The 50997-nt window shown below is 42.6% G+C and overlaps 1 protein-coding gene across 1 annotated transcript; it reads left to right on the forward strand.

Annotated features, from left to right (window-relative positions):
- The first annotated feature begins 8747 nt into the window (after positions 1–8747).
- LOC145391460 (trypsin-1-like) lies at positions 8748–30539 on the forward strand. The gene is made up of 7 exons (XM_080266073.1): positions 8748–8762; positions 20450–20501; positions 23925–24030; positions 25071–25234; positions 25832–25962; positions 26889–26996; positions 30312–30539. The coding sequence occupies exons 1-7, from the start codon at positions 8748–8750 to the stop codon at positions 30534–30536; spliced, it is 801 nt and encodes a 266-aa protein (XP_080122199.1). The 3' UTR covers positions 30537–30539.
- Positions 30540–50997: the final 20458 nt, after the last annotated feature.

Genomic DNA, 50997 nt, shown 5'->3' on the forward strand with positions numbered 1-50997 from the left:
TTACATTTGACCTTGAGTGACCTTGAAAGGTAAAAGTAGAGGTCACACATAGTTTGACTTCTTAAATCAGCCAAATGGTGGGAGATGGGCACATGGTTACTATTAATCACTAATAGGAAGCCATATATGGAGATTCTGTTGGTGCCATAATATGTGACCTTGAATGACTTTGAAAGGATATACTCAAGGTCGATCACAAATTAAAGTTTTAAATATCAGATACTGCCGTTTCTTTTGGTAATAGTGCTGCTGTTAAGCCATAAAACTTCATTTAACCCAATTTCCCTTCACCAAAAGTGACTTTGACCTCAATTCAGCCGGCACCGGGGGGGGGTTTTGACCTCGGGTCACATTGCACCAGTTATTATTATTATTATTATTGTGGACCTTGTAAGAGGGGAACCAGTCAAGAGTGACAGCAGTGGAAATGAGTTACTTGAAAGGAGCATGTGGAGTGACATGGAGGGACAGGTTGACGAATGAAGATGTGAAGGAACGTTGTGGGGTGGATGTGGATGTGGTTGGGAAGATTAGGAGAAATACACTGAGGTGGTTTGGACATGTGAAGAGAATGGACAATGAAAGATTGACTAAGAGGGTGTATGTAGGTGAGGTGGAGGGAGGGAGAGGGAGGGGTAGACCGAGGATGAGGTGGAGGGATGGAGTTGAGAGGTATATGAGGGAAGGGGGAGTGAGCTGGGGGGAGGGTAGTCAAATGGTGGGTGACAGAGCGACTTGGAGGCGTTTTGTCTGCAGCCACCCTTTGCGGGATTAGGGCGTCGGGCTATAGATAGATAGATAGATTATTATTGTTGTTGTTGTTATTATCTTCCAAGCAGGAACATCTTGACATGGTAACTATTCAAATCTTCCCAAGCTGCGAGATACCAGTGTTAATTTTACAGTTTTGTTGCCAGTTAGAGGCTATTAAGGGCCTGGATATGGGTTATATTGCACGACCAAATGAACCGACACAGTTTCACATGGAGAGAAAACCAGGATACACCTTTTCCTGAGGAGCACAATGTCCCATAAATACAGGCTGAAACGAAACAATAAACAGGAAATAAATCTCTATTCTCTGCCACCATAAAACGTACGAAAAATTATCAGTAAGAGAACACGTGGGAATTTCAGGCTCGAGAGAAAACGTGTGTTGAGAATCATATTGGTGAGTAACCCAAATAAACTCGGCTCAGACAATGGGCGGATGGATACCACAAGTGCAGCACATAATTCGTGGGAAAACCAGATAATTCTGTCTGTCTGTCTGTCTCTGTCTCTCTCTCTCTCTCTCTGTCTCTCTCTCTCTCTCTCTCTCTCTCTCTGACCTCCACTCCCCCACCACAAAGCACACAGCTCTCGCCACAAATGTCTCATCAACCTACTCCCTATCTCTCAGCTCTCCATCACATCGTTCTTCCTCTCCATTCCATCCTTCCCTCCCTCTCAACACTTCTACCTCCCCTCTGCCTTTCTTTCTGTTAAACCTTGAGCTCCTTTGCTACGAAAATATCCTTAGAATAATAAATTCCCTTGACGGTAGTACATAAATTAAGATAAAATGCTTTTTTTTTTTTTTTTTTTTTTTTTTTAAGGACCCCATGGATATTCAGCACAAAAAAAGGAAATTATACTCGAGTCACTTAAGATTCAATAAAATATTTCCATAATGTTTGAAGAAAGTGCTCGAAACTGGAGACCGTGTGCATCATTTTTCACTTGAATGACATCAATTAAGAGTTAAACCAAGCTTTTTTTTTTTATTTTTTTTTATTTTTTTTTTTTTAAAGGAAGAACGTCGTGTGTGAGCTTAAGCCTGTATAGCACACAGGCCGATTGCCCGTCAGCCCTGTGTATTGCCAGTGTATCTGTATTTACACCCCCTCCCTTCACCGCCTTGCCTGCTGTTCTAAGTTCTGTTTTCTGTGTATCTGCTCAGCTATAACACACCCACACTGTCCCACTAACTCCCTGCATCCTTCCTCAGCGACGTGCAGCCAGCGGGAGTGCCTACGGTGTGACCTCGCTTCAGCGCAGTGTGTCAAGTGTGCCTACGTGATCATGCCATCCACACGCCTCTGCCACACTATAGTCTGACAGATCGAAACGTAGGGTTTTGGTGGAGTCACCCCCTCCCTGCACTGTTGCCACGTTTCCGAGCTGACCTCTCCATCAGCGATGACCTTGACACTGTTTCCCTCTTGTGATCTCCGTTTTTCTAATACCCCCTATACCCCTGCCACCAACACCCCCTATACCCCTACCCCCAACAACACCCCCATCAACAACACCCGCTATACCTCCACCACCAACACCTCCTATAAATATAGACCCCCACCATCAACACCTGTATAATAATTAGCCGTTGATAATTGCTATACTTTTATTGAGAGCATACATTCTACCCTATTGCTCAAACTCCCTAATCTTACAATCCCATCTGTCTTAATCCTTCCCACTGCCTTCGTTCCTAAATCCCTTAATTGATCTATTTTTAACCTAAGTGTCCCCACACCTTTTAAACCATTTACCTCTCTGTCACTATTCTCCACCATATGTATCAACTTGTATTATATTGTGTATAGAACTTTCATACTGTATGCTGTACTACTGTATAATGTATAAGAATACCCACTGTTTAGTGGAAATAAAGTTTTATTATTATTATTATTATTATTATTATTTCTCTCTCTCTCTCTCTCTCTCTCTCTCTCTCGCTAGATTTTGTTATGTGTCATCCATGGTTTTTTACTTCCATTTTTATGTATGGATTATAATTTTGACTTTATTTCCGCACCACCCTTGAGGTAAAAGTCACGGCGCGTTTTTTTTATAGAGGTTTCCCCAATAGGCCTAAATCCTGTAGGGGGTTGGTGACCTCCCACAGCGTACACACAAACACGTGTCGCGTGAGTGCTGCCACCCCAGAGCTGTTTGATATATTTATTTTAATTATGAAAGGATCGCCTCTTCCCACTTTTATCCCTTCAAATTTTCTTGCAATTATACTTGCTAAATTAATTAGCAATGTTAGAAGTGTTGGGGAAGTAAATAATAATTAGAATATTTTTAGAGCAACACTGCCAAATTTTTATGCCACGTTTCTCTATTATCGTATAATATAGTATGCAGAATAGTTTTATTCTTCCTTGATACATGTCAGCACTTTCATTACAGTTATATTAGTATGAGTTATGTTTATGTATCATTCCTACTACACAAACCACAGGCGTTATACATCGTAGGGTTAGGAAACATGGCAATAGTGTAGGGAGGGGGTGACTCCACCCAAACCCTATGTTACGAGGAGGAACACTATACCTGTCCACCGGGATACTCCACCTCATGGCCAGTACGTTCCTTTCTCATGGGACGCGTGTGTACAGGTGAGACTTAAATAAATATATGGATGGATGGATAGATGGATGGATGGATGGATGGGTGGGTGGGTGGATGGATGGATGGATGCATGGATGGATAGACAGATTAGGTAATGAGAGAGAGAGAGAGAGAGAGAGAGAGAGAGAGAGAGAGAGAGAGAGAGAGCACGTGCATAATTTTTCCTTTGCATATAATTAACTCTAAGGTACTGCAACGACAAGAGTCACCTTCCCCTATGTTCCACGTCTTATTTCTCTTCATCACTGATCCTCAGTCCCACCCATCCACTGCTGTCAAATCCCACACCACTTCTAACTAATGATACCTAATTAAATAACGCGCCGGTAATTTTACTGGCCAAAGTTAATTTAATTACTTCTAAGGTTGGTATTAACTCGTTATTAAATGGGCGGAATGGCATGAGAAGATGCAAGCAGTGTAGTTTTGGCTTCACATATTTCATTTTTTTTTATTTTATATCATATTCTTTTTTTTTATATATCTCACATAGTTACCCATATACTGTACATCAATCCATACATCTGTGTGCCCATATAACTATGTATGTATGTATGTATGTATGTATGCATGTATGTATGTATGTATCTCTCCCCCTACCCCAGAACGCATCATTATCAGGTCGGAACCTATTACAGCGACGTTTGCGGTGGGCTATGCGGTTCGGTATGTCTATCTATATGTCTATTTATCTATCTCTATCTATCTTCTAACGTACCACCCTTACACTACCTACCTATATATCTATCTTTCTTGCACCAGAACTCATTTTATCATCATTAGTTTCTTATCAGGACCTAACGATCAACGTAGAGTTAGCGATAGTTGTTGGAGTGTATCTTATCTCCGGTCTATACATCCACCCCACCTCTCCTCCTCTTTATCTATCTGTCTATCTATCTGTCCATCTATCTATCCGCAGAACGCAGTATGTTGGCCCTCGTATCAGGTCGGGACGTCACCATTATCGCTGCGTCTGCGGTGGGTGGGGCGGTGTGTGTGGGTGTGGTGATTGAGGCGCTCCTGTACATGCGCCGACGGACCAAGCCATCACCAGACCCCTACCAGAACCACAACCACTGCCACCACAACCACAACCACCACCGCTACCCACTACCGAGATTGTGGAGGGACAAGAGGCCGAATTCTATAGGTGAGTGGCAAATTGTAACGAGCTGAAGGTATGAATTTGTCGTAAAAAGTTTGAAGGTAAAATATCGTCGTTCACAGCTGCAGATAAAACGCTGTCATTAAAAAGGAAAAATAAAACTGATCGAACAAAAATGTAAGTAATGGTAAAATGCTGTAAACAGTTAAAAGTAATCAAAATCTGTCGGAGAGCTGATTAAAACTGTCTTAAAAAGTTGAAGGAAAAACAGTGTAAACAGTTGAGAGCAAAATACTCTCAAACGAGTTCATTTTATAGATATTTACCTGTCATAAACAAGTGGAGGTCAAATATATACTGTAAACGTCTCCTGCGACTGGGCTACGTGAAATAAGCAACTTGAGACGAAAATCTGTTCGAGGTTAAGTTAAAATATGAGTAATTAACCCCACAGAGAAGCCAGTGCCTGACGAAGAACGAGGGGAATTTTTGGAGCAGCTGGCGTGTCTAAGGGGAGAGGCTGGCAACTTCCTGGTGATGCTGAACCACACCAGGAACCGGTTCAGGATGCTGGGTGGACCGGATTCACCCACAGACACCAAGACTAAGGCATACAGGTGAGGGACTGACGGGGATTTAAGGGACTGGAGGAAGGATTGAGGGGGATTCAAGGGACTGGAGGAGAGATTGAGGGGGATTCAAGGGATTGGAGAGAGATGGAGGGGGATTTAAGGGATTGGAGAGAGCCTGGGGGGGATTCAAGGGATTCGCGGAGAGATTAAGGGCGGTTCAAGGGATTGGAGAGAGATTGAGGGGGATTCATGAGATTGGAGGAGAGATTGAGGGGAATTCAAGGGACTGGAGAGAGATTGAGGGGAATTAAGGGACTGGAGGAGAGATGAGGAGAAGGAGGAAGGGATACGTGCTAAGAGATAACGAGACGGCTAAACAATGTAAGAAATATCCGATACTATTCCAAAACCCACTCACACCTCCTCACCCTTCTTTTCCTCCCCCAGGGCCGTGGTAAGAGATCTGTCTCGAGTGCTCACCCTACTAAACCGCCGAGAAGAGCACATCCTAACAGTGACTGGAGACTGGAGGAGGCTGCTGTCCTGGGCTGTGAGGGTGCTGGCCAGGTACAAAAGGCAAAAGGCGGCCAAGGTTAGTTTATATATTGGTGTTTTATTAAGACCGTTGCAATGATTCTTATTACTGTACCATAGCACTAGATTCTTTAGTATATAATGGTGGGGATCATTTATTAGCGTTAGTTATATTTGAATCCTATGTTATGGTGAGTAAAATTATACCACGTACAGTGATAATTTAGTTTACCTTCAAGTATTCTATCATAGGTAGGTAGGGAGGAAGGTAAACAGATAATTAACAGAAAATAGATAGACAGGGTAGAGATAAATGGATGGATTGAGATAGAAAGATAAAAAAAACTAATCTGAAGCTTGCGAATCATCACCTACAGGTCTGGATGACTGCTGAAAGACTGATAAACGAATGGAAGGAATAATAATAAACAGTATACAAACAGTGCACAAAGGCCTATCACTAATTCACCCCCTATGCCCCTGAACATTAAAAAAACTATGACCTTCTCCGCTATCAAACTTATCTCTGTACCCTTCAACAGGAAAACGGTGACCTGCCCTCCCCCGACCCCTTAAACACAGGAGGGACCCTATACCAGACCCGACGGCAGGCCCAGGCAGAGAGGTGTAGGATGGTGGTACAGCAGGCCCCTCCCCCGCCCTCAGTACACTCCACAACCTCACTCTCATCATCACCTTCGTTCAGTGACGCCGATTCGAGGAGCTTCCATCAGAGTTTGGAGGATTCGTTTGAAGGTGAGAAAGATGCAGTTTTCCTTTATTTTACTACCGGTCTGGCACTTGGTTTCCCCCCAAAACTTCAACTCACGCCAGTTCGTCAAACAGTTACGATTTCTTTTTTTAATGAATGGAGGACATTTGCAGTTGGTGTATGGATTTTTCTTTATAACTGGCATTCCTTCCTCTGTTCTGTTAAAAAAAAACTCGTTCGTAATCCGAAAGAGTCAACCAGTCTTGAGTATTTCTTTGAAGGTTTGAAAGATGGAAACCGATTTTTTTTCTTGATTTTTCAAAAGTTACTATCAGTCTCGAGGGTTCGTTTGATATGAATGTATTTAATGTGTGTTATGTATAGTTATGAGGTAGGAACGAGTCTCTGGTTTGTTGTCAAATTTATCTTCCAGTCTGTGTACACCCTGGCCATCGACTGAACTGAGAGGGATTATAGATATTTGTCAAGTGAAAATAAAGTAAAATAATAAATGAACGAATAAACAGACTATAATCATTCTTATTGTTTCCCTGGGGTCATAGATCGTTGTCAGGTGGAAATAAATGAATGAATAAATAAATAAATACCGTAAATAAATAGATAAATAAACAGACTCTAATCCCTCTCTTTCCCCTGCAGATCTTTCCCGCAGTCAGATGGGCTTCCGATCAGTGTTCCTCATGAGCCTCACGCCCATCATTCTGGAGGAGGAGGAGGGCATTCTCTACGAGGACCACCTTCCCACTCCTCCTTCAGACGATTCACCGAGTTCGAGCCGTTTTAGGACCTCAAGCACGGGTACAGTATTCATGAAAAATATTACAGTATTCATATTACATTATTACGGTACTCATGAACAATATTACAGTATTCATGAACGATATTAAACCTTTTCAATCCGAATACTTTCTTCAATTTTCTTCTTGCTATATCAGGACGATTTTAACCTTCTTGAGATTTTATTTATTTTTTTTTCTTTGGGGGGGGGGCTTAAGCACAGGCAGAGTTACATTTGTCTTAACCTTTATGTCCCTTTACCTTTTTCTATTTTATTCTTCTCTCTTTCAGGACGATTTTTTCTTGGGATTTTTCTTACAGGAGCGATTAATTAGTTTAGCAGAGTTACATTTGCCTTAACCCTTTCAATCCCTTTACCTTTTTCGATTTTAGTCTAGCTCTTTCAGGACGATTTTTTTCTTGGAATTTTTCTTACGGGAGCGATTAATTAGTTTTCATTAGTACCGGGTGTTTCGTAAGGTAATATCGTCAGGAGGTAGCAAGAATACACCAGACCAATACGTCATCATAATGAAGGGGTTAAGCTAAAATGTTTATATACTGTTCGCTCATTTATTTTATGTTCACTACTAAGCACCTCACAAACAAACAAGAGTATGTATTAGTGAAAATTAGGGCAAAAAATTCTTAACGATAATAATTAACCCCAGGAGCCTTTTTTTGTGGTTAATTCCAATAATAATGAACTTCTGTGGACATTTATCAAAATTATTGGTTAATTCTGATTTTTGTTAATTGCTGTGGGGACTTGTTCGTTGTCAAACCTACTTGAGGCCGATAACAACTGTTCTCATTAATTTATCGTACACAGTACTTAATTCACATTCAGTTAATTATCATGGATACTTATTTATTGTAAAAACTGGCTGACCCTGATGATAATAAATTGCTGTTGCGTTTTGTTCACCGCAAAAACTGGCTAAGAACCTGTATGATTACTCCACAGGGGACCAATATGGCGAGATGCAGTTCCCAAGCGTCGACTACAACGTGGAGAACGAGGACAAACTCAAGGTTCAGTATGTCGAGAAGAACAATAACAACATCACCAAATTAGCCTCTGGCAAATACCACTACAACGGCGGGAAAGTCGACCCATACCGAACATCCGCCTCCATTCGGGAACAAATTATGAACCTGAGGAATATGGAACACCTACTGGAGGCCAGGAATGTGGACAAATATATCACCCCTGAAGTCAGCCCATCTTCAAAGAAACAGAGAGAGGCCGAGGCGAAAGAAAACGAGGAAACCAAACCATCCGGGGAACCGCAGGGTGGCGACTTGGATCCGACAAAGTTTGATGCAGAGTCCATTAACGCCTCCCTTCCCGGTACCGACATTTATACGAGTGTCATACGGAAGCCTGTGTCATACCCTGGCCTAATTATGCTCGCAGGTGACCCATACAGGGACGACACGATTGACAGCGGCTCAGAATCAATTACCTGTAACGAAAAGGCGGTACGTGGGAAGAAAGTCCCAGACCTTCCAGTTGTGGTGGTGACTTGTAATGGTGAATCGAAAAGCCACATATTAACACCCAGGATAGAGCTGACTACCAACCTATAAAACGGCTGTAAAAGGTCAGAGGCTCCAGATGTGCAGAAATCAGGTGTGCTCTGAAGGTATGCACAGCCGACATCAGAAGTCCTTTCACCTTTCCTATTTTTCTCGAGACGGAGTTTGAAAATCGGTATCATGAATCCACAGCAACCAACACTGATAACACTGATCTATCATGAAATAAAAGGTAATATTATCAGCTGGTGCTGATTTATCACACCAATTTTCCAAGACCATGCCGAGAAAAAATGAGATGGCGACAGGGTTTTTTATGCTGACTGTACAGGGTGATTCATTACAGCAAGGCCAAAGAGTAAATCCCCCAGAAGTAAGCCAATTACTGATGAATGGATTTACATGAAACTCCTGACTTACGTAATTCAGTCTGTCACCTCATTCACAAATAGGATTTTTTTTTTTTTTTTTTTTTTTAAGTGGTCTCCTTTGCCATCTTGATATAACTGTACTAGGTGCTCTATATTAAGATAACGCAGTCACGAGAGAAATTACAACTCTAAGAAGAAATATGGTTATTCAAGTCTCTATACTTTTTATTGTGAGGTCATCAAATGCAAAAGGTCAAAAACAAACCTCACCCCCTTGATGACCCAAAAGCAAACATTCTCTGAGAAATAATGCAGCCAAAACAAAGGATATATTGCAAGGGACACTCAGTAATAAGGGGTACTAGATACCATTATGTTCACGTGTAAGGGAAGATCACCTACAACAACCGATTAAGTTATAGACGAACTGACAAGCAAAAATTTCTTAGTCCGGTATTTAATTTGCACCAGTTCTTTAATAATAGATACAAAGGCGTTTCTCTGAGGCCTAGCTGTAATTATCATCATCATCATCATCATCATCACCATCGTCATCATCATCATCATCATCATCGTTAGTTACCTTTTTTTTTTTTTTTTAAACACTGGTTGCTTTGGGTCTCTCTCAGGTGAATAAAATGGTCAAAATGTAACACCTAAAGAGTACGGGAGGACTCAAAAATTCTGTCACCTTGCCTGTGTCTCTCTCCATGGACTTCTAAAATCAATGTGGTGAATCCGTAGCAACTGACACTGATGAATTTACTTGGTGCCAGATTAGCGTCATATGTGTCGTTTGCTGAAGATCCATCCCAGTGATTTTTCAGTGCGTGCGTGCGTGCGTGCTTGCGTGCATGCGTGCATGCGTGCATGCTTGCGTGCGTGCGTGCGTGCGTGCGTGTGTGTGTGTGTGTGTGTGTGTGTGTGTGAGAGAGAGAGAGAGAGAGAGAGAGAGAGAGAGGGAGAGAGAGAGACGGGGGGCAGGCGACAGAACTTTAGATCCCGAGTGCAGAGTCAAAGAGCATTATCTTCCCCGTTCCGTCTGAAGAAATTTTGCAACTTGCGAAATACAGTGAAAAACCCCATCTCTTATCAGTGTGTGTTTCAGATGGTTCGATTTTTCCCCTATGTGTTCGTCAAATTCAGGGAACATACTTGTGTCTGTACCTTCCTGACGAGAGAAGTATTGATATTATTTCCGGCTCTGTTTTTCAAGACTCTACGTGAATAAAGTGTTCGATCACCTTAGAAAACGGACTTAAGGGTGCAAACACACGTCATCACTTACACTATGACGTCACATTCAGGTATGGCAGATTTAAGAAGGGAATCTGGAGGTGGGATTCTCAGGCACACTTACGATCTTTTCCCCATCGTAGCTATGTTTCTACGAGAAGATCTGGACAAAAAGGAAGATTTTTATACGACTCTCCTTGATCTTCCTGGAGAAAATAGTTATAGCCTGCTGTAATTTTCGTGTCATGGCTAAAGATTTAATTATTAAGTTAGAACTGGACAAAAAGGAAGATTCTAAAGCCTCCCTGTGCCACCTGCATTTTAAAACCTTAGTTAGACAGGGAATTATTCGTAAGTGTGTTTGTGTTTCCCGGTCCTGTATTATATATGTAGCATTTATATTCTGTATTATAAACTGTAGTATGTAAGCTGTGAACTGTACATGTCCGTGTTTACGTAGATGCTAATATTTGATGTAAATACGAAGTACTTAATCAAATACTTAACAAATATTTCTAAGAGTTACATTTATTTATCACCAATGCAAGAAGATGAAGGACTTTATAATTCGAGGAGAATCGTTTTTGTGTGTAATTATAAAACCAGTACGGATTGCCAAGACTCGAGGAGTATCTACAATATTTTTTTTTTCAATTATTTCTAGCAAATATATTAACATCACCTATCACCACAGCATTTATACTCCCTCACTTCATTATCACACCCTTTTTGTATGAAGTTCGTATAGCTACAGAATTATTATTATTATTATTATTTTATCAAGAGCTTAACTCATTGCTGGAACCGTATAACTTTCACTCATTTAATACGCCTTGGTAAGGCTTCTTTTTCTTGTAGCTGCAAAAACTTAGATACTATCATGTATTAAATGGTGAAAGGATTAATATGTATCCTAGTGTCACGAAGGAAAAACTTTTATTTTGGGTCTTTAAGGATAATTTTTTTTTTCTGCAACGAATTTTCATTCTGGTTCTAAAGGAACTAATTTAATTTTGGCTTCTGAAGGATACAGTTTTTTTTTTCAATGGACATGGCTTAATATTTTGGTGTTAAAGGAAACGAATTTTAATTTTGGCTTTTAAAGGATGCATTTTTTTTCTAATAAAGGACACGGATTTTTATTTTGGTTGCTATTTCAATACATGTAACTAAATTCAGTCAGTCTAGTTCTCTTTCATTACCATTCCTCCCTAACTTGCTCACCTAAGCCCTAATTCACCCACCTCACCACAATAACTGACTCGCATGTTTTTCACTTCTAACTTATCCTAAGTCATCTAACTCCTAACTCAGCGCAGCCTACAAACTTACGCTGACCTTAATCCACTAAAGTTACCCAAATTTATCCTACCTCATTCTAACCTACCCAAAGTTACTCTACTTCACCTTTCTCTCTCTCTCTCTCTCTCTCTCTCTCTCTCTCTCTCTCTCTCTCTCAAATTTATCCCACCTCATTCTAATCCAAAGTTTCTCTCTCTCTCTCTCTCTCTCTCTCTCTCTCTCTCTCTCTCTCTCTCTCTCTCTCTCTCTCTCTCTCTCTCTCTCTCTCTCTCTCTCTCTCTCTCTCTCTCTCTCTCTCTCTCTCTCTCTCTCTCTCTCTCCTAAACCTAGTCACTCAAGATCGTAATTCCAGGAAACCAAAGATGTAATAGTTAGATGAAAAATAACTAAATAAATTATAACAATAACTCCCAGCTGTAAATACATGTAAATAAACATAACCTAGAATACATGGCGATTTTATTTTATTTTTTTTTTTTCATACTTTTGTGTTTTTGTAAATTGTAAAAAAATCATTAATAAATTTATGTGAAGATCTGGGATTTTTTTTCCTGCAAGACGTTTACTATGTGTAGCCTACGTGTTTAAATCTATTTAGGTATACTGATGTATACAGATATAAACAGATACACAGTTATTGAAGGGCAAAAAGGTAGCCCGCCACGCAGTGAAGTAGAGAGAGAGAGACAGAGACAGACAGACAGACAGACAGACAGACAGACAGACAGAGATTCAGTGATATATATATATATATATATATATATATATATATATATATATATATATATATATATATATATATATATATATATATATATATATATATATATATATATATATATATATATATATATATATATATATATATTTGACAGACATATATATCGGTTCAAATCTTAACCTTTACGGACATACACTCAAAGAACACCTTATGGGTTATGAGGAGACCATTTTCGTCAATAGAGTCATCAGTGTCTGTAATCCCTGTTTATCTAGTTTTTTTTTTTTTTTTTAGCCACACAGTCACCTGAAATTTCTTTGGTAAGTCCCCGTACTCTCTATGAATGTATTTCTCAGTGCATTGTCGCGTATATTGAGTGTGTGTGTGTGTGTGTGTGTGTGTGTGTGTGTGTGTGTGTGTGCGCGCGCGCTATTAACCTAAAAGAACTGTATGATTAAATGATTATCCCTGAATCTCTGCGCTTGGAGTTATGTGCGTGTGAATTGAAAGAATTTTGTGTGGGGGGCGGGGAGGGGGCAACAAGTGTGTGAGACATGTAAGAGCGGCACAGGTGTGAGCACAGCGTTGATTACAGGTGTGGTGCCGGGCAGGTCTATCCAACTACCATCAAACCTACCTAAATATTATCAAAAAGTTATTACATTTACGTTCATTTCTTTTTTTTTTTTTTGACAATTTCTGTTTTTATCATCTTCACCATTAGCATAACTTCAACATCATCATCATCATCATTATAATCACCATAATCATCATCACCATCACTAATCATTATCGTTATCTTTATCGTCATCGGTATCATCATTGCTATCATCATGTTATCATCTTTTTTTAAATCATCACCATCATCATCATTAACCATTGTCACAATCATATCGTCATTATCATCATCGGTATCATCATTGCTGTCACCATCATCATTATCTTTTTTAAAATCATCATCATCACCATATCATCATCATCATCATCATCATCATAATTATTCTTTAACACTGTCGTCATACCCGTTATTACTCTTTATATAATTATCGTTATCATCACTGCCACTAATGTCCTCATTCTCTTTTTTTCCATCATCATCTGCGCTGGAATGTCATTATTCTTGCTACCTCCAGACGATTTTAGCCTGGCTTCAATAAAAACCCCTTTAGTACGAGAAGCGTTTTTCAACTAAATAAAATCCCCTGGAGCAGCAAGAGTAAACCTAAATAAAATTAATAAATAAATAAATAGAAACCAAATCGAAGCCATGCATATATAGTACATATAAAATTACCTTGACCCACTAACGGTCGGGGCAACTCTAGTACCGGATGTGTTAGTGTATTCCAACTAAGGCCAGACTATTTTATGTTGAATGAGCCAGTCACAGGGGCCTCACTTCATCATCATCATCATCATCATCATCATCATCATCCCCCAACTCATGTTACTGCTAAACTTAACAAGCTTCATCATCATCATCATCATCATCATCATTTCTCCTCATCGTCTTAATTTTCCTTTTTCTTCCTTCTCTCCTCCCCCGCCACTGTCCACAACACCACATAAACAAACATTAAGTTCATTCATTGGTCAGCTGACGTCATCAACCAACTCTTCTCAACCCTGTGTAAGAATGACTGGCTTCCCTTTTAGTTCCGTAATTTTTTTTCACCTACCTCGTTTCTACGGTGCTTTCGAAATTCTCTTACCGTTAATGGAAATTCTTAAAAAATAGAAATAAACAATAATGGTGGTGGCGATGATGATGATGGGATATTCTTTAAAAATATCACGATACGGGAACAACAAAACAGTGACGACGATGATGACTGATGATAACGATGATGATGATGATGATGATGATGATGATGATGATGGTGCATGAATTTTAAACAATCTCACCTTCTTTTGCTGTATAAGTGCTCTGTATACCTTTTACAGCAATAAATATTTCAATCCAAATGGCCACAACCATCATCATCATCATCATCACGACTTTCGTCACTTTAGTTCCTGTTACCCGCTGAGCCAATGTAAACACGCTATATATCTCCCCCCCCCCATTCCCGAAGAAAGAGAGAGAGAGAGAGAGAGAGAGAATAGGCCACGAAAATAAATCAAGGTTAAGACAAGGATAGCAAGAAGACCCATGATGACAGTAAGAGGACGCAAAAAAAGATCGCATTCTATATGGCCTTGGAGAATCCCTAGCACCCTTTCCATGGCGACTTATTTTCTTTATACACCTCGGTATCAATATTCTCGTGTGTCATGAATGCAAACCACGTCTATTAAAACGATATAAACAACATGCAAGAGGTCTTTAAAGCCTTTTCCTTAGCGATTTAGTCTGCATATCACTGCGATGATTCGGTTTTATTTTTATCTCTATCTCGAAGTCTCTCAAGCTGAACAAGGTCGTGTGGATATAGGAAAAAAAAATCATAATACAGAATAGGGCATCGTGTTGAAAAGTTTCTACAGACACACCTGGAATTATAGATTTATTTATTTACTTATTTATTTTACTATGCAAGCAACGCCGTATCCAAAGTTCCGACCTTTAGGGATGGCGATTTCCCCTCGATTCTTTTTTTTTTTCTTTTCCTTTTTTCTTTTCCTTCTTTTTTTTCTTTTTTCTGTCCCAAAATAAATGAGCTATGTTTAAGCTGCATATTTGAAAGATAAAGTGACGTGTCAAGAGATAAATGTGTGTGTGTGTGTGTGTGTGTGTGTGTGTGTGTGTATTTGTTTTGTGTGTGTAATGTATGTTGTGTGTACGTAGGTATACATGCAGGTATGTATGTTTGCGTGCTTGCGTGCGGGTGTATGTATGTATATATTTATAGTGTGTGTGTGTGTGTGTGTGTGTGTGTGTGTGTGTGTGTGTGTGTGTGTGTGTGTGTGTGTGTGTGTGTGTGCTCGTTCAAATCTAGCCACATGCAAGAGAAGCAGAATAACGCTTTAAAAATGAACCTTGCCACTGATGACTCTAAGGACGAAATTTGCTTGACGAATACCATTAAAATAACTAATTCGTCCAGAAAAGAGTTTTAAAAGACAAGGATATTACGGAGTCAGCATATTTATCTACGTCGCAAGGTGGAAGGTATATGAGAGCAGGACGTGCTTAGTTTTTCCTACCACAAAAATGTATACACTTCACCAGCTCATTGTCACCGTCGTCATCATCATTAACTTTTGTCATCATCATCATCATCATCATTATCATCATCATCATCACTATCGTTATCACAATTTATCATCAACATCGTTACCATCATCATCATCATCACCACCACCACCACCACCACCACCACGGTTAAATTTATCATCATCATCATCATCATCATCATCATCATCTTATCTGATTAGAGACAATATAGGCAGCTATGCACTTAACCGGGTGTACATGTGTAAGTGTGTGCGTTCTGGTGTAGGCTACTGTGCATCGGTACGCTTAATGGGGAGTACATTTTTGGGTTTGAGGTGTACATGTGTGCGTTTACCAGGCCGTACATGGATGGGTTTTGGTTTACATGTGTGCGTTTACAAGGTGTATATGCCTGCGTTTAGGTGTACATGTGTGCGTTCACTCGGGTGTGTATGAATGCGTTTAGATGTACATGTGTGCGTTTACCAAGGTGTACATGCGTGCGTTTAGGTGTACACGTGTGCACCTCCGAGGGGTGTACACTGAGCAATTAACTCTTTCTGTATGATGACACCTTAAGAGTATGGCGAAACTGGAAGGATTTGTCTAACAGAATACAGCAGTAAAGAATAATATGCAAAATAAATCACTTAGGAAACGGTGTTAGGGGGCTTCCATAACCGACAAGTATGTGGATCATTGTATTTAACCTGTATGAGTGGTCCAGTTCCCTCAGGTGAAAAATAAAGCGACTATAACCCCTTACATATGGAGACGTGTGTGCTGCCTGGCTCCACTGTTAATATTTCAATTCTCACGCCAAGGTGTTTTAACATTAATGGCGACCGGAGTGGATGTTTGGCCAACGTTATGTACGTGTTTGTGAGGGTTTGTGTAGATCTGTGGTGTGTATGTGTGTGTAAATGTAAGTGTGTTGGGGTGGGCGTGTGCGTAGGTATTGTGTATGTGTATACATATGTGATAATTAAGGTGAATATGGTGGTACTCGTATGTGTGAACCTTTGTGGTGGTGTACATATGTATGTGTGTGTATAGTGATGTGTATGTATCTATGTACGTGTCGGTGAATGCATTATGTGTTCTGATATGGTACTGTATAGTTATGTAAGTAGGTTAAATGTCAATGTGGAGGTAAGTACGTATGAGTGTGCGCGCTTCAAATGTGCACATGTGGGAGTGCCTGCGTGTGTACAGTTGAGAAGGGGGAGAGCACAGGTGAGGGCGTATTCATTAGTGGCTCTCTAACCACAGGGCAGCTCACACACACACTCGTGTAACACCACCTTCTCTCTCCATCCTTAACACCAGGGTAAGACAAAACACAACCTAACCTAAACATAAGCAGATCTAACCTAACCTAACCAATGTGAAACCTAACCTAAACCAACATAGCCCAATCTAACCTAACCTAACCAGTATGAAACCTAACCTAGCCTACCAAACCTAAACCAACATAGCCCCATCTAACCTAACCTAACCAGTATGAAACCTAACCTAGCCTACCAAACCTAAACCAACATAGCCCCATCTAACCTAACCTAACCAGTATGAAACCTAACCTAGCCTACCAAACCTAAACCAACATAGCCCAATCTAACCTAACCTAACCAGTATGAAACCTAACCTAGCCTACCAAACCTAAACCAACATAGCCCAATCTAACCTAACCTAACCAGTATGAAACCTAACCTAGCCTACCAAACCTAAACCAACATAGCCCCATCTAACCTAACCTAACCAGTATGAAACCTAACCTAGCCTACCAAACCTAAACCAACATAGCCCCATCTAACCTAACCTAACCAGTATGAAACTTAACCTAGCCTACCTAACCTAAACCAACATAGCCCCATCTAACCTAACCTAACCAGTATGAAACTTAACCTAGCCTACCTAACCTTGTCGTACTAAAATCTAAAATAATCCAATACCTATGATCACATTCTCCATCAACTATCACCATGGAAAGAAAAAAACAATCTAACCAAACCTATCCCAATCTAACCCAGCCAAAATGATGCCTAACCCACCCACCCTGCCACAGCCTATCCTTCTCATCAAAATCTACCTTAAACCAATACCTCTCGTCTCCTATCCTATCACCTTCTCCACCCACTACGACAACGGTAAGAATACTCAAGAAGGGAAAAGTGCCACAATACATATAAAAACATCTCAAGGTGTCAAAAATGAAAACGAAGGAAAAACGGAGGAGTCATTTGAGTAACTTAATGAAAAAGTAGAAGGAAAGACAGTGAAGGTATGTCATAACAGAAAAGAGAACTGTCAGCGGTTATCCACGAGAAACAGTGACTACAGAATATAAAGGACTAACGTATAGGAATATTAACTGTCGATGAATAAGACAGCACAAAATACAAGCAGGAAAGAATAAACCAAGAAGAAAAATGTGAGGCAACAAAGTTTAAAAAAAAAATCAATACAGAATAAAAACACGTCAAAAAAAAAAAATAATAATAATAATAACAAAAAGACGAGCTCAGAATATTGAACAAGTGTCAATATACAAAAAAAAAAGAAAAAGACGTGTCAGACTAGAAACTGTCCACGAAAACCTACGCCAGAATGGAAAGTGATTAAATATAGAAGTCAAAAAAAAAAAAAAAAAAGTAGTGTCAGAAAACACCAAAATAAAGGTTGTCACAGAACAGAATACTGCCAAGAAAAGTGTTGGAATATACAATTGCCCCCCCCCCCCAAAAAAAAAAAGAGGAAAAACTGGTGTCGAATCAGAATAATCCAAGAAAAGGTATTAACACAAAATTCTATAAGACTACAATAATCCATGATAAGGTTGATCGTAGATGAGACACTGCAAAAATGTTCCAGAAGAGGGGCATCACACGAAGAAAGAAGAGGGGCGTCACATAAGGAAAATAATAATCATAAAATAAAAAGGAGGCTTAAAAGTGGGAATCAAAAAGTTTTTAGTAAATAGAAGTTGCCTGACCACAAAATGCCAAAATGTGTCACAAGAGAAAATAAATAAATAAGAAATGCACCAACAAAATACCTCCAAAAAAGTGTAAAATTATATAAGCCATGAAACTGGGATGCCAGCACAGTAAGAGGGACGTTGAATGGGAAAGAATCATTTTCAGAAGAGACAAGGGGTTTTAAAATTAGAAAAAAAAAAAAATTGTCAGTAAAACAGTATAGAAATAAGGGTGTCAGAAGAGAAACTAAATGGAAATCAGAAGAAAAAAAATGGTGTCAAAATTTATTATAAGAAATCATCATCGTCAACATGATGATAATTATTAATTATTATCATTATTATTATTGTTATTATTATTATTATTATTATTATTATTATTATTATGACGACGACGACGACGACGACGACGACGACGACGATGATGACTATCTATCTATCTATCTATTGCCAGACGCCTCAATCCCGTTTGGGGTGGCCACAAACAAATCGACTCCAAGTCGCCCTGTCCCCCGCCATTTCACTGCCCTGCTCCCAACTCACACCCCCCTCTCTCATATACCTCTCCACCCCATCTCTCCATCTCATCCTCGGCCTCCCCCTCCCTCTTTTCCCCTCCACCTCACTCACATACACTCTCTTCGTCAGTCTTTCACCCTCCATCCTCTCCACATGGCCAAACCACCTCAGTGTGTTCCTCATAACGCTTCCTATCACATCCACATCAACACCACAACGCTCCTTTATATCCTCATTCGTCAGCCTGTCTCTCCATGTGACTCCACAGGCTCCTCTTAAATAACTCATTTCCACGGCTCTCACTCTTGACTTGTGTCCTTCCAACAACGTCCAAGCTTCACTTCCGTACGTTAGAGTTGGTATCACAATACTGTCATGTAGTAACTTTTTCACTTCCATGCTCACTTCCCTGTTTCTTATCACTGCTTTCAAAGAACCAGCAACCTTTCTTCCCTGCTGTACCCTTTCAAGCACTTCACCCTCCAAACCTCCATCCTTACTCGTCACACTACCCAAGTACCTAAACATACTCACATTTTCCAATTCCTCACCATCCAACCTCGCTGTACATTCACTGACTTCACCTCTCTCAAAGACCATCACTTTACTCTTCCCTACATTCACCTTTAGATTCCGTTTCTTACACACTCTCTCAAACTCATCCACCAAGCCTTGCAGCTCCCCTTCGTCTTCACTCAACAACACGGTATCATCTGCAAACAACAGTACAGGGAGTTTCCAAACACTATCCTCTCTCACCAGGGCCACTCCAACATCCACTACCCTACCTTGTACCTCTTTTATTACCCCATCCATGTACAGATTGAACAGCCATGGAGACATGACACATCCCTGTTTCAACCCAACCTTCAAAGAGAAAAATTCACTTAGTTCGCCATCCACACGCACTGCAGCCTTAATTATTATTATTATTATTATTATTACTACTAATAATATTATTAGTATTACTATTGTTATTATCATTATTAGTATTAGTATTAGTATTAGTATTAGTATTAATGTTATTATTAATTATTAGTTTTATTATTATTACTACTACTTCTACTACTAATACTGCTACCACTACTACTACTACTGCTACTATCATCATCCTCATCATCATCATCATCATCATCATGTTCGTATTTTTAGTTAGCTCTTTTTCCGGGCCACCACTTACGGGAATAAGGCGTCTGGAAATAGATAGATAGATAGACAGATAGATAGACAGATAGACAGACAGATAAATAGATAGATAGATAGATAGACAGACAGATAGACAAATCATCATCACCACCACTATTGCTATCCTCAACATCAACCATCCTTACCAACAACATCAATAATCATTACGGTAATTTGAAGCATCTAAAAAACCACCCTCATACCCCTTTCCCCCCCCAGAGAGATGTGGGTGTGGGCGGCAGTGCTGGTGGTGTGGGCAGGGGGTGTGGGGGTGGGGACGGAACCCCTCCCCGTCCACTCACTCACCCGCTAGGACCTGGCACGCCCGCACAGGATTGTGGGTGGAGATCCGGTCAAAAAAGGTGACTAAGAGTTTTGGATTTGCACGATCGTCTGTGTGTGTGTGTGTGTGTGTGTTCGTTACAGTCTCAGAGGAGGCAATGCTCTCCCGACGCCAATAAAACTGTTGATTTCTTCCTGCATCCTGATCCAGATTCATCTCAAAATCTAATCAACTCTTACATTAACTAGTGTCCATATACTGTACAGTATTCATCACTTCTAAGTGAAATCCGATTTTATTTTTTTATTTTTTTTAGATATTTTGCCCTTAGACAGACAGACAAACACACGGATGAATACATAACCACCTCCAATTTCGTTGGTGGAAGTAAAAAAGGAATGAAGCGAAATTAATAATTTAATCAGCTTTCCTTTTCTACTCTTTGAGTAGTGACATCGCTTACCATGATGCAGAAGGGAGCAGTGTAAACAAAGCAGATTTTTTTTACTAGAAAGCAGTGTAAAAGAATTTTCACCATCACTATCATTATAGTTATTATTAATTTATTATTCCTTATTACTGGGGTGTGTAGGATTAAAAAATCGGGAAAAAAAGGAGAGTAAAGTAAAAAGCGAAGTTCTGATTCTTAATACAAAATAATCTAGCAATTTACAAGTTATAAAAATCGAAAATACTTGTGTCCAACAATTTCTAAGCAGTCAAGATCAAAATTATCAAAATCGCTCGTTAACCCCTTACATCTGGCAACGTAAATTTTTGGTTTATTCTTACCACATCCAGCCTATTATTATTATTATTATTATTATTATTATTATTATTATTATTATTATTATTCTGAGTCAACCTTTATGAAGGTTTTATTTAAGTCCTCAAGTTCAAAAAGTCTCTACAAACCTGAATAAAAGACAACAGGAATAAAATACAGAATTCGTTGTTGAACTGATGTGGCTAAAGGCTTATGGCGCGTAAAATGAACCCACATTTGACTCCAGTAAACAAACATGGCCGCCGCAGCGTGACGTCATGAGGCAGGTGTTGCTAGCGGATCTTTCAGCTGGGGTGACATCTCTTTTAGTGGTGATGGCGTCATTTTTTGTTTAATAACCAAGCTAAACTCACAACTCAGTACAGCCATCTCCATAAATCAAGACTTATCTACGATCAGCGAATGGAGACAAAACAACCTTGTCTCATTTAATGCTAGTAAAGCTAAATATAAACAATTTACTAACAGACTGGTATTACCAGATTCATATATTACCTTCAGTGCTACAAATATTCCCATCTCCAAAAGTATTGAAATTCTCGGCGTCTCACTAACAATGCCTGTTACAGATATTTTATGAACAGAGAACACCAGTAATCTGGTGTATGGATTAGTTTTCTTATTCATTTGCTTTTCCTTCCCCTGTTCTGATACTTAAAAAAATAAAATAAATAAATAAACACATACACACAGATCCACGCCTGTTCGCGCACACATATATACCCAAAGGCGCGAGCGCGTAAGCGTCTCACACACACACACACACACACACACACACACACACACACACACACACACACACACACACACACACACACAAAACACCCATTATGTGATTTCTTCCGCCTCAGCGCCCCCCCCCCACACCTGTACATAGCCTAAACACACACACTTGTGACTTGTTACATATATTAATAACCTCTCACTTTTCTGAATAAGTAGGCATATCTCATCCAGAATGTGAATAGTCTCTCTCTCTCTCTCTCTCTCTCTCTCTCTCTCTCTCTCACACACACACACACACACACACACACACACACACTTGTGACATTATTAATGATTATAAATAGAGAGAGAAAACACATAGGCCACAGATTTACATGACTGTACATAAATACATAAACAACCACATATGCTACATAATATACATCCTCGTAAATATACTGTACATGAACATACAATCATATAAACATACATTACTACATACATACATACATACACATACCCTACAACCAGCTGCAATGATGAGTGTTCAGCCAACCTATAACACGACTCATAAAACACACAGAGCGATAAGGCTGCCGTAAATAAAGCCAGGTTGAGCACGTATTATCGATGGCTGCGCACGTACGGTCAAAAATGTATCTGCGCATTCCACGTGAGAGAGAGAGAGAGAGAGAGAGAGAGAGAGAGAGAGAGAGAGAGAGAGAGAGAGAGAGAGACACTACAATCTATGAATACTACAAAATGCTCGCTGGTCCTACCCTACACTATAGCCAGTTTGTCTTTATCTGACGGAACTGGGCCACTTCCAATACTTGAATACTAAATCGTGGTTGCTAGAAACTCGATGGGCCTTAATTATGAGGTAGGAACGAGGCTCTTTAATCACAAGTCAATATAAGCCCTCCAATACACCTGGCCATCACCTGAGCTGAATAGGGTTAGAAGTCTTTGTCAGGTTGGAATGAATGCGCTATAGGAGTTCTGTTTTTCTATATACCGGCGAATCACATATTTTTTCCTTTATAAGAACTGTTCACTATATGCCAGTTTACGTGGAAGAAGACTAATCTACTAATTTCTAAAAAACATCAAGAGCTGCACTGATTATTCCCATTTTAGGACGTCATTCGACCACTCCCATGCTATACTTTTCTGATCGTCTGTACAAAGGCGAAAGAAAGAAGGGTAAAGTGCTCGTGCTTGACTAAAAAAAAAAAAAAAAAGATAAAAATAAATAAAATGCAAAAATAAAACTTCCACCTCAGTAATTACGCATACAAAGAGTCTAGGCATCTCTAACTAAAATTACGTTGACCCCAGCTAACATTTGTTCGAATTTCTTGACATGGGACGACTTTTGCATTTTACAACCCATATAGACGTACATATGATCCAGGACCATGGAGAGGCGGATAAATGAATAACTAGACAAACTGACAAAGATAAAAATAAAATAAATCTAATACGCTTAGCTGTTTCTACGTAAATAAGATACAAAACAAGGTAAAGAAAAATTACACTCGATCCTAATTCCGTAAATATTTCTCCTTTCATATAATCTGCTGTTTTCTACGGCTGACTGATCAATTTCACTCCACGTCAGATCCCGTGGCTAATATGAAGTGTGGTGATGTGAGGTGTGTGTAAGGTGAAGCAGTATGAAGTGTAGCTGTGTAAGGTGTGGTGGTGTGAGGTTAGCTAGTGTGACGTGAGGTGAGTGAGGTGTGACTAAGGTGTGACTGTGAGATATAGCTGTGTAGGGTGTGTTAGTGTGAGATATTGCTGTGCAAGGTGGGGTAGTGTAATGTTTACCAGTGTGCGATGTGGTAGGTGATGGTCAGGTGTGGTAGTGTGATTCCGTGAGGTGTAGCAGTGTTGAGGTGTGGTGTGCAGAGGGCATGAGGTGTGGCAGTGTGAAAAGTAAGATGGCCAGCATTTTTCAAACTCTTCTTAAGACCTATCATTTTTTTTTTTTTATTTCTCCTACTGGTCAGCTACCATGGCAAGTGTCCCTGCAAATAAACGGTCGTCACTTCTGCGGTGGCACCCTCATCAGCCCCACCATCGTTGCAACAGCTGCTCACTGTACCAAGCTAGAGTAAGTAATGGACATACTCACAGGCATTTACACCCAAACGCAACTATATGCGCGCGCGCGCGCACACACACACACACACACACACACACACACACACACACACACACACACACACACACACACACACAAAGGCGTTATTTATATACTGGCTCTGATTACCAAATCTAACTTAAATCCAGTCCCAATGATTTCTCTGTCCTCTACATAAAACTCACTACCACTGAGAGTGAAATTGGCCACACAATCACTCACACATCAGTCAAGCTCACGGAATCCAGCCCCATTCAAAACCTGAGTCCTCCCTAACCAAAATTAATCTACCATATACCTCAACTAAGCCAACCCAGCCGATTTTAAGCCCTACCAACCCCACCTTAACCTGGCCTACACCAATCCAACCCAACCCCACCCAACCTACATAAACCCTTCACTACGCTGACGTATTATCCTTTCTAATAAGCTAACCATTGGACAATTTTATCACAATTAGGTTGAACTTGCATCTAAGAACAGGTTAATAAAAGTTACATATATTCTCTCCTAATACAAAAATTTTCCGTAAAGTGGTATATATATAAAAAAAATGGACTGGCTATGACAAAAAAGTCCTCGAATTGAAGGGGTTAACCTAAGCAAATCTTCCCTAACTCAGGCTAACCTAACTTAACCTAGATCGTTCCTACATCTGACCTAATTTGACCTAGATCGCTCACCCATCTGACCTAACTTAACCTAGATCGTGCCACCATCTGACCTAACTTAACCTAGATCGTTCCTCCATCTGACCTAATTTGACCTAGATCGTTCCTCCATCCGACTTAACTTAACCTAGATCTTTCCTCCATCTGACCTAATTTGACCTAGATCGCTCCTCCATCTGACCTAACTTAACCTAGATCGTTCCTCCATCTGACCTAACTTGACCTAGACCGTTCCTCCATCTGACCCAACTCGACCTAGATCGTTCCTCCATCTGACCTAATTTAACCTAGATCGTTCCTCCATCTGACCTAACTTGACCTAGATCGTTCCTCCGTCAGCCTCAATTCGGTGCGTATCGTGACGGGAGCGTGGGACCTGAAGCAGCAGTGCAGGACATACCGGATTGCCAAAGCGGTGGTGAATGACTACGACACCAGCACCTTCGTCAGGGACATTGCCTTGTTGCAGATGGGAGATATGGTGGGGGACGCGCAGGCCAGAGGTGAGAGGAAATTACACGCACACGCACACACACACACGCACACACACACAGTCACATATCCATCCATACATACATAAATACAGACATGCTGTACATGCGAATACATGCATACATAATAGTGAGAGAGAGAGAGAGAGAGAGAGAGAGAGAGAGAGAGAGAAACTGTCCATTATTATTACCGTATTTCAAGTCCAATAAAGTCAGATCTGCTCCTGTTCATTAAGGTCCAGTATAACCTAACAACCATACCAAAACAAGCAAACAAAACCTAATATAACAACCAAACATAACGTAGCAAACCAAACCAAACAAAACCTTACCTAACCAAACTTTACGCAGGCTAATCTAATCTACCCGAAATTACGCTATCCAATCCACCCTAACATTACGAAACCTACCCAAACCAAGCCATACCCAACCCAATGTAATCTAACTTAACAACCATACCAAACCTACCCTAACCTAACGTAACCTCACCAAGCCTTACCTATAACAACCCACCCTAACCAAGCCTTACCTATGCCAACCCAGCCTAACCAAGCCTTACCTATCCCAACCCTACCTATCCCAACCCTACCTAACCCACTCCCTCCTCAGACCTGCCCAGCGGTGTACCTGTATCCCTGGAGACCCGTGCTGAGCGAGGTGCCGGCGAGAAGTGTACCATATCGAGGTGGGGGAGGGTGAAGCAGGGGTCAGCACTACCACACATACTAAGGGCTGCTGATGTGAGTGTTTTAGGTCATATGTGCACATGAGAGAAGGTGGGTATGAGGGTTGGGATGATGATGATGATGATGATGATGATAGTTTGGATGAATGAGTAGGAGATGATGATGATAGTCTGTATGAAAGAGTGGGAGGGAAAATGGGAATGATGACTGGGATGACGACGATGATAGTTTGCATGAAGGGTAGGGCTGAAAGGGAGAAGGTGAGAATTAGGGCTAGGATGGTGATGATTCGCATGAAGGACGGAGGGAATAAGGGTTGGGATAATGATGATGACGATGATGATGATGATGATGATGATGCCACCGCTAGGGTACTGTGTGTCCATCGCATTTTCTGAAATGGGGAACTAAGTCCATAGCTAGTATTCACGTCGGTAATGGGGGTTCCCTGTACTGCATGGTAATCCTTCTTACTTTTTCCTGCCGGCTTCGGATGGAGGGATTGGTAGGTGAGGCAGGGGAGCTTTCCTTCTTTTCTACCCGAGTTTTTGACTCATACACTATTTACTTAAGTTACAGCCGACCCTAAAACAAACAGCCTCGAAAGGGCCTACATGTTGCTGTTTGCCCTCCTTTGTACCTATTAAGTATCACTCTTTCTGCAGTGGCGCGTCAAAAATCAAGCGAATATTATTTATGTAATCAATATCGATACTACAAAGGCAAATCTCACACAACAGCAGTATGGCGTAGTAAGCAAAATAAATTGCTACGCAAGAGGTGCTACAAAGCGTCATTATCGGCAAATATAGGCCTGCGAGTCACAAAGGAGATAAAATATGCTTATCTGTAAATCCAATAATGCGGTAGCGATGATAAAGAGGTTATGCAGTAGCCTATGTTTGCATAATGGGTGCTCTCTCTCTCTCTCTCTCTCTCTCTCTCTCTCTCTAACCATGCACTCTATCCCCCCTCCACAGGTTGTACTACGGAGTGACGCGGAGTGCACGCTGATGTTCAAGTATCACTCTTATACCATCTACCCCTCCAACCTATGTGCTGGAGGGGAATCGAGGGACGCCTGTCAGGTAAGATAAGGTGTAGTTAGTTAAGAAGGTATCGTTAGTTAAGGTATGGTCAATTATGAAGGTATCGTTAGTTAAGAAGGTATCGTTTGTTAAGAAGGTGTAGTTAGTTGCACGAATCAAATATCACACCCAAAGGAATGCAAAATATGGACGGAAGGACCCAATGCTGGCAGAGAATTATGGGTGAATTTTAGTGGCTGAACAATCAAATATATAACTCTCCTCCCACTTTCGTCAGAAGAAATTTACAACTCACGAACTATAATGAAAACCCTGTCACCGCTAGTACGTTTTTTCAGATGGTTCGATTTTTCCAGTATGTATTCGTCAAACTCTGGGAATATACGTGTGTCTCTTCTGTGCACAAATCACCAGCAGCTAGATAATATTTACTGATGTCACTCTGAAGCGTCTATTAATCAAGCGAATTAGGAGAGACGAAAGAGAAGTGAAAGAACTTTTGCAACAGACTCAGCAACTGTGGTTAATATAGCACGCTTAACTTTGCGAAGATCCCTAACCTCTTACAGGTCAATTGATGGTCGTGTATAGTTTACCTGTACGGAGGATATAACTAGTAATCAAGGAGACTCTTTCCTTCCTGAAATTCAAAAAAACAGAAGTTAGCTTTCAAGTTGTGGGAGTGGCCCAATTCCATCAAATAAAACCAAACTGAACCATAATTTTATGTTAATTCTCTCTCTCTCTCTCTCTCTCTCTCTCTCTCTCTCTCTCTAGCATCTAGCGATCATAATCTCATAAGATTTTCCATGAACCTCTCACATAATGAGTGCACAAGTAAAACTAAAATGCCGGACTATAAAAACGCAGATTTTAACGGCCTAAAGGACGCCCTGAGCACTCTAGCTGAGCACATAGAAAGAATTAATGATGCAAACGAAATTTGGGCAGAATTTAAGCACGTATTCATGACCGCTCAAAACAAGTACGTGCCAATGAAATCCAGACAAAACAAGGGTAGAAACAAACCAGCGTGGTTTAATGCCGATCTTAACGAGCAGTTAAAGAAAGAAACCGTCTCCACACCTTGCTTAAAAGTCACACCAGTGAATTACTCACAGGGCAATATACCAGTAGTAGAAGAAAAGTTAAAAAACTCATTAGAACAGCTAAACGACAATTTGAAATTGATATAGCAAAAACAAGTTCTACGGATCCTAAGCTTTTTTATGGATACATTAACGGCAATAAGAGACTCAAGGCGGGCATTGGTCCACTTATCAGCGACGAGGGTGCTCTTATCTCGGACTATCAGGAAATTGCCTCACTTTAAATAAGTTTTTCAGTTCAGTTTTCACAGTAGACGCTAATGACACCATCGAAGAGCATCAAATTGCAACCCAAAACGCACTAAGTGATATGCATATTAGCAGTAATGATGTGAGAGATAAACTTAATAAAATGAACGGTAATAAGACTCCCGGCCCAGACAATTTCTACCCTAAAATACTGAAAAATGTGATGGATGTAATATGCAGCCCTCTAACATCTATCTTTAACAAGTCCCTACAACAAGGAAAGGTTCCAGCAGACTGGAGACTGGCTAATGTGACCCCTATATATAAAAAGGGCAGTAGAGATCAACCAGGTAATTATAGACCAATTAGCCTAACCTCTGTCTTGGGAAAGATCCTCGAATCATTAATTAGAGATAGGATAGTTGAGTTCCTAGAAACTAATAACGTAATTAGGAACAGCCAGCATGGCTTTAGAAAGCGGAGATCATGCGTGACAAATTTAATTGAGTTTTACGATACACTTTTTAAAATGAATGATTGTACCAGGTCACTTGATATAATCTACTTAGACTTCCAGAAAGCCTTTGACAAAGTGCCGCATGATAAACTAATGACAAAAGTAAGATCACTCGGAACTGACGGAAATATTCATAGGTGGATACGTTGCGGTTAAGTGAGAGAAAGCAACGAGTCGTTATAAATGGAGTAGAGTCAGACTGGGCTCCAGTGACCAGTGGTGTTCCTCAGGGATCAGTGTTGGGACCAGTCCTATTTATTATGTATATTAACGATATCGATGTTGGCCTAAACAACTTCATTTCTAAATTTGCAGACGACACAAAAATCGGCAACACTATATTAACTGAAGAAGACAGAATTAGCCTTCAAAATGACCTTGATAAAATTATCAGCTGGTCAGAAATATGGCAAATGCCCTTCAATGTAAGCAAATGTCAGGTACTGCAATGTGGGAAGAAAAACAAAAGGTATGATTACGAAATGAAGGGCCAAATCATTAGCAAGTCCTCACTAGTTAAGGATCTAGGCGTACTAATTTCAGACTATCTGAAATGTTCGAATCAATGTATCTCTGCCGCCAATAAAGCCAACAGGACCCTAGGCTTCATCAAAAGACATTTTACATATAAAAGCAAAGATATTGTAATCCCCCTATACAAAAGCATAGTCAGGCCACACTTAGAGTTTGCAGTGCAGTTTTGGGCGCCTCACCTAATTAAAGATATAGAAATACTGGAAGCGGTCCAGCGTAGGGCTACCAAGTTAATCCCGTCCCTGAGAAATAAACCATATCTCGAGAGACTCAAGGAATTAAACCTATTCTCTCTTAGAAAACGGAGACTCAGGGGACAACTGATTGAATGTTTTAAGATGCTAAAAGGCTTCAGTAATACTGATTCAAACAAGCTATTCACAGTAATTGCCGAGACTGTAACTCGAGGAAATGGTATGAAGTTGCAAGCAAGGAGGGCTAATCTTGATACAACCAAAAACTTCTTCACTTACTCTGTTGTAAGCGAATGGAATAAACTCCCTGGGAATGTGATTGAAAGTGGTACCATAAATATGTTTAAAAAGAGACTGGACATGTATCTCGACGCAATTGGTATCGTTTAGTTAGGATGGAGCAATTATTGCATATTCGCGTCTGCATTCATGTGTCTGTTAGACACAGACAATATTGTAGAATATAAATAATAGATAAACATTCTATTCATCCTTTAATAAAAAAAAATAAAAAAAATTGCATGCATAGAGTAAGTATGTGGCTGTATGCCCAAATTTTCCTTTTCCATATTATTCTACTTTCTGCCGATCCTATAAAATTCCTTCAGGTTTTTCATTCCTGCAAGGTATTACTTCCTCTCTTGTTTCCTGTACGGCAAATGCCGGAGGGTCTGGAGGGTGGGGGAGAGAGCCTTCTGCTGTGCTATCCTTTTCTCCTGCTCCTATGCACTATATTAGGATTAAGGCCGGACCACCTCGTAGGGACCGTAAGGTCTGTGTATCTATGTAACTCTATGTAACTCTCTCTCAGGGGGACTCCGGCGGCCCTCTAGTATGCTGCAAGAACTCTACCTCTGAGGTGGGTTCGTGTCGACTAGCGGGCATCACCTCCTGGGGCATTGGCTGCGCTACACCTGGCCTGCCCGGGGTGTATACGGAGGTGGCACATTACGTGGACTGGATTAAGAAGGCGGCGAGGAAGGAGTTTGGGGAGGAGGACGCGAGATCATTGACGTTTTATGATGAGGAGGAATAAAAAGAATAAAAAAAAAAATGGGGAGGAGGAGCAAAAAGGATTATAATAAAGCAGAGAAGTAAAAAATAAAAAAATAAAAGGAGATAATAAGGGATGAATATTAATGAACAAGGGAGCACATATTTGGTGAAACAGGGCTTGAGGTTATTGAATTCTACGCGGAGGAAAAGGTGAAAAATAATATGACAAAGTGTGGAGCAACAACTCGGTTAAATTGCTACATCCGCAGAGAAGCAAAACGATAACATCAAGAACAACAACAACAACAACAATAATAATAATAATAATAATAATAATAAAAATAATAATAATAATAATAAGTAATAATAATAATAATAATAATAACAACAACAACAACAACAACAATCTATAGGTGCTTTATTCGCTTTTTTAGTTAGTTCTTTTTACGGGGTGGGGCACTAACCCACCGCCAACCCTTTTAGTCGCCTCGTACGACAAGCAGGGATACTGGGGGAGTATTCTTGAAACCCCCCTACCCCCAGGGGGTATCAAAAGGAACTAGAGACAATAATAATAATAATAATAATAATAATAATAATAATAACAATAATAATAATAATAATAATAATAATAATAACAATAATAATAATAATAATAATAGTGACAAATGAGCAAGGGGAAAGGGGATGGAGCTACGGAGATGTCACATTACATTACACATCACACACACACACACACACACACACACACACACACACACACAGCCATGCACGACAATACACCCACAACACTAACACGCGCGCGGGTGTGAAGACATAGGTAGCCAAGAGAAGGCATAATTTTTACATTTCAACTCGCTCAATCCTCTGACTAAAAAAAAAAAAAAAAAAAAAAAAAAAAAGATAATCGTCAGGAGTCAACCAATCCCCAAGTTTACCATCGCAGTGAAAACGCTAATGAGATTTTTGTTGATCCTTTTAACACTAAGTGCTCCTATGACACACTATCAGCTGAATACAATCGTCTGGCGTTAGCTGAAATAAACTACTAGAGTTGTCCCGACCATGTGAGGACTAACTTTTTTATTATTTTTTATCTACTTATTCATTTTCTGCTGCACTGTACCTAACACCTGATAATTTTAGTCATCTGATGGAAGACCACTGCAACCCTTCCAAAAAAAAAAAAAAGCAAAAAAAAATCCCCATCACTACCACGACGCTTGTCATATATTCTTGCCACCCATGAACGATTTTGCTCAACTTAGAAACACTGCTTTGTACGGCAGAGTTAAGCCTGCATCTAATCCAGGGAATTTTTTACTGCTCTCTCGTTCGAAAAGTTTATGTTAAAGTTTACTTAAATCATCCGATAATACCATGAAAGTAAAAAATATACTCTGGTACTCTGTCTGAAGGGGTTAACAGTGAGGTATGGCTAATAAAGAAATAAACATTATTTATCTCCTTTATTGCCATGTTTCTTTTCCCTACCCATTATGAGATAAAACTCTGAGTCCTTATTCACAGTAAGACTTACGGTCAATGGTAGGTGTTGTCTTCAGGTGAATCTGCCCTGAGTGACAACCCAAATGGTGTCTCGGCAACTATTACGCTGGGTGGTAACCATATAACCAACATACGTATGTCTGATGTGCTAACTGTAGTTCATTCACCTTAACCCGTCACGTCCCGAGGTATTCCGCACCTCCGACATCCCCCAGTCCCGAGGTATTTTCGATTTTTTTTTTTTTGGCTAAAACCTTCGCTTTTGGTGAGAAACATCGAAAATTCATAGAGAAATCGCTCACCTGAGGTTTAAAGTGACCAATCCAGGTAGGAGTTCCTCCTTACCTGAGTGGGTTTTCTAACATGCTGGCACCAAAGAAAACGAGTTCTATGGGAGGGTAACTATTTTATCCACTCATAAACGGTATTTATTTATTTACTTGGTACGAATGTATATGTAGTATGACAGTATATTGGTTTTCAAGCAGTAATAAAGGCATTATAAGCATTGTTTCACTCACTAACTAATCACCATACCTGACCTATTTTTGCCACACTACCTGATCATTATTTCTGGCTGTTTCTTCTTCTAATGCTATGTAAACATTGTCCTCCACATTGTCATCGATTGGGGAATCACTCTGGCCCTGAATAACTTTACTAGCCAGGTCACTGGTAACAGGTCCTTTGCCAAGACAATGGCGTGAGGGGGGGAGGGGGGAGGTTATGCAGTGTAAGGCATTGTCCCTGCTTGGTATCTTGTACAGGAATAGAGGAAGGTGTCCCGTGTATACATACGAAAAATCACGTGCGAAAATTGAAAATTGTGCAAATTAGGTACCTTGCAATTGCACGACGTACTGGTACGTCGCCGGGACTGGCAAATGCAAATCGTGGTGACGTACCCATACGTCGTCGGGACGGGGCGGGTTAACCTGGCCCTGATTTTCCCCCTTTTGCAACTTAATTCAAGTATCACAGTGGCAGAGAAACATTGCTAAGGCTCTACTTCCTTTCCAAAGCACTTCTTCGTGACCAGCACCGTATTTTAATGTTAATGTATAGTTACGGTTCAGCATTCAAAGTGGACAGAGGTCAGTTTTAGGTCAAGATAATGTAAAAGGAGTATAGTTGGTGAAGGAACCCCAACCTGATGTGTCCCATAAACGCTTACATTGAAGGGATGGATGAGGTTTAATTTTCACATAATGCCACTCAGGGAAAAGTAACTGGTCACCCTTGCTTTAAATTTCGTAACCCTGTTAACAAATGGCTGGATTAGAAAATAATAACTTTTGTACATAAAGTTTTAAAACCGATGTAATATTATGTAAGTGAAAAAAAAAAAATCAAGGTGTAATAGACAAGAGTATTAAGATATTAAGAATGCGGCCCTAAATCTTTTTAATGAAGTTTCCAAAAAATAAGAAAAAATTACCTTGCCACAAAATAAATAAAATGAACTAGTAGGGAAGAAGTGTTTGGGAGCTTCTTAATCTACGCAAAAATAAGACATAGATAAGCAACGTCTCATCTTATCAACACCAAGAAAAAATTAAATCGGGCTCTCCAAGGCTGATACCAATGAAGGAAAGAATATGGGGTACTGTGATCACGAAGTATTTACGTAGAGGAAAATATACTCTTCCTATCCATTGCCTCTCCTTCACTATATCTCTACCCCTGAACATTCTTCCCTGTTGTTCATGGCTAAAAATATCACCACCATTCCCCACTCCGTCCACCCCTTTCTTGCATTTTTTTTTTCCCTAAACGCCTCCCACTCTCCCCAGCCCCCTTCTCTCTCTCTCTCTCTCCACATACAATTTTATCCCAATCCCATCTGTTCCATTTACTTTCCCTCCCTTCTCATTCACTCTATCCACCCAAACTACACCTAGGGATGGCCCGAGGAGTATGTGATGGGGGGAGGGGGGAAGGACAATTTTCACCAACTTGATCCGTTTGGCGTTACGGTTTGACCAACTAAACAGATATAAACAAACCAAATTTATGACCCCACCCCTCCTCCTTGCCACCGTTCCGTGGGTAAAGGGGGTCCAGGTCCAGTCACCTTGATTAATTACCATATGGTACTTGATTTTGGCTTAGATTATTCCCCTGACAGGAAGGAAACTAGAGTATTTTGTATTTTGTCCTCTCTCTCTCTCTCTCTCTATAAAGTAAGGTATGTAAAAAAAAATATTTTGTCCTCTTGGAGACCTCTCTTTTTATGTAAAAAAATAGTCTCCACTCTCCATTTTTGACCAACTCAGTAATTTTTTGACCAACTCAGAACCCCCCTCCCCCCCGTCGGGCCATCCCTGTCTACACCATTCCACCTACACGTACCCCTTTCCTCAACACTCCGTCTATTCACTTCCATTTCCTTCACGCCCACTCACTCTATCTCCATTCATGCTATCCTCACTCAATCAACTCTTTCTTCCCTCCTCCCATATTTCACTCACAAGTAGCTCAGTTCATTTACTCACTCAGTCCCCCCTCTCCACACACACAGCATTCACTACTCCCTCACTCATTCACTCAGTTACCCTTCTTGTTCCCCACTTCCTCCTTCGCTCCCCATTCATTCATTCCTTTCACTCCCCACTCACTCATTCATACTCTCACTCCCCACTCATATTCATTCTCTCACCCCACTCACTGATTCACTGTTTTCCATTGTTAGAAAATAAGGACCGACTTGACTGAAATATGCCCGGGTCTGTTAAATGACCGATACTGATGTGGTAGGTGGGGGCGCTCACCATCCACTCACTCGATGTAGTGCTGCTTTCGGGTTACTGCTTTTTCCTCCCTTCCTTCCTTCCTCGTCTGTCTTCCTTTCCTTCCTTCTTTCCTCTTCCGTCTGCCTATGGGTGACTTTGCACTTCCTCTTCTGTCTTTCTTTCCTTAATTCTTTCCTCTTCTTTCCGCCTGTGGGTGACTACACTGAGTGACAAGCCAAATAATTTCCTGTACACAAGTAAACAATTTACTACGCTGGGTGGTAATCACATAACCAAGTTATGGCGCCTGGTGGTTTAGTGGGTAATTACGGCGCTCCAATCGGATTGAGCCTTTGAAGGTTTATATCCCAAGGGTGGTTGGGATTTATTGCTCATGTAATGCCACTCAGGGATGAGTGAGACCGGTCACTTTCATCTTAAATGTCAGGACCAACTTGCCTAGCCCCGGACTCCTACGCTCCTCATGGGGAAACATAGGATTGGATGATGATGATAATGATGATGATGATATCTGATTTTAAAAAATCAAACTGTTCAGCATCACAAGTTAAATCAAAAGTGTCCTTGTTATACAGAAATCTGACCTTAAAGAATACCGACCCCCTGGGCACTGTTTTATGTACCTTACCATAGTAAATTGCCTCCCCCCACCCCCGTTGTTTTTCTAGTAGGGAAAACGACCCGCCCTATGCAAAACTGATCCCCCACGTAAATATTTCAAGCCGAAAGTTAGATAGTTAGATTAGGTTAAGTGAGGTTAGGTTTGGTTAGGTTACTTTTCCAATGGGTTAATATTTTGACTGACCCCCCCATGAACTGTAATTGGTGCAGCAGTCTAAATAAGATATCTACAGTATATTCTGAAAAGTGGGCTCTTAACCCGTTAGACTTGGGGCAGGGATTTCTCTCAGCTAAATGAATCGTCTGGCAGAAGCCAGAATTAAATACAATCATCAAGAACGATTACCTTTAAAGGCAGAAGTCCTTGTTATACTAGCAGTAACAAGAATATAAACAAACGAGATACGTTTTCTCTGAAAGACAGGTTATCCTCAGCTGAATAAAATGGTCTGGTGGTAAAGTAAAACATTCTATAAATGATCTCTGAATGGGTAAACGTACTGTCAACCCCTTCTCTAGGACGCCACATGTTTTTTATTCTTGCTTCCGACAGACGATTTTGTTCATTTTCGGTAGAGGCTTTCCGAACTGGGGCGTTAGATCTAGCCTTCATGAACATCTTCGATAAGCCATACATTGCATTAGTTTAATAATATGGTCTGAAGGCAACAGAAATAAACCAATAAAATACATCTGATTCCACAGGTATCTGCCTGGTTCTTTCACCCCTTCCCTTGCAGCTTATTTCCCACAGCACAGTGACAATAATTACAATACTATAGCTCTACGTCCTTTATACAGCAATTCGTGATGTGCACCCTATCTACAGACAATCTTTTGCTAATTTATTAGAGAAGGTAACTTGGCGAAGTTATAAAAAAAAAGTTCACCGCCGTTAACACTGAACGAACTTTACAATCCTACCTATTTCGTCAGCTAAGGAAATTCCAGGAGTGACGTCAAACTCCAACAGGTAACTTGTGACGTCATAAGCTTGCTTTAACGCTAAGTAATCACTGAGAAACACGTCATCACTAAATGAGTCATGGTCATAGCAGCACGATAAATAGAGGCAACACTCACGAGTTTTCCTTGTCATTTACCCTACTACTGCCTCGTACGTCACTGTGATGTTTTCTAGGAAGTCCGAGCCTTGGCCTGAGTGTTTACGTAACATTAGCAAAGTATTCCATGACTACTAATAGCAATATGTCTATTTCTGAGCACATATAACATAGAGACTTGACAAATAATTACGCAAAAAATATATATATATATATATATATATATATATATATATATATATATATATATATATATATATATATATATATATATATATATATATATAACAATATTGTGAAAGTGACAAAACTTATTTAAATTACCAACAACATATTCTTAGCAGAAAGTGCTAAACTCAGCTGTCAACAAGGCCAACATTGATAAGTCTTAACATCTGAGAAAGAAGGGAGTGTCACCCAGCATCTTCATCTTTACTTTTGTCTGCCAGTTTAAGCTACAAAATGTTATGCTGAGTGTTTTTAGGCCGACTCCTCGTACTAAAGACACTATAGTAGGACTCGCGCACGTTTGCGGCTGTGGTGTGGTCCGCACCCGTGTACAGTGTTGCCACGTTTTCTATACCGTTATCTCTCTCTCTCTCTCTCTCTCTCTCTCTCTCCTGGCGGGAAATGTGAGCCACCCTGAGTACTTTTGATTCTTTTATAAGTTATTTATAAATGTGCTTTCATTTGTTAATTTGGTTTTGTCATATTTAGTAGTAGATGGAGTGTCAAAGTTACTGTCTGCTGAGAGGTTTGTTACGTTACTGATTCATACACCCCGACGTAGTGGGGTGTGGGTGTAGGTGTGGGTGGGAGTGTGGATGTGGGTTTGTTGGGGTGGTGGTCCAGGGGGGAGGGGAAGTGTGAAGGGGGGATTTGACCTGAGACACCCAGGAGGGATTAAGAAGGGAGGAGAGGGGAAGGGGGGGCTGGATTCACCTACCACGTGGTCAGTATTAGAAGAGAGAGAGAGAGAGAGAGAGAGAGAGAGAGAGAAATTACGTGTATAGATATATGTGCATCAATACGAACAATGTATATCAGTGTGTGCAGTATGTACAAAGGAACAAATGAATACAAAGAAGGTAGTGACAGACCTCTCTCTCTCTCTCTCTCTCTCCTGGCGGGAAATGTGAGCCACCCTGAGTACTTTTGATTCTTTTATAAGTTATTTATAATTGTGCTTTCATTTGTTAATTTGGTTTTGTTATATTTAGTGATGCCGACAATGCATTCAATGCATGCCTCTCTCTCTCTCTCTCTCTCTCTCTCTCTCTCTCTCTCTCTTTTATTATTATGGGTGTGTAAGTGTTGCCACTCACAAGAATTACATGAATTATTTCTTTTACTTTGGATATTGGCATATTTCTTCTTTTTTCAGGCTCATTATCTTATATCCATAACTGTGATATTATTACCCACCCTAAAACTACGCTAAAAACCATTAAAAGTGACTACAATATCTTTTAGCAACACTGTACAATATGTATGCCATGTTTCTGTGTTACTGTATAAATATTTTATGCATAATAAGATTACTGTTGATTCATCCATCAAAATACACAAGTGTAAGTTTTATTCATCTGAATTTATCGAATTTGTGATGCCTTGTACATAAATAGCTTCCGTTTCACATCGCAAGTTGGGGAAACGTCGCACCATTGTCCACAGGTGCGGGCCACACCTCAACCGCAAACGGGCGGGAATCCGACTATAGCTACTGAACGGGGTCCTTTTTCCGGACCGGAAGTAATGCACTAACAAGGGAACAGGACATAAAAACTAGGCAGTCCACCTTTAACACATCTATTACCTTAATTACAACACCTTAACAATATCACATAGGATGGTATTATAAACAGAGGATAAGATATACAGAGTTACGTTAATGCAATATGGGATATTTACACACTCCTTAATTATGCTTTATAATAGGTTAAGAGTCCGTAAGTGGATGGGATTCACTTGTATCAAAGTCCAAAAGGTCTTAGCGTTTCGGGGCAATGGAGATGTCTGGGCTTGATGAGCCAAGGAGGGATTATTACTATAAATTAACAAGGGAGGTAGAGCACTAGAGTTCACTGTTTAGGCTCGGTGCGGCAACTCTCGCCCGCGCGTACACTGACAAGGGGGGAGACTACTCTAGATTGGACTTTGGGATAGCACTGTTCGGATGAACCCAGAACTTATAGTCTTTGTTAGGGGAAGGTATTTACGAACACTTTTTGGTGTAATCCCTCTGGTTCACTCTGTCACTGGATCACTACAGGAAAGGGGAAGTCACTATTCTTGCCCGAGTTTCTGGGGCGATATCACTTTGTCACTGTAAGGTGTAGGTCCTCACTCTGGTCACGGTGCAGGGGGACCCTCTTGCCTGGGGTCTCGACCTGTTGTAGGTCCTCCTCTGGTCACGGTGCAGGGAGACCCTCTTGCCTGGGGTCTCGACCTGTTGTAGGCCCTCCTCTGGTCACTGTGAAGGGAGGCCTGTCTGTGTTGGCCCTAGGGACTGGGGCCAAACAGGTGTAGCAGACGGGCCTGACGTCGTAGGGTCTGCGGCAGGGGGAGGTTGGCGTTGACGGGTTGCCGGGCTCGCCTAGGGGTCCGAGGACTGTGGAAGTCTACCGGGGGACGCGCCGTCAGGTGTGGGCTGCGGCCTCGTCTCCCGCTGGTACCTGGGGAAGACAAGAATTTCCCAGGGGTAGGAGGTAGGTCCCGACTGGGACCAGGCCTCTGTTCAGGTGACACTTTAGGGGTAACTCCCCCGGGTGGTGTCCGGCTACTCCTGCAGGAGTTAGCTGGCTCTAGAGGACACACGGAGGCCGTGGTCTCTCTTACACTTATGGAGGGTAGCACAGAGGCGACTCTCTCTCTTGTCTTTATAATTGCCGTGGTACCAGGTTGATCGGTCCTGGGACCCACTTGTGGCGGTGTGTGAGGGTCTCTTACCCTTAGAGTGGCTAGGGGCGTGAGCCCCATACAATCCACTATTGGGCCTCCTGCCCTATTTGTTATAGAGGGCTCTCTTCCCTCGTCAAAGGACCTCCTGTCCTGATAGTGGCAGAGGGTATTACGCCCTCGTGGCTCACTGTGGCAGAGGAGACAAGCGCCTCGTGGCTCACCTGGGTTACTGCGGCAGAGGAAGGGACTTCCTCGTGGCTCGCGGTGGCAGTAGGTGTAAACACCCTGTGGCTCACCTAGGGACCTCCTGTCCCGTTGGGGTGAAGTTGTGGTCGTCACCACAAGACTACGAGGGACTGACGTATCAGTCCCACCCCACTGCTGTCGAGGGTTAACCCGCCGTATAACTTGTTGCGGGTCTGGGCTCACCTGGTGTTGAGGTAGTTGCGGGGAGAAGGGGCCCAGGTCAGAGGTGGTCGGATGACCCTCTTGTCCCGGGTCACTAACCTGACCGTTATCTCCTCCTCGGGTGGTGGGGTGGTGGTGGCCCGGTGGTGGTGTGGGGGGTGGCGGGGTGGAAGGTCCGGTCGCGGGCATTTTACCACCGTCGTTCGTGAAAAAGTCACGACCCCGTGACTGCAGGTGGTAGGTGATGGTGGTTGGTGTCATGTTGACTGGGGTGAGGTGATGCAGGAGGTTGGTCCAGTGGTTGGTCATTCTGGTTGTTTCGTGGGCTGGGTTGATGAACAGCCTGATGGAGGATGGGTGGTTCGTGCGGCATAGACGGCGAAGAAGGTGGTGTGTCTGTCGGATTCTGATGGGCGGCTGGGCGTGAGGTAGCCACTGGACGTGGGTGATTTTCATGCTGGTGGTTGCTGCTTGGTGGGGCGGCTGTAGCTGAATGCTGGCTAGGGTTGGCGGGTTGGTGCTTATGTGGGGGATGGGTCGGTGGGTAGGGGATTTGACTTTGGGGAATTGGGACTTGGGGTTTTTCCATCGTGCTTGGTGGAGAGGGAGAGTGATGGGGGAGGTGTTTGGGGTAGGGGGTCTTTGTGGTGGGGTATGGTAGGTTGGCTGGTTACTGTGGGGTGGTGTAGGTGTATATCTGGGTGGTGGGTGTGAAAGGCGGCCTGATCTAGTAGTGGTGGTGGTAAGGGTGGGTGTGGGTGGTGAGGGTGGTTGAGCACGTGGTGGTGGTGAGGGTGTACGGGTGGTGGGAGGTGAGGTGGGTGGCCTGGTTGTGTGGCGGGTATAGTGAGCATGGTCACTGGGTAGGGCGGGCGCGTTTGCTTGGGTGGTTCTGGGCGTGGTGCGGGCGCAGGTGGGCGAAGGTGGAGGAGTATGGTTTGAGGAGGCAGTGGTTTGGGTTGATGGAGAGGTAGGGGATGGAGGAGGTGTGGTGTGAGAGGTGGTGCGTGAATGGGTGGGGGAGTGTGGTGTGGGCGTTGTTGAGTATGTGGTGGTGGTGGGTGGTGGTGGTGGTGTAGGTGGCGGCTGAGGTGAGGCAGGATCTGGGGTGGTGGGTGGTGGTGTGATTGTAGGTGAGGTGCTGGGAGGGGGTGGCGGTGAGGGCGGCGGTTGAGTCGGGTCAAGGTCTGGGGTGGTGGGGGGTGGTTAGGTGGTAGGTGAGGTACTGGGTGGGGGTGAGAAGTAGTAGGCGTGGTAATTTCCGGAAGTGTCGTCATGGGCAGGTGGTCGGGTAGGGGTGCTGGGCGTGTGGTTATTGTTGGGTGGGTAGAAGGGTCGCACGTGGCGGTTGTGATACGTGCGCTGCTGGCCGTGTTGATTGATGATGACTTGATACGGGTTGGGGACTTGAGTTATGGTGAAGGGTCCAATGAATCGTGGCGCCATTTTGTTAGGAGTAGGTAGTTGGGCAACGATGACGGATTGTCCTGTTTTGTAGGGGTTGGTGTGGTTGGTATCGGGTGTCAGGTCTTGTTGTGCTTGTAAGTGGTGGAGGCGTCGTTTGAGATGGTGGAAGGGGTCGGTGGGGGAGGGTGGGGAGGGTGGCTGGAGGTGGTGGCGGAGCGGGAGGAGGAGCGGGGTTTCCCCGAATATTCGCTCGTGTGGTGTTATGCCGTCTTCTCGCGGGCATGTGTTCAAGCCCCATTGAACTGTTTTGACGTGGGCAGGCCAGTCTTCATTTCCTGTTTGTGTGATGCGAGTGCGGACTTGATTTAAGAGGGAGCGATAGCTTCTTTCACAGATGCTGTTGCCTTGTGGCCAGTAGGGGGATGAGTGGGAGATGTGGAATCCGAATATTTTAGCTAATTCCTGCCAAACTTTTCCGGTGAATTCAGGTGCATTGTCGGAATGCAATGCCTGGGGAATGCCAAAATATGGGAACACGTGGCGAGTCAAAGCATCAGCGACAGATACTGCACTGTGATCTTTAGCAGGACAAGCTATGATGAATTTTGAGTAGACGTCCACGAAGGTGATAATATATTTATATCCTGCCTTGGGGGTGAGTGGTCCGACGACGTCAAGGGATAGCAGTTGCCAAGGTTTAGTGGCCGTAAGTTTTCCGGATGGGCCTGGTGTGCGGGTGATATCTTTTCCTAGCGCACAGGCTCGGCAGGATTGCACGATGGTTTTGGCGATGGTGGTGGGGTTCGGTGTCCAGTATATGTCGTTGAACACTTGGGTGAGTTTCTTGGTGCCCAAGTGGATTCCGTTGTCGGCATGGAGGTGGAGCATGGTGTCATGGGCGGCTGTGGGGCTTAGGACTATGTGGCCGTTAGGGTCAAACAAGTGTTCACCATGCAGGTGGAGCTTGCTGAAAATATGAGGCGGAATCCAGGTAGGGCGTTGGTTGTCTTGCCACATCTTAATCAGGTCGGGTTCTGGTGTGATGGCATTAATGGGTAGTCTTGATAGGGCGTCGGCGTTCGTGTGGAGCTTGCCTGGGCGGTACGATATTTCAAAATCGTATTCTTCTAAGGTTTCGCGCCACCTAGTGAGCTGGGCGTTCGTGGTGTTGGACTGGCGCAACCATTGTAGGGACTGGTGGTCCGTGATGATGATCACATGGGTGCCTGAGATGTATGAGCGGAAGTACTCCAGTGACCATATTATCCCTAGGCATTCACGTTTGGTGGCCACGTAATTTTTTTCCGCCGAGTTGAGGGTGCGGCTGGCACAGGCGATGATGTGTTCACGGCCGTCCTGTACTTGTGCAAGGACTGCCCCTATTGCGTGGAGGGAGACGTCCGTGTACAGGCGGAATGGTAGGTTGTAGTCCGGAAAGGCAACGACTGGGGCGGAGGTGAGTTTGGCTTTGAGAGTGGTGAATGCGATGTGTCGGGGTTCAGTCCAGGCGAAAGGTTCTCCCTTTTTTGTCAGATCGTGGAAGGGTTTTGCGATGTTCGCGAAGCCTTTCACGAAGCGCCGATAATAGGAGGTTAGTCCTAGGAAGGCCCTGGTTTCGTGCACGTCGCGGGGTGATGGAATGTTGACGATTGCACACAGCTTGTCGGGGTCGGGGGAGATGCCTTCTGCGTTGATCAGGTGTCCGAGAAAGGAGACTGATCTTTCAGCTAGCACATTTGGTTGGTTTTAGCTTCAATCCCGCCTGTCGTATGCGGTGGAAAACCTGTTTGAGGCGGTGGAGATGGTCGGCCCAGGTATGGCTGAAGACAATTACGTCATCCAGGTAGGCTAAACAGGTTTCCCAGGTGAGTCCGCTCAGCACTGATTCCATTAGGCGGGAGAAGGTCGCAGGGGCGTTGCAGAGTCCAAAGGGAAGGACGTTGAATTCGTAGTGCTTCCCATTTGATGTAGAAAAAGCGGTTTTGTGCTTGTCGTCGTGGTGAACTGGAACCTGCCAATAGCCTGATTGGAGGTCTAAGGTAGAGAACCAGGTGGATCCATGTAGTGAATCTAGGGAGTCGTCGATCCTGGGTAGTGACGTAGCGTCTTTGATGGTAACGTCATTTAATTTTCAGTAATCGACGCAGAACCGCATGGTTCCGTCTTTTTTCCGCACGAGTACTACAGGTGATGACCATGGGCTGGTGGAGTTTGATATGACCCCGGCATCTAGCATTTCTTGAACCTGCCGGTCTTCTTCAGCCCGTTGTTTAGGATTTTTTCTGCGAGATGGTTGGCGAATGGGAGGTCTTGTAGTGTGATTTCGTGGCTGAGGTAGGTGGTATGGCCGAGATCAGTGGGGCCGACGGAGAATAAGTCCTGGAAGTCCAGGAGTTGTTGGTGGAGGCTGTTTGACTGGGCAGGGGAGAGATGTGGTGGTATGTTGGGGAGGGTGGGGTGATTGGGGGGTGGTGTTGGACATGGTTCTGCCTCTTCTGTGTCGCCGATGATGAGGCCTCGGGGCAGGGTTAAAGGTGTTGTGGCGAGATTAGCAATACGTATCTGGTGGGCGTTGGGAGGGAGGAAAGTGGGGGAGACTAGGCAGGATGATAGGGGTCCGGTGGGGATGGATGATGAAAAGAGGACTGATGTACCTGTGGGTCTGGTGAGTGTTGTCACGAATCAATTCGCGACATTTCCCTTTTGTGAGAAGCCACGAACTATTAGTGGAAAACTCACTGCGTATCGCTCAGCTAACCGTTTCTCCCTCCATTTCGGGGTACACTTTTCAAAACATTCGTCACTGTTTTCAAAAGTGACCGATTTAATGCACGTCACTAAGTGCTGTACTGAGCGATACTATTGTTTTCTTTATTGTTCGTCCCTGCTTGCACTTGACCGTTAAAAATGCGGCCTAGTGCTCCGCTTTTGTTCCCACGACTTACTCAGTCTAGTGTTTGCTGTGACGGAGACAGGACCTGTGCAGCAGTGCGAGAGGTCAGCTAGTACCCAAACTCCGCTTACAGTTTCTCCAAGCTCCCACCTTTAGTTCTCCAGCTTTGGGTGATACACCGCATTCATTGACTAGTATTTCCTGTTTGTATTTTGTAGTCATAAGAGTTTAGTTAAGGTGTTTTTTCCTAGGCGTAAGTATTTAGCTTTTGTGTGAGTGAGTGAGTGCGTCTCATTTAATTTGATTTGAATTGTAATGTTAAATTTATTTTTTGTAATTAATAAATTTAACAGTTCTTTTTCTTGAGCTCAATGTAAAGTAAAATCTTGTTTCATTTCTCCATAATTAAGCTTATTTTCCATACAGCTCCTAGCTTGCATAAACGTTTTACTATTCATAACTGGTACTTAGACCAGTCTTGTTGTAATAACTTAAAATCCGTTGTGCCATAGGAGTTAAGCATCGGCAAGAACCTGATGTTAGTATTAGTTATTTATTGTCAGGGGTGAAGTAACTTTCTCCAGAGGCTAACAGTACTAATTCAGCATTTGTGAGTAATTAGTCTCTGCTGTGTACTGTTGAGAAAGTTTATAAATTCCCGTTCTTAGAGAATCGTAGCAAGTCAGCGTAAAGTAATCGTTGCTTGATGTAGCAAGACAATCATTGTCCTTGCTCTTCAGTATTATTGAATATTATTATCAATTTAAATAACATTTAACCATTTATTTAAAAAAACACAGTGATATTATAAAAACCCCGTGACAGTTGGCGACCTCATTCCAGGATATTAACTCCTAGCTCTAAAGCTATTCACGAGATAGTGCTCACTCGTTCATATTTAGGAATTTATCATTAAAGTTTATAGGCACAAGTTTACTGGTGGTTACCGTTGATTTAACAAGTGAATTTTTGCTTTATTAATCAATAGAGTACTTAACTCGTTTATTCTTGGTAACGCCAGATGATTTTATTCGCTCCTGGGTAGCCGCCGTACCCATTGTGTTATTATTGAGTCTTCCCAGTCATTTACATTTTTTATTTATCTTTGCCAGTTAACTAGATAAGACTGGTCACCACTAGCTTGTGTCTGTACTCTTTACTTGTGTTTATTAGTATTCGTCGCTAAGCAGTCAGTACTCAATTTCGGTTTGCTTAATAAATTAGCGCCATGGCTACTACTGTATTTTTACAGGAAGCCAAAGAAATGGGTCTTTCGGACCCAACCGAAATTAAAGAGTATATACTCTCACGGCATAATCAGGAGCAGCAGCGCGAGAATGATGCCTGTGAAGAGCGTAAGATTCAGCGCGAATACGAGCGAGAACAGCGTGAGGAACGCGAAAAGGAGCGCAAGTACGAGCGACAAAAACGCGAACACGAGTTAGAAAAAGAGCGAGAACAGCGCGAATACGAGCGTGAACGATATGAACGCGAGCGAGAACAGCGCGAATACGAGCGTGCCGAACGTGAGGCACGAGAAAAACATGAACTTGAAGTGCTGAAGCTCAAGCGAGATTCCTTGGCTTTAGACACGTCTGGTGCAGTTGGTCCAAGCTCCACGAGCGTTCTCCCTGCACATGTCCTGGCGACCCCACGCATCAAGCTTCCTTCATACAAGGAAAGCGAGCGAATCGAGCCGTACATAGCTCGTTTTGAGGACATGGCAGACATGTATCAACTGGATCAGCTAAGCGGCTTCAGTTTCTTAGCCTATTTGAGGGCCCTGCCCTCGATATTCTCCACAGAATTCGTGGAGACAATCTCACATATGAGATGATGAAAGCTGCACTCATTAAGGCGTATGGTCTCACAGTAGACGACGCCAAAGTTCAGTTCATGCGAGCTCGTCTCCAAGACAAGGAGACAGCTGTTCAGTTCCTTGATCGTCTCACAGCTTACTTAAATGAGTGGATGGAGAAAGATGAAACTCCTTCCACGCGTGAGGGGATAATTGACCTTATGCTGCGTACACAGCTAGAGAGGTCGTGGCCTGCTGAGCTCATAGCACAGCTTAAGATCTGCCAGGTGAAAGATGCCAGCCAAATGGCAGAGAAGGCTGACGCATTCTTTACTGCATACGGGTATCAAGCTCGTACGCAAAACACCTGGAGCAGAAAAGATACTGCCAAGTCTGTGAAGCCGTCTCAGACTGAACCCCAGCAACAAGGCCATTCTCAGAATAATGGCCAAGGTCCAAAACCGCAGTGGAAGGACCAGGGGCAAAACACTCAGAAACCTGAGTGGAAGAGGTACAACAAGTACCCTAACCAGCAGCAGTATCAGCCACGCAACCGACCGTCGGGACAAACTTTTCCACCACCAGCTCAAAAGAGGCAGGAAGCGAACGCAGCCTTCATTCCTCAGCAGCAGCACGGTGGTCACGTTCCTACCAGTGTGGGTACTTCCCCACAGTTCACTAGTCCCACAGTGACAGTGAACCCCCCTCCACAGATGGCCAATGTTCCATCTCCTTATAATTCTCAAGGCACAATGTTTGCCACATCAATTCAGCAGCCTCATGAGTGGCTAGCTGCTTCCTCCACAGGCCCTCCCACAAGTGACAGTACCTTCCTTGTTCAGCCAGGGTTTGTGGGAGGCATTCCTGTGAAGGTCCTGAGAGATAATGGTTCCTCAGGTTGCTCTGTCAAGCAGAGTCTAGTTCGGCCTGAGCAGTATACAGGTCGACAGATCCATGCAAAGCTTATTGATGGATCAGTGAGACTGTTCCCTGAGGCATGTATCCAGGTGGCATCTCCATTTTATACTGATACGACACTTGCAGTTGTCATGACAGAGCCTCTATTTGACTTTATAGTAGGCAATATTAATGGAGTCAAGGATAGTTGCTCCGATGACGCTACTCAGACTTCGGCTGCTGCGGTAACACGAGCCATGGCTGAGGCTCCAGACTGTCACCCCAGTGATCACTGAATCGCCGCAAGATCTGATGTGTAGTCAACTTGTTGTACAAGAACAACATTCTGACCCGACACTTGCTACCGTGCGGAACAAACAAAAGGGTCGAGTGATAAAGTATTCACGGGGAGGTCGAGCCAAGTTCCTTCGTAAACAAGGACGGCTCTACCGTGAGTCACGAACACCCGAGGGCGAGGTTCGACTGCAGTTTGTCGTTTCCGCCAAGTACCGCCTAGCAGTGTTACAATGGGGTCATTGTTCGGCCTCAGGAGGTCACATGGGCAAAAGGAAGACCCAGGGCCGTATCCGAGCTGACTTTTTCTGGCCAGGAATGGGACGAGACATAGATAGTTTTGTCCGTTCCTGCAGTGTGTGCCAAAGTATCACCACTAATCAGGGACATGCCCTTCCTGTGCCATTTGTAACCACACCTGTAATCTCTGAGTCAGTTGAGAGACAGGGTAGTGGTGAAGTGGGTGCAGACCTGACGTCTCGCCCATTGGCCCCACAGGACACATTATGTCCAGGGCCTGTACATACATATTATGTACCGTAAGTTAAGGGGGAAGTTGAGAGGCGACTTGAGGCTAAGGAAGATCCAAGTTTGCACAAGGATTCTCAGCTTCCCGGTACTAATAGAAGTACTGTAGGTTAAGGGGGAAGTTCGAGAGAGAACTCCGCAGAGGCGACTTGAGGCTATGGAAGACCCAAGTTTGCACAAGGATTCTCAGCTTCCCGATACTAATATAAGTATTGTATTGTAGGTTAAGGGGGAAGTTCGAGAGAGAACTCCGCAGAGGCGACTTGAGGCTATGGAAGACCCAAGTTTGCACAAGGATTCTCAGCTTTCCGATACTAATATAAGTATTGTAGGTTAAGGGGGAAGTTCGAGAGAGAACTCCGCAGAGGCGACTTGAGGCTATGGAAGACCCAAGTTTGCACAAGGATTCTCTGCTTCCCGGTACTAATATAAGTATTGTATTGTAGGTTAAGGGGGAAGTTCGAGAGAGAACTCCGCAGAGGCGACTTGAGGCTATGGAAGACCCAAGTTTGCACAAGGATTCTCAGCTCCCCGATACTAATATAAGTACTGTAGGTTAAGGGGGAAGGTCGAGAGAGAACTCCACAGAGGCGACTTGAGGCTATGGAAGACCCAAGTTTGCACAAGGATTCTCAACTCCCCGATACTAATATAAGTACTGTAGGTTAAGGGGGAAGTGAGAAATCCACAGAGGCAACTTGAGGCTATGGAAGACCCGAGTTTGCACAAGGATTCTCAGCTCCCCGATATTAATATAAGAACTGTAGGTTAAGGCACAGGCTGAGGACCCGTGTGCGGTTCGAGGCTATGGAAGACCCGAGTTTGCACAAGGATTCTCAACTTGCTGACACTAATCGTGTGCTAAAATTAATGGCGACCTCGAGTACTTTTCTTAGCATATACTGATTGCTAGGCAGAGAGAGTAATTGTAACGTAATAAGAATTTTGTCTCATTGACACTTTTGATGCTCCACCTTAATTGGTTTTGCAGGTTCAGCAATGGGTGTAGCAGTTTTGCTGTGCGGGCCAGCTGATCATCTGCCGCACGCTGCCGCCTTTTCTCTGCCTTCGTCGTCGCCATATTATTATTTGCTGTGTCATTTTACACGTAGGTACAGTTACACTACAACTGTCACACCTACACCGTGTATTACATACACCACGCTACACAACAATTAGTTGTCAGTGTAGATGTAGCGAATTTTCGCTCAGTTTGACCTGAGTACAGGATTTTCACCGTCGTCACGGAGTTTTTCCCTCAAGCTTGCTTCTATTAACGTAAATACGAGGTTTTTTCACTCACTGGCGACTGCGACTTTCTCCTGTAACAGGATAGCACACACACCACAGTGTGAATCTTGTGCGAATGACTTAGGATGTGTACATATATATATATATATATATCCACAAATTTTTTCCCATAACGAAAAAATTTAACTTTGTAAGGGCGTAATGTCACGAATCAATTCGCGACATTTCCCTTTTGTGAGAAGCCACGAACTATTAGTGGAAAACTCACTGCGTATCGCTCAGCTAACCGTTTCTCCCTCCATTTCGGGGTACACTTTTCAAAACATTCGTCACTGTTTTCAAAAGTGACCGATTTAATGCACGTCACTAAGTGCTGTACTGAGCGATACTATTGTTTTCTTTATTGTTCGTCCCTGCTTGCACTTGACCGTTAAAAATGCGGCCTAGTGCTCCGCTTTTGTTCCCACGACTTACTCAGTCTAGTGTTTGCTGTGACGGAGACAGGACCTGTGCAGCAGTGCGAGAGGTCAGCTAGTACCCAAACTCCGCTTACAGTTTCTCCAAGCTCCTACCTTTAGTTCCCCAGCTTTGGGTGATACACCGCATTCATTGACTAGTATTTCCTTTTTGTATTTTGTAGTCATAAGAGTTTAGTTAAGGTGTTTTTTCCTAGGCGTAAGTTATTAACTTTTGTGTGAGTGAGTGAGTGCGTCTCATTTAATTTGATTTGAATTGTAATGTTAAATTTATTTTTTGTAATTAATAAATTTAACAGTTCTTTTTCTTGAGCTCAATGTAAAGTAAAATCTTGTTTCATTTCTCCATAATTAAGCTTATTTTCCATACAGCTCCTAGCTTGCATAAACGTTTTACTATTCATAACTGGTACTTAGACCAGTCTTGTTGTAATAACTTAAAATCCGTTGTGCCATAGGAGTTAAGCATCGGCAAGAACCTGATGTTAGTATTAGTTATTTATTGTCAGGGGTGAAGTAACTTTCTCCAGAGGCTAACAGTACTAATTCAGCATTTGTGAGTAATTAGTCTCTGCTGTGTACTGTTGAGAAAGTTTATAAATTCCCGTTCTTAGAGAATCGTAGCAAGTCAGCGTAAAGTAATCGTTGCTTGATGTAGCAAGACAATCATTGTCCTTGCTCTTCAGTATTATTGAATATTATTATCAATTTAAATAACATTCAACCATTTATTTAAAAAAAACACAGTGATATTATAAAAACCCCGTGACAAGTGTAACCCATGCTTCGTGGTGAGGTGGAATGGTAACGGTGGAAGCGATAGTGGCAGGGAATGAGGGAGTCTGGGATGGCAAGGGTGGGGTGGGGGATGGGGTTGGAAGGGGATGAAGTGAGGCATTTAGGGAGGTTAGGTTGGGTGTACATGTACAGGTGGGTTGGAGAGGGAGAGTGTGGTGGGGTGGTGTGTGTGTGGGCGGTGTGGGGGTGGTGGTGTTGTTTTTGTTTCCTTTTCTTTTTCTCTCCTTGTTGGTGGATGCTTGGTTAGGGTGGGCTAGACCGAAGTGGAGGCGACGTTGATAGCAATCAATGGTCACGTGGAGTTTCTGAAGCAGGTCCAGGCCAAGATATCCATCATATTGGCTACAGGAGGAGTCAAAAATGATGAATGGGTGGTCGGTGGAGACTCGTTGGTGGGTGGTAGTTTGTAAGGCCCTGGTTTCCCCACGGATGGGTAGGGGGCCATCCCCGGCGTCTACGAGGTTGGCTGAAGTGGGGAGAAGTGGGCCGAATGCTGAGGTGTGGCGGGAGTAAAAATGGGAGTAGAGACAAGACCTGGCTGCTCCCGTATCCACCAGCAATCTTGCCTTGACCCCGTTCAGCCATATCTTGTTGTAGACTGGGGGCCTGTAGCTATGTGAGGTGGCCCCCGCCACCGTGGGTAGGTGTGGGGGCGGCCCTAAAAAATCCATCTGCTGAGGATGGGGGTAGTCGTCGCACTCATCGTCGTCCGGTCCTTGGTAGAACAGTGGTGGTACGTCGTCCTCCTGGGCGTCGTCGTCAAGGGAGGAAACTTTCCTACGGCCTTGTTGGGGATGCTTGTGCCGATTCGCCTTGAGTTGCTCCCTTATGTCATGAAGGGGGCAGGTGCGGCTGCAAGCCGTGAACTCCCAAGGGTTTATATTAATTAAGTTACCTTGTTCC

Source organism: Coenobita brevimanus, chromosome 18 (assembly GCF_032717465.1).
Source record: "Coenobita brevimanus isolate Jiangsu-jjx chromosome 18, ASM3271746v2, whole genome shotgun sequence".
Taxonomy (NCBI): Eukaryota; Metazoa; Arthropoda; class Malacostraca; order Decapoda; family Coenobitidae; genus Coenobita; species Coenobita brevimanus.

What these genes read in the sequence shown, in the direction of transcription:
- LOC145391460 (XM_080266073.1), top strand. An exon ending in AGATCCGGTCAAAAAAGGTG is followed by an intron (nt 20,502 to 23,924) that starts ACTAAGAGTTTT and finishes CTCCTACTGGTC; the next exon opens with AGCTACCATGGCAAGTGTCC. An exon ending in GCTCACTGTACCAAGCTAGA is followed by an intron (nt 24,031 to 25,070) that starts GTAAGTAATGGA and finishes TTCCTCCGTCAG; the next exon opens with CCTCAATTCGGTGCGTATCG.